General features: G+C 40.9%; 1 protein-coding gene across 1 annotated transcript; it reads right to left on the minus strand.

Annotated features, from left to right (window-relative positions):
* Positions 1–540: 540 nt before the first annotated feature.
* On the minus strand, positions 541–13,322 carry CNR1 (cannabinoid receptor 1). The gene is made up of 3 exons (XM_045008885.1): positions 13,190–13,322; positions 11,795–11,852; positions 541–5,909 (listed from the first exon to the last, which is right to left on the minus strand). Exon 3 carries the CDS (start codon positions 5,844–5,846, stop codon positions 4,425–4,427), a length of 1,422 nt encoding a protein of 473 aa, XP_044864820.1. The 5' UTR covers positions 5,847–5,909; positions 11,795–11,852; positions 13,190–13,322; the 3' UTR covers positions 541–4,424.
* Between the last annotated feature and the right edge of the window lie 58,767 nt (positions 13,323–72,089).

Consider the following 72,089-nt stretch of genomic DNA (forward strand, 5'->3'; position numbering starts at 1 on the left):
AATTTCAAAAGTTTTGTGTTGGTATCAAAGTTGATTTTCATCCTTAACCTCATCTTAACAAATTTTCTTGTCTAAGTGTTTCCTTAGATTTGAAATAACTCTTGGAAATGCTGTATCTGATTTCCCTCAAACTTTCCAGAAAAACTCCACTTTGAGAGAGCCTTCTGAATATTGGCATTCCAGGTTCCTTAGTTATGCATTTGCAGTTCGAGGAAGGGAAAAGTTTGGCTATATAATGACATAAGGGATTCAGTCTTATCCATGTCATCACACCTTTGTCTCCATAACAGTATGTATATCTACCCTCAAAGAAACGCAAATACAATGAAGACCCATGAAGCTTGATAACTGTTGTATATAAACCAGTTGTTTACACATTTGACAAGGGAAAAGACCCCTTATAAATAAAATCTACAGCCCCAGATTGTGGGATGAAGTGGCATCTTCTGGAATATACTCAGTAACTTTGACTTTTGGAAAACAAACATAATGGAATACTGTCTCTTTGAATAAATAACAGTTTAATTACATTATAGAAATAAAATATGGCATGGTAGTAATACATTGGAAATGTTACAGAAATACTATTCTGCTATAGGTAGTTAAATGGTCGAAGCTACTGTTAATGACAATCTTACCAGTACTTGTGTACAAAATATCATACAGGTTGCTAACAGAAAGATATTGCAGCAGTTGCAAGGATGTTACCAGCTCAAACAAACATCTAACAATACAATATTCTTCTAAGAGGAAGTAATAATGTTAGATTTACAGACAATAAAGAGTTATGTTCTCCACTTTGAAACATTGGAAATAAAAGCTCTGGTAATCCAATTTCTCTATGTCATATTGTCACAAAGAAAGACTTTCCTTTCTCTATGACATTGCATCCCAAGAGGCCCTGTAAACAGTTTATTCATAGGTAGCTTTTCAGATGTCACAGCAACTTCAATAATTGTCCTATCCTAAAATTACAGACTTTTTAGGCCACTGCTTGTACAGATGACTTTATTTACATACATTCAGCCCAATAACAGCAGGTAAAATGTTCTGCTTATCTTACAATAGGCATCTTAACATTTTCATCAGAAGGCCAGTGCAAAAAAATGTTGACAGTGATTGCACAGCATCGAGGAGATACAATATTATACAAATATACAATTAGATTGTTGAGAATCTAACTTTGCACATGATACATATGGTCTCTTTTATAGATATACAACACTTAAAGTTGATAAATACACTGAACTGTAACGACAGAGTTATTCATTTTATGAGAGTGGGGGTGGTTGTGGAATGCTATTTAGGTTAGTTGTGCCATCACCAAAGGAAGGTGGGCAATTGCAAAATAGGATTACCTCAACCAGAAGTTTAAGTACAGCTAATCTAGGAACAGGAACTGATTTTCTAATTAAATATAATTATTTACTTTACATTTTGTAGGGACTTTTTTGCCACCTCAGTTGAGAAATGATGTTAAGATGAAATATAATCCACAAACCTTTCAAAAAACTCATATGTAAATGAAGATCTTGATATATGAATATTTCACAGGATGCGATTTCTTATATCAATAAGCACCAAGTTTAGTGCCAAGACAGCCCCATTGTCCCATGATTTATCACATAAAATTTAGAACTTGAATCCACAACAACAAAAATCTATAAAATTTGCATTGAATTCACAAGAAAACAGTTTCAAAAAATGGCTCTTAAAATATCTTTTCATTTGACACTGTGTTCTTTCCTCCCAGACTGCTGCATGAAAAACAATGTATATTTGGAAAGGAAAGAAAGCTCTTTCATTGTTAGATTTCACCAGCAGTACAGCAATACTCTGAGAAACCTCATCCTTAACTCATCCCATGGGCCTACTCTTACAAGGTACAGTCTACCTCCTCGTAGGGTTCTAGGCACCCTGCCCTCCCACCCAGATAAGTATGAGTGGCAGGAACTCAGTATCTGTAAGGAATTACTCAGAACCTTGCAGGACTGGGCTCTTACAAAGCACCGTGCTATGACCAGTCTTTAGGCAATGGACCTGAATCTTCACTGCTTTGTATCTTGTGGAGTCATTTACACCAGTGCACAGTAGCAGTAAAATGCAACTGCTCTGATTTAGACTCAGATAGCACAGATGTAAATGACTAAACATGGAGCTAGATCCTCAGCTCCAGTCAAGTTCTGCTCAGCACAGTACCCTAGATAAGGTGGGGAGCAAAGATGACAATATGACACTCCTTTGCTTCCCTCACAATCCTGGGGCTGTCTGGTGTTTGGTGCTACTGGCTGCTCTGACTTGTGAGCAGCTACCACAGCGCCCAAGAGGTCATTCTAGCAGCCACGGATCATCAGTGATCCAGCCATGCTTCCTTTCCCTAAGCCACTCCCCATAAAGCATGAACAGATGGTGTAGAGTTGGCTACACAAGCCTTATGCCACTGAGGTATTCCCCTGTCTTGGGGGAATCCTTGGGTAGCTAGTTGGCTAGCTTGGCTTTGTAGCTGCTTTAGCATAAAGCAGCCAGAGCAGGGGACAGAATATAACCTAATGTACCAGGCAGTGGAGAATAAGGCTCAATGGCTCTTATTTAGAACGAGATTTAGAGAATATCCATGTCAGGAAGGTGATTTAATTACATTCTTTACTAACAAAATCCAAGGTTTAAAAAAATTCCATTATAAAATGGAATTGCACCTTTGGATCTAAAAACTCTTTTTGCCTTAATTATGATGGTTTCAGGTTTCTATTACCATTGATACCCTGTTTTTACAGTGAGACATCTGATTTCAAGCAAATAAATTTAATACTCAAGACTTTTTTTTCCTCAAAAAAGTCCTTATCGCCAACATTCTCAATTTTTTTTAACACTGTAAATACTGATTTTCTGTTGTCTATTTTTGTTCACGGCATATTTTGCCTCCTGAGCTTTCCTCCTGATTTAGTTTTACTTTAGAACAAGGCAAAAAACAAAGATTAGTTTCTCTAATACATGGATAAGTCTCTCAGTGTGGATCTACAAGTATGTTCTGAATCTTACAATTAGTATGTTCATCACGTCAGCTGGAAGAACTCAATTTTAGGAACAGAATTCATGTGCAAAGAGTGCAACAGGAAATAGTTTACATTTGGTCACAGTTTCCTAGCCTAGTAATACTACTGTGACCCATGTTTACTTAGTATACGTACACACACGCGAGAGCACAGACACACACACGCGCGAGAGCGCACACACACTTATTTATATACACGCTCAAACATAAAAAATGTCTAATTTCGACAATACTTGCTCCTTGTTTAGTGAAGACTGGAGTTTGGCATCTCAGGCTTTAAATCTGTTTAATCCTGGGATATAGAAATGCAGCACAGTTCAAGTAAATATCAACGCCACAGTGATAACGTTATACACTGAATCTGACACATGCTGTTTTCAGAAGTCCAGTGCTAGCAGTTGCCAATTAAAGAAGCCAGTATCCAGTACCTTTTCTCTTTACTGTTCATATTTACATAATGCCCACCAGAAAGGCATAGTCCGTAAGACAATAAATGTCCTTATGTATAAATGCAGTGGTATTTAAAAGTCTGAACCAGTGCATTCCTTTCTGTGCAGTGCTAGTCTATATTCCCTTGTTGCTGTTATTCTTGTACACAGATGAAAGTTAAAATTAATGGGGATTTCAAATGTCAAATAATTTTAGTTGAAGAAATACAATGCCTTTCCTCTAAATCCACAGAAGCCTACTAAACATGTAAAATTTCCAAAATAGCTCATAGGAGTTCTTCAAATACAGAAGGTATTTTCAATGGGGTTTACATAACACATATTTCACATTATTTCCACACAAGTTTACATTATCACTTGGTTTAGTTAGACAAATATCAGTAACAAGTAATAAAACAGTATACATTTCACAGGACACAACACATTTTACAGAACCTCTAAAACTCAGTACTGCCGCTTTTTGGAAAAAAATGAAAACTTCTATGACTTATAGACATTTAATACATTTCACAATGGAATGAACATTATGATTACAAGGCTTTCTTATTTGATGACATGGCTTTATGATGTTTTAGTTTTCAATTAGGTTTCACAAGTTTTCAGATTCCCCTCCACTCCATCCCCAGTAACTTCTGAAGGAATTGTTGCTAGTTTGACATTTTCTGTACGTTCTGCCAGAGTTTTATACTTTAATATTCAATGAACACTTTCTTTAATTGAAAACGTTTCTTTTTTAAAGCAGTTTGAATCCCTAATTGTTAAACTTGGAGGATTGGCTGATGGCAATGATTCTTAAAACAATCGTATAGCTTATTATTACAAACTTAAAAATGTTACAGGTGAGGGAACAAAAGCTTTAGGTCATGTATTTTTTGTTTGTTTTAAACTAACTTCTATTCTCACAATGTTGAGAGGGCTTTGATTTACAATGCCTCTGCAGTTGTGTCTGTGGAAACAGACATGGTCACTTTGGCGATCTTGACTGTGCTCTTAATACAGCTTTCAGCTGCCCTGTGAACATTACCTGCATTGTTAGCATGTTTGTGCTGGCAGTCAGACTCCATACTGTTATCAAGAGGCTGCGTAGTCCCTTCACAGGTTGGAAACATGCTCCGGAAAGCATGTCTCAAGTCCTTGCTTCTTAGAGCATAGATGATGGGATTCACTGTTGAATTCATCAAACAGAGCATGCTACAGAATGCAAAGACAGTCTTGATGAGCTTGTTCATTTTCCCAAAGACATCATACACCATAATTGCAAGTAGAGGGCCCCAGCATATGATTAAAACCACCAGAATAAGGACCAAGGTTTTGGCTAACCTGATGTCCATACGAGTTTGATCAGGTCTAGTAATATGTACTTTACCATCCTCTGTGGTATGAATTATTATGCTTTTTTGAGTGCCACGCTGAATCATTCTAACAGCATGACTATGAGCTTTCCACAATATGTACATATAGGCATACACAATAAACAGCAGGAGTACAGTGGTGACCCCAATCCAGAACATTAGATAGGTCTCATCAATGAGAGGGAAGATGTCTGAACAAACAGAATTGAGTTTTTTGCAGTTCCAGCCGAGCAGAGGAAGAACAGCTATTACGATAGCTATGGTCCACATCACACAGAATGCTACGACAGCCTTTGGTCTGGTAACAATTCTTTTGTAAGCTAGTGGCCTGTGTATAGATATGTACCTGTCTATTGCAGTAAGGAAAAGGCTGCCTACTGAGGCAGTGAATGAGGCTGTAACTCCACCCAACTTGAACAGAAACACATTAGGACTGTCTTTCCGATGGAAAACATGGAAATCAACAAAACTGTAGACGAAAATTACACTGCCCAGGAGGTCAGCCACTGCCAAGCTGCCAATGAAATGGTAGGAGGGCCTGCATCGGAGGCTTCGAGAGTGCAGGATAACACACAGCACTAGAAGGTTCTCTAGAACGGTGAAGGTGCCCAGGGTAAGGGACAGCACTGCAATGGCCAGCTGCTGGGTGGGGTTTAGAATCATAAAGCACTCCATATCCATGAAGTTCTCCCCACACTGTAGATTCTCCTCATTATCCTTGAAAGTGGATAGGGACTTGTTGTAAAAATCTGTAATATTGATCTGATCCGATGGAATGATACTTAATAGGGGATCATCTCCTGCAGTCATTTTTTCTTGGAATGGATCACCCCTGAAGGAAGATAATGGGAATTTCTGTGGATAGTATCCTAGTTTTGAGGCCATGTCACTTTTAATATCTTCGTACTGGATATCGTTGGAACCCATGTAAAGAAGATCTGTTGTAATTGTTCGGAAAGTTGTGTCTGCGAGGCCATCTAGGATTGACTTCATAACCCCAGTCTTGTATTATGTAGGATTCAAAGAGACTTGGGAAAAAATACATGTGAGGAAATCCTGGGAAGGGGGAAAAAGATCAAACAATGAAGATAAATGGGGAAATAAAGTTTACAAACAACTTAGCTCAGTCATGTCAAATAACATTTCATCTTTCCTTGTACTGAACTATAGGTCTAGACTTTGTCACCTGCTATAGTCAGAAGAGTTGATCAATTATTTAGAAGCAAAACATCTGAAATACATTAAATGGCTACCCACAAGAAAGAAGCTGGAAAATGGGGAAAGATATTGCATAGAAAATTGTTTTTATTTTTCATCAAAATTTTCTGAGCAGTTCCACCAGAAAGATATTACAATTACCCTAGAATTGAACTGACATGTCTGATTTCGAAGAACCTTGTGGAACAACATTTTCTGATTTTTTCCATTTAGAAACAATTGCCAGTGCAGAGATTACTTTAAATTGAACAATCATTGTTTGTATTTTGAAAGGTATTGAGGGTGTTGTAAATTTAACTGCAAGGAAAGAACAATGAAGGAGCCTATCAACAGAGATTGATATACAAACATAGGTTTCACTCTTCACCCTGTCCATATTACTGTATGTGTGTCAAGCTCTGTGTTGCAGTAATCTGAGCTACATATCAATGGCCTAGTACCAGGACACTGGATATATAATTATTGAAAATTAATTATTAAAAATTGTTTTATATGCATTTGGAGGATAATGAGCATCATTATTCTGTTAATTACTTCTGTTAAGTGCACCAAGGAAATTGGTATAGCAGAATGCAAAGGAAAAGTGGTGGTATTCTACTCAAGCTGTGCCCACAACCCCAGAATGTTTCTGATAAAATAAACAGTAGTGAAATAGTCAATATTGACATTTTAATTTGGATCAATAAAACTTCAGAGTTAACACCCCATAGAGATGAATAGGGGCAGTTCATTTTTGCCCTAAACCTACCAGGCCTGATTCTCACTTGCACTAAGGCCTCTTTACACTACTCTGATAGTATAAAAGGACCTTAAACATATACCTTAAAGCCACTTCATATTGCCAGAAAGGTGTAAAAGGGTCACAGTGCAAGTGAGAAGGAGACCCATTGTTTCTGTTTATATTAAGCCTTAATCAGACATTCAGAAGGTTATATCAGCAACTATAAGTGCTAGAAAATTATTTTGTTTTGTTTTGTGTGTGTTAAAATGGAAGCTTAAACTCTGGAGAAACTGATGGGGTCACCAGCAAAATTACTGTATATACTTGTTCATAAGCCAAAATTTTTTAGTAAAAAAAGGAAGCACCAGAGAAGGGCATCGGCTTATGAACAGGCATAGTGAGGGAGAGGTGGGACACAACCCCTTCCCCCAACAGAGGGAGCAAGGAGAGGCAGCACAGCCAGAAGGGAAGAGGTTGGGCCAGAGTCTCTCCGCGTCTGGCCACATGGCTCTCCCCCCAGCCTATGAAGCAGCTGCAGCTCCGGGGCTGGCACGCTGCAGCCGTGCCGCTTGGCCTCGCCCCCCAGAGTAGGCTGTGGCTGTGCCGCCCGGACGCTGGAGCACACGGTCCAGCCTGCTGGAACATGCTGTAGCTGCACCACCCAGTCTGGCCTGCCGGAGCAGGTTGCGGCAGTGCTGCCCAGCCTGCCGGAGCAACTCCAGCCAGGCCAGAGACATCCACCCCAGATAAGGTGGGAAGGGATGGGATGGGGAGAGTGTGGAGGTTCCGGGCTAGGGGTGAGGTCATGTGGGGGCTGTTCACAGGGGTTACTCCCTGACCCCCAGCTACTCCCCCGCCAAAATTTCCCCACCAGTTTTTGTCCCAGCCCGTCAGGGTAAGCAGCTGGCACGCCAGGACACTTTGTTTACTTAGGTTTACCTCCGTGCCTGGGGACGCTTGAGGTAAACAAACCATCTCCGCCCACCAGCGGCTTATCCTGATGGCCCGGGAGCCAAAGTTTGCTGACCCCTGAATTATAGGGTCAGTTTATGAACAGGTCACAAAGTTTTTCCATTTTTACTTATCCATCTTGGGGGGCGGTCGGCTTATAAACGAACCGGCTTATGAGCGAATATATACAGTACTAGTATTGCATACAACCACATACTGACTTCACCTGATCAGTTGGTATAGCTGGCTATAAATGTTAGAGAGCACACAAAGGGACTGGCTGGCAAAATCCAGAGAACCTGACTGCCTCAATCCTTGGAGTAAAGAGGGGAGTTCCACATTTATAAGAAAATATATCTGCTCAGTATTACTGAATATAAAAAATATATAGTAAAAAATATTAGTTTCTTATCTTATGACAACAGAAACATTTCAAAATGGAGGTTACCATTGGTATTTCCAGAAAGAAGCAGAGATCATCTAGCTAGATACTGATACTGCACTTATGCTTTGGTATCTGAGCACCTAAGCTCTTGACCAAAATCCACTGATGTCCATCAGAGGCTTTCCCACTGACTTCAATGCATTTTGGATAAAGCCCCTAAACAGCTAGCGTTAAAGGTAGGATATAAAGCTATACCTCAAGAGGACACTGCAACATCAATGTTGTAAAAATGGTGAAAAAGTATATGTAATAACCGGAGAGTCTAATATGTAACAGAATGGCTGTGTGAGTTTTGTCATTGTGTATAGGGTTCATAACTGGGCAAAGCAACAAAATCTTCATTATAAAACAGACAGGCAGTCTTAAAATGGATTAGGTAATTTAATTCTTACTGTCTGAATAGTGATGAAAGACAACTTTCCTGAAGAACATATTGAAAATGAATTATAAAAAAAAAATCTTACATTTAATGCACCTTTCATCCAGAAGGTACTTTAGAAATGTTTATAGTGGATTTTATAGAGTGTATATATTATAACAATGATTTTTCTGTCAACTGACTTGTAACCAACTCTAAAGTGAATTGGGCAACTTTCTAACAGAACATAGCTTATAACAGTATGTGAAAAACACTTCATTAATTTCAAACTACAAAAAAAAATCAATTAACTCTATACACATATAAAGATGATGGTAGTATTTAAATATTCAATTGTCTTAGAATTTACTTCTGCCATAGGAAAGACAGCTGTTTTAATCATTAAAGCTATAACTCAATGTCAAGAAGATTGTATTTGAGTCAAGACTGCAAATTGTTATGCAACTGAGTACATCTACTAGAAAGACAAATTATTGGGAAGGAGATACTTATTGTGCCTCTAGCAGAAACTATGTATTTTCTCAGAATGAAGTACATGCCCTGGTTCAAATCCAACCTTTGTTTAAAATACAAATGAAACACATGAATTTGTGTGTGCGCATTTAAGGTTTTAGAAGGCGTATGTTACAATACCACTATGTATGCAGACACTAAGCTAACAAGATGGTTAATGGAAGCATGAGAGGCAAATCCTACTCTGCATTTCGATGATGTTTTTCTGTATTTCTACATTTAGATTATTATAGTGATTTGCACCTTATTGTCTTTGCATAGGAGTTTTCTTTGAAAGTTCATTAGTAATATAGTTTAGGCTTTTGGGGATACAGCTGACATTAAATTTTGTTTTTGTTTGCTGCTGGGAATATCATAATTGGAAATCTCTGGCAGTATGTGTGGATGCACCTATTAAAGTAGCAGTTGATTTTTATTAAAGTTGCAGTAAAACAGCCATTCAAGTGACACTGAACTGTATTTTACTGGGGTTTAGCTTGTTTTAATATAGGTAATATGTTGTCTCTGTATAAACTATAGCATGGATATATATTTAACCAATTAGCAAACTTCCTCACTTCCAGCTAGTGAAAACAGAAGTCAGAGTTTATGGCTGCAGAGTTAGCAGACGACTGTGGGCCAGATCCTCAGCTGGTATAAACCAGCATAGCTCCTCTAAAGTCAAAGGAGCTACATTGATTTATATCAGCTGAGAATCTGGGCCTATATTTCACAAAGGCAGGCCTTCATTCATGGACTCACTTGCTCGGTAAGATGTGTATGTCGGTATTGTGAGATTTCAGCTCTCAAATGTTCCATCTAGAAACAGTTTAGCACTATTATTGTACAAATGGAGAGATTGGTGACGTGTGAAAGTGCCAATGGCAGCTGGATATCTTAGGGGACTGGAAATGAACTATTTAGCTATCCTCTTCTAAGCAATTGGTTTAAATCCAGCCCAGATCAATAGTGATCATCTGATAACAGAAATAAATGGGTGGGCTCCACTGCCATTTCCTAGTGGACAAGAGTCCACATCATGAAAATCACCAACACACTTCTCCCCTTGTTGGCAATAGTGTCCAAAATCTTTCATCCCAGAAGTGGTCCCTCCAGTACAGTGTGGAGACATATTAATGCAGCCGTTAGGACCTTGCATTGCTACTGCCTGTGCTGTCTGTACATGTTCTGAAGCTAGAGGACTTTAGTCTCCAAAGCTCTTAGTCTGGCACCTGAAATGAGCTCTGTAGGCTGGCTTTTAAAAATGGCTTAAAAAGAATGAAAAAATTGATTAAAGGTGAATTAGAGGCACTGCTGGTGCCAACCCTCAAAGTTTTAGTGCAATTACATAACTACATGAATTAGTTCACAGTAAATAGTGAATTCTAACTACAGACAAAAGTTAATAGATTAAAATCTCCAGCTAAAGAACAAGGTCAATACTCTTCCCTTTTACCTTAACCTCCTCGCCACCAAAAAACAAACAAACAAAACAAATGCACACTACTTTAGGCCATATCACTTCTTCCACATAAGAAGTTTTCCACAAGCCTGTGGCTTTTTGATTCCCACTACCACAGAAAATGTACAAAGCATCATCCATAAGCTAGGAGTAGTCTTTAAAGACATGTTGGCCAGCTTGTCTGTCAATGACATTACTTGGTTTGACTTTGGTTTATCAATTATCCTTCCAGTTTGCATTATTAGGGCCCTGCAAGGTACTGACCACCCACACCTTCCACTGAGAGTTGTGGGCACTTGGCACTTTGTAGGAGTGAACCTTAAAAAGCTGAATTAATTAAAGCCAACAGGGCAAATTCTGCCTCTGATCCCCATTGCATAGTTATGTAAAGCCTCTTCAGCGTTACATAGATGTTACTAGAATCCAGAAGCTGTACACAGTAGTGATCATGGAAAGGCTGTTTAAATTCATGTTTGGATTACAGGAGGATCAACTCTCTCCTAAATCTTGTGTAGGTCCCCCATGCAAAGCTCATTTACTCAGGGCACAAGAATACTACAATAATATGAATAACAATTCTCTATTTTTTTTTTGCAGTAGGCAGGTTATTACAAGTATTGCCATTATCTACAAAAGCTGAATTTTTCTTCAAGGCAAAATGATTGACAGAGCAATTTTAATAACCTAATAAAAATAAATAGTAAAATTCTTCCTAAAAAAAGTAATATGACAGTGCTGCTAAAAACTGCAGATATGCTGAGAACAAGAAGTCAAAACAAACAATACTAAAATAATACAATGATAATAATCATGATTCACTAATTTCCATTTTGTAAAATATTTGGATTTCCATTTTACACAGTTCTTCCATGAGATTTACAGATAAATAAGAACTGGTCAAAGGGCAGCTTGTATAGTTGAAATATATTTTTTTAAATGCACTGAAATATGTACCATATATAAAATCATATATTTGGATCGTAATCCTCTCCCCGAGTCTTCAGATGTTGCTCACCATCTTAGGTTGTAAACTCTTTGGGTTAGGAATTGTATCCTATGTTTTTGTACAATGCCAAGCAGAACGGGATTACAACCTGGACTGGTCCCATGGATCCTACCCCAGTAGAAATAATAATAATAACAACAATAATAATAATAGACCATCATGAATAAGTAATCAAAAAATGTTAGATAAATAAGCTCTACTATAGTAAATGATAGCCTAAATGAATTAGAACAGGCTTATACAATTAACATTTAGTTTAATAATTACCTTATTATAAATGGTGGTGAACAGTACAGCTGCCTAGACCAGAACTAGGTTTCCAAGCCTTAAAAAAGCAAACACAGAACACAAGAAGTGAGACTGAGTCTCACTGAAGTGATGCAAAAAGCTTGTTGCAAAAGAATGTGAAAATGTTTTTTACATCTTGAATACTGTTTATTTAACTTTTTTGGATTTAAATAACATTTTAAGTGTAAAGACACGAGCTACTCAGGAAAACTCCCATTGAATTCAGTGGAAATTTTGCCTGTGTGAGGACTTCAGAGGGAAGATCATTAAAGATAATAGTAAGTGCTTTCAACAAATAAGATAGTTTCTAGATATGGTGAGTCAAAAATCAAGTCTGACATAAGCAAGTGTGATGTTTATGGAAGTCACCGGACTAAATTCAGATTTGATATAATTTAGGGATGCAGGTTTTATATTATCAGAGGGGTAGCCGTGTTAGTCTGGATCTGTAAAAGCAGCAAAGAATCCTGTGGCACCCTATAGACTAACAAGCGTTTTAGAGCATGAGCTTTCATGGGTGAATACCCACTTTGTCGGATGCAAGTATTCACCCCCGAAAGCTCATGCTCTAAAACGTCTGTTAGTCTATAAGGTGCCACAGGATTTTTTGCAAGTTTTATATTGGGTGTAAACTGGTCAGAAACCAGTGGTAAGTGATTATTATTTGTTTGTTTTATTATTGTAGTGCTCAGAGGCCCCATCAGGATTAGGGTCTTATTGTTCTGGGTGCTGTACCCTGGCCCAAAGAGTTTACAATCTAAATTAAGAGAAGATACAACACGTTGGCATCACAAACAAGCAGAGAGAGTGGGTGAGGGAGGATGAGGGTAACAGCGATGGGAAGGTATGGTTACAGTGACTGGTTATGAAAAAAACAACAAAACACCTATCAGGCCTCCTTTATCTATATAATAAGATTCTAGGAATGTCACTCTGAAGCCTAGAATGTGCATAGAGTGTGAAGCAATGGAAACAACTCCAACCATGGTTGAGACATTTTTGTTCAGAATATCACTAGGTTCAACCATCACAGGGATTCATGGTCTGCTACCATCCACTTTTTAAGTTCTCAGCCATTTTGACTATATGAATTACACCCAGGCGACAGCAAGGCAGGTATCTATGCCACACCAAGAAACCTAGACCATTGTGATATCAGAGGTAAGTCAACCCATCACTACCCTTACTCTACTGCCAATTTGCATGCAACACTTTCATTGGTTGTATGAGGCAGATGGTGGATTACTTGGCCCAACAATCACAGTTCTTCAAATCACCCACACAACACCACAAATAGCACACACACCCCCCCCACAGGCACACATAGCCCCTCATTTGCAACCTGCACAAATCAACACATATTCCAGAACTGACACCAGACTGTGTCACTCTGAAGTCTAGAATGTCTGTTGCGTCAGTGTCAGACGATGGAAACAGGTGGCTAAGAGCTCTTTTTGTTTAGAAATATCACCAGGTTCAGTCATCACTGGTCCTGTGAGAACCAGACGGAATGTTGGAGTCCAAAGGTTCTGTGGCGGTTGGAATGTGACAGTTGATCAGAGAAGGTGGGAATAAGGGCTACCTGAGGTAACAAAGAGGTGGTCATGCCTCCAGCACAACTCTGTGCACAAACAGCAACATGGTTCACTACAACACAGTGCATGCAAACAAGAACCCCCAGTTTTGGCTCTTTTACTCATGGCTTTATGAATTATACTCATGTGACAGGATAGACCTTCAGCTGCTAGAATATATATTTAAAAAAAGGCACAAGCTCAACATTTTAAAATTTTTCACGTGTCATTGTTAAGCAGTTTTTTACAAAAAACAAAAAACTGTTTTGGGAGACAATAAAGCAACTGGCAGGACAGGGGAACGTTCAGATTAAGAGCAGCAGTTGGAGAAGATTGATCTGGATTCAGGATAAATTCGGTTAAGGTGATACCAACTCAGAATAGATTTGGAAAAGAATAACATAAGAAAACTGGTTTGATATAGTTTTTCATAATTAAATTCTGCAAACTAATTTCAACTAATGTGCACTTAATGATAGTAGCTGTGCCCATTCTGAGCCCAACTGAAGTCAACAGGGTGAATACATAGATACAAAGATCCACCTACACAGAGCCCATTGCAGGATCTGAGACTAAATATGCACCAACAAACATAACGAAACATCTATTGCCCAGGCTCACAGCAAAATTTTCAAATGCTCATAACTTTTAAAAATCAACCTCCAGGGATTTTTTCCAACCCAGGAAAAGCCTCCATGCCTATGCCAGCTTCCAAACTTCAGCCATTTTAGCTTTAGCCCTGGATAAAAAAATAGTGTGGTTAGATTTTAACTGGTAGCATATTCCTTTTCCACTCTCACTAAACTCCAGAACAACTGAAGGGAGATTGAGTTACTACAGAGAATTCTTTCCTGGGTGCTAGCTGGTGAGTCTTGCCCACATGTTCAGGGTTTAACTGATCGCCATATTTGAGGTCAGGAAGGAATTTTCCTCCAGGGCAGATTGGCAGAGGCCCTGGAGGTTCTTTGCTTTCCTCTGCAGCGTGGGGCACGGGTCACTTGCTGGAGGATTCTCTGCACCTTGAAGTCTTTAAACCACGATTTGAGGACTTTAATAACTCAGACATAGGTTAGGGGTTTGTTACAGGAGTGGGTGGGTGAGATTCTCTGGCCTGCATTGTGCAGGAGGTCAGACTAGATGATCATAATGGTTCCTTCTGACCTTAAATATGAGTCTATGAGTCTAAATATTCTAGGGAGAAAAAAACCTTGTTTGGACAGTGATTAAAAATTGACATTTTCAGCCAAAAAGGTGGATATTTTGGAAGGGTTATGACCAAGCGAATACATGAGTTTATACTGGAAACTGTTCTGCAATCAGTGTAAGGGGTATGTGCTCTAATCTCACTGTTTTGGATACTCTCTTTCGTGCAGACTCAAGTGCAAAAAGCTTTGCAGAGTTAGTACATTGGTCAAGCAGGAATAAAAAGTGAAACCAAAGGAAGAGGGAAATAGCAGGGAAGAAAAACATAGGTTCTCTTCTGAGATTTGAAAATTGGTGGATGGTTGATGGGGGGCAGAGGGCGGCGCGGATGGGAAGTTTTGGTGGGGGCAGAGTTATCGGATGGCTCTACCTAACAACAGGAGCTGCCCAGGAAAAGGCTGACATACCAATAGCTTTAAGATTCATACAGTCATAGATATGTAGGGCTGGAAGGGACCTTGAGCAGTCATCTAGTTCAGCCCCTGTGCTCTGAGGCAGGACCAAGTATACCTAGACCATCCCTAACCTACTCTTAAAACCTGCAAACCAGAGATTCCAAAAGCTCCCTTGGAAGCCTATTCCAGAACTTAACTATCATTATAGTTAGAAAGTTTTTTCTAATATCTAACCCAGGGGTCAGCAACCTTTCAGAAGTGATGTGCTGAGTCTTCATTTATTCACTCTAATTTAAGGTTTCGTGCGCCAGTAATACATTTTAACGTTTTTAGAAGGTCTCTTTCTATAACTAAATTATTGTTGTCTGTAAAGTAAATAAGGTTAAGATGTTTAAGAAGCTTCACTTAAAATTAAATTAAAATGCAGAGCCCCCCAGACTGGTGGCCAGGACCTGGGCAGTGTGAGTGCTGCTGAAAATCAGCTCGTGTGCCGCCTTTGGCACGCATGCCATAGGTTGCCTACACCTGATCTAACCTAAATCTTCCTTGCTGCAAATTAAGTCAATTACTTCTTGTACTACCTTCAGTGGACAGGGAGAACAATTGATCATGGTCCTCTTTATAACAGCCCTTAACCTATTTGAAGACTTGTTATCAGGTCTCCTCTCAGCCATCTTTTCTCAAGACTAAACATGCTTAGTTTTTTTTAAACCATTCTCACAGGTCAGGTTTTCTAAGCCTTTTATCATTTTCATTGCTCCCCTTTAGATTCTCCCCAGTTTGTCCACATCTTTTGTAAAGTGTAGTGCTCAGAACTGGACATGGTACTACAGTTGAAACTTCACCAATGTCGAGCAGACCAGGACAATTACCTCCCGTGTCTTACATACGATACTCCTATTAACATGATATTAGTCTTTCACAACTACATCACATATTCAAATTTGTGATCCACTATAACCTCCAGATCCTTTTTATCAGTTATTTTTCATTTTGTATTTGATTTTTCATTCCTAAGTGTAGTACTTTTCACTTGTCTTTATTGACTGTCATCTTGTTAATTTCAGAAAAGTTCTCATTTATATTAAAGTCATTTTGAATTTGAATCCTGTCCTCCAAAGTGCTTGCAACCCCTCCCAGCTTGGTGTTATCCATAAATTTTAATAAGTACACCATCCACTCCATTATCCAAGTCATTAAATGAAACTATAGAATGGTACCAGACTCAGGACAGACCCCTGCGGCACTTCAATAGATACATCATCACAGTTTGACACTGAACCATTGATAACTACTCTTTGAATTCAGTCTTTCAACCAGTTATGCACCTACCTTAAAGTAATTTAATATAGACCACATTTCCCTAGTTTGCTTATAAGAATGCAATTTGGGACTGTGTCAAAAGCCATATTAACTTTTTTAGAGAAGACTGACCTCAGCATTCTTGATGTCATCCATTATTAGTTCTCTTTTCCTACTAAGTAATCCTGTGTCTATCTCTGGCTCTTCTATAGAACCTCTTCTTATTGCCTTCTGTATCCTGCTAGCTGTAATTTGTTTTGTGCCTTAGCCTTTCTGATTTTGTTCCTACATGCTTGAGCTATTCTTTTTTACTCATCCTTAGCCATTTGTCCATGTTTCCACTTCCTGTAGGATTCCCTTCTGATTTTCAGGTCTGTAAAATGCTTCTGATGGAGCCATAGTGATCTCTTACTATTTTTCCTATCTCTCTTTTGCATCAGGATAGTTGTGCCTTTAATACTGTCTTTCTGAGAAACAGACAGCTCTCCTGAACTTTTTGCTCTTAGATTTTTCTTCTCATGGGATCTTACCTGCCAGTTCTCTGAGTTTGTTAAAGTCTGCTCTTTTGAAGTACACTATCCTTAATCTGCTGCTTTCACTTCTTCATTTCTGTAGAATCATGAAATCTATCATTTCATGATCACTTACATTCAAATGACCTTTTACCTTCACATTTACAACCAATTCCACCCTGTTAGTCAGAATCAAGTCTAAAATGGTTGTCCCCCTTCCTCTGCTTTCTAAAACAAGAAGCTGTCCCCAATATATTCCAAGAATTGAATGGACATTTTGTGTTTTGCTGTATTACTTCTGATGTCTGGGTAGTTAATGCCCCCATTACTACCAGGTCTTGTATTTTGGATATTTCTGGTATTTGTTCCAGAAATGCCTCATTCATCTCCTCCTCCTGATTTGGTGGTCTATAGTAGACTTCTACCATGGTGTTGCCCTTGTTTTTTCTCCTTTTATCTTTTCCCAGAGGCTTTCAACAGGTCTGAAAGACCTCTTCCCTTTTTTCCCTGCCTGTCTTTTCGGAACAAGCTATACACTTCCATACCAATATTCCAGTCATGAGATTTATTGCACAAGTCTTATTTAGCTTATGTACTAATACTTCTGGTTTTTCCTATTTATTCCCCATACTCCTTGCATTGTAGATTGTGTGAAGGGTGAGAAGAAGCTACTGCTAGGTGAAAAGAGGGGCAGAGAGATCTTTTCTCTTCCTGTTTCCTATGAGTTCGTTTGAAGCAAGTCCAAGGAGGGTTTTAAAGGCAAGGCGGGGGGGTTTTGACCTATATCCTAACAATTAATATAAAGCCATCTGAGCTGTTCCAGGATAGCCTGATGTGATGAAGCTTCTTTGTGCATGTGAGAAATTGGGCAGCAGCATTCTGTATATATGCCAGAGTCCAGAGAGCTAGTACTTGGGGAAGCCATCAAGAACAACATTTCAGTTAAAGGTGAATATTACTATGTTCTAATTGTATGGTGCCAACAGTGTGCTAGACATTTTGATTAAGGATTTAGCAGAGGTGGAGTTGAGACAGTAGCATGCATAGGAAATATTGCTGAGGCGGTGATAAGCAGATTTACAGACACAGGAGCTGTGGGCGGAGAAGGAGAGTTCAGAAACAAGAATGATGCCAAGGTTGTGGACAGTGGAGGCAAGTGGGAGATCTGGGTCAATAGGGAAGATATAACTCTATTTAGAGATGTTTCCCCTTTGCCAAAAGAAGCACTTCTGTCTTTGAGACATTTAGCTGAAGAAAGCTGAGAAGTCGGAAACTCCCTTTGTCTACTGAAGGCAGAGAAAGTCGAAAGAAAACTCATTGAAGGTGTTGAAGAATGCTGGTCATCATTTTTTGAATTTTTGATGTTTCGACAAAAATTTTCTCAGAAGATTTTTGCTGTTTTTTGACGAACTTGGCTGGTCAAAAAAATTCAGAAATTCAAAATTTCAGCAACCAAAAAATGATGAAAAAGTATTTTTTTCTTGCATTTTTCAACCAGCTATAATCCTGAAAGATGCAGCTGCTTTGCACTGTTGAGTGTCACTCGATGTAAAAGCTACAAGTTGGGACAAGATGACCACGAGGGAGAAAGTAGACAGAAAAGAGCTGAGGCAGAGCACGGAATTATGTGGGACAGCACAGAGAATGGCTTGGCACAGAAAGGGATGATCACCAAGTACAGAGAGAAAGAGCAGGTTGATTTGAAGATGCAGAATCATGAAGAGGGAACCAGAGACTACTGGATAACATTGGAGGTGATCTATGAAAGGATGGAACGGTCCACAGTGTGAAGTTAAGGGAAACAATCAGGAAGGAAAAACCTTAATTAACAGAAAGGAAGAAATAATTAACTACTCAGAGGAGGGCTGTTTCCATGTCATAGCAAAATTCAAAATAAAAAAGGTCATGGATATTGCGGTGGTAGACAGGATTGAAGGGAGGGAGGAAAATTACTGTACTTTGCTGAGAAAGGTTAGAAACAGAATGGTAGGAAAAAGTCAAGCTCTAAGGAGATTTTAAGAAACTGGAGCTGGGCCCATGACTCTTTCCCCCCCCATCTGAAAACAACAATACACAATTAAATAATACGGAAGTGGACAGCAGCAGATTTTAAGTAAAGTGCCAGATGCAAAGTAAATATTGACAGTGGTGGTTATGTAGGAACAACTATAGGAGAAGGACGTGTGTGATTGGGGAATGGTGGGAAGCAAAAGAACAGGTGGTTTCTTAACAGATTATTGCTAACTGGGAAGGAACAGAAAAGTGTTTGAGAAAATGGAAGCACTGAGGCTGAGAAGAAAGAGAAGCGTCTCAAATGTAACTACAGAATGATCAATGCAGGGGATATAATAAACAGAATGTGGAAAGGAAAGGGGTATACTGGTGATAACAAAAGGTCAGTGCAAAGAGGGTCAAAGGGGGAACCAATCATGCAATATTCATCTACTTTAGTTCTCAGGAGTCCACTTCTCTTGGAAATTATTGTTAGACCATCATATAGTGGAATGCTCAGAATTTACGATAGCAAGGTTTTTAGTTAATTTGATGTCTCACTCCAGAACTCTTTGTAAGATGTACTCCAGTTAAAAAATGGAAAACATTCTTTGGATTTTAGACCTCTATCGAGTTTTATAAAATTGAAATAAGATCAGATAACTCTTCATATTTGCATTCAGATTATAATATTCTGATATACTGCCCTTATATACACAAGAAACTTGTGAAATTATTTGCCAGAATATTAAACCACTACACCAGATTGCTTGGCAATGGTGCATGTCTTTGAAATATGCAGATGCTTTTCTTAACAGAGATAAGAATTATAGTAGATTCTGATATCCGTTATATCAGAACAAAAAGCAGAAATACATCCAACCAGTATAATATTTCATTTGCAGAAATAATTTTTTAAAAAGACAAAATTCATTTCTCAGTTTGAAAGTTTAAAATATAGTATTAAATCTCCTTGGAGAAATGCAAAGTCTTAAAAGTGTTGCAATGGTGTTTAGCATCAATGAATCCAAATTCCTGATGCTAAACCTTAGCAGACAAATTAAAGAATAATAAGTATATGTCTAATACATGGCAGAGCTACTATATGTGAAATATCTGTTGGACATTGTTTTAATATATCCCTTACACAGCCTTTGTGAGGGGAAAAGCAAAAATCTAAAGTCAGTCTATCCACTGAGATCCTGTCAATGTATTTATTTTAAAACTCCAAACCCATTTTACATAATTTTCCAAGCACAGATGCAGTCTGCACTGTTAGAGAGACAGAGGTGGCTAAAAATAAAGATTCCTGATTATAGCAAGCACATTCAGATATTCACAAAGAGAAAGAAAAAACAAAAACAAACAAACAAAAATGTTGAAAGGGTTTCCTAAAATGCAGGTGTGAAAATTACACCAGCTGGATCTGAAATAGATTTTATAGTATTCCCTAATCAACTGCTTCTGTTCATCACTTTTTAGTGGGTAAACATGATTTTCTCAGAAAGAATAAATACATGATTGCCAGAGATAAGGGTTATACTGGATCAGGCAAAATCTAATAAAATTTAGCCCTGATCTGTACAATTAGGACAAAGCCTTAAATCTGTATGTCTAGTTATGCTAACAGAGCAACATAAACCTAAATAAACTATATTGTATTAAATAGTATAGTTGAGGGTAAATAGGGGTAAATTGAATAGTAATTCAATAGTGAATTAGTTATTTTATCTGCAATATGAATCTGGCTAATTTGATCAGAAAAGCCTACAATGGGAGAAGGATTGGGCCCAAGGGTTGGATAGTCATAAAGTCCTTGCATAATACACAAACATGACCAAATGTTGTCCAACCTCATGTTGCTAATTGAACTATTTTTATGTGCATCAAAGGCAACTTCAGAAGTTCTCTCAACAAGAAACTGTTTTATAAGTAATTCTAACCATTCCATAGACAGCTCCAACCTGGCTTCTGTGATCAGTTACAAACACACATTTCCAGTAAGATAGAATTACTATTGTTGAGATATGGACTTCCACCCAGAACCTATCTGCACCTTTTACATCAGTACAGTGCCAGTCTATGAATAGAACAGAAGTAGCGAACAATATTAACAAGATAGAGGGTTCGACCCTACTAAATCCTAACATGTTTTAACTTTATATTAATAACATAATGCTATTGCTGCCTGTCCTTGCACATTTGCATGATTGCTTTTGAGTACAAGGGCCTGGCATGCATTTCTACTATCAATAGGAAAACAAGAGCAGCCTTGTTATGATTAAAAGGGTCTATTTCCCTCAGCTTTCTGTCTTCTGTGTCCATCTGCACAGCTGCTTTGAACTTGGCCAAATACCAGGTTTAGGGTCACTTGCAAGTACACATTTTAAATTAGCAGCAAACTGTACAAATTCTCTGGCATAGAAAAGAAAATATCCAAGTTTTCACGTAGATGATTGATAAATAATTTTGTATGACATTCATCATTTCAGATAGTCTGAACTATTTGGGAAGCTGCAGCAAAACATCTTTATAGACATGTATTGCTTCATGAGGAGAATCAGATAAAGCCAATATAATCATGCACAAAGAAATGAAAAGAAATCACTGAGGACAAAAATGAATTCTGCAGATACATAGAAACCTCTGACTGAATTGCCAGAGAAAGGTCACAAAGTTTGTATTTAAAAAATACATTAATCTCTTTCTAAATATACAAAACTAAACCTAACTTTTTCTATAAGAAATTTGTGAAATGAGTGGCAGCGAGTGGATGAAAAAGACCTGTAGAGTCAGGAATGAAGAGAAATTTGTAAAATTCTCAGGTGGTAGTCAGAGAATATAAAGATTGGTCTGGTTTTCCACCTGCTTTTGAATATTATCACACAGCTCTATTCAATAAGAGGAGAAAGCAACCAAGTACTCAGTCTCTAGAATATAAACCTTTCAGCACTGAAATTTTCAGTTCTATTATAGTTTACAAGCATTTTTCATCAAGTCTAACTTATAGTCAAAAGGATAAAAGAAGGAAATAATTAAAAAAACCAAAACTATTTCATTCTTAAAATTTCAATAGCCAAATTAGAAAATTGTGAACACTGAAACAGAAAGAGAGACTTACATTGGTTGAGACATGCCATCCTTTTAGTAAGGCATGAAAGCTCTTAATGGTGTCCTTTATGCAATTGAGCCAACATAATTAACTAAAGAACAACGGCTAAGATCAAAGGCTTCAACCAGCTTACTCTCTTACTAATAAAATCCTGATTCCATAGCATAATGTAAAGTATTTTTAATTTCATGTTTTTGAGATGTTACTGGTTAGTTGATGAGATAAATGCATAGGAAATAATCTCTCTTTACCTAGCCAACTTCCCTTCCCCCCCTCACCCTCCTCAGCAAGTAATCCCTGCTACAATCCCCAGTAATATGTTTGTTTTTGTCAATTCCATTTTAAAATGTTTTTATTCAAATTGTTCTGCCTTTTATTCCAAAGAATAATATATAATAAAGCAATGAGGTACCTGTATTTGGTGGTGGCTACAAAATTAATTTCAGCCTGAAGCAAATAACAAATTAAACAGTCATCTTTTTAAGCTATTTAAAGGTGTTTCATGCATTTCTTTTACAGTTAATTTAATAAACTCTTTCTGCTTAATAAATACCTCCAACACAATCAATGAGCCTTTTTCTTTCTTGAGAAGAAATGGGAAAACCTATGGCAAGCAGTTATTAAGTGTAATCTGCAAAGAATAATTAACTGCTCTCAACTAATTGTTATCGTTTTAACAGTTTGAGTACTCTAACATTATTAAATTCCAAAAACACCACTCTGGTCCTGCACCTAAGTTTGCTAGATGGGAATATTAGTATCACCACTATACAGAGAACAACATGTTCCTTTAGGAAATGGTGAACAATAAAACTGAAAATAAGGGATACAAATAAAAAGGATAAAAATCCAACACCCTACAGATAAGACTTAAAAAAAAAACCCTCTAAACAAATAATTATATCTTAAAGCATAGAAATACCTAAAAAGAAGAATTTTTCAGCTCTAGTTCACTGTCATACATTTCCCTAACTCTTCTGAGATATACTACCTATCATCAAAGCTGTGTAACATGTTCATGTAATCTCCTTTCATACAGGAAGTAACACTCATCGTAATTTTAGGAAAATGGGAAAAGCTATAGATTTCGTCTTCTAACACCATTTTACTAATCTTAAACCAAAGTATCACAGTGAAACCTTTTCTCCTATCAAAGACTTAATACATACCTCATCCAGGGGTCTCCCCAATGTAGATTAGCTGATATCTTTGAAACAAAATAATGTTTACAACAAACCCAGTTGGCTACTTGTAATTGTAAATCTGAAGGTTTATTATGATACACGCAAGAAGTTTAAAAACACCTGACTGGGTTTTTTTTCTTTTTTTCCCAGTTCTTAGGTTTAAAAAACCCCAACAATACTGAATATTCAAATGATATTCAATGCTCAAGGTTTAGTGACATCCTCGCTGAACATCTTTGCATACCCAATTACAAGTTGACTTTTATTTCAGTTAAAATCTCAATAGCAGAGGGTTATCTTTTTTGGGGGGCGGGGGAAGAGGTGGAGGGAGAAGTATAGAAAAAAATCAATAAGAATGTTATCCACTTTAAATTATCAGTGAGTTAGGATTAGAGAAGAAATCCTCAATGTCAGATAAAGTCCTGTGGGAACCTAAGAGGTTGATTTCTCTGCGAGCTTCAGAATTACAGAAGAATAGAGCTATATTAACCATAAGACCACAAGTCCTTAGCACCTACAGGGCTCCTTCTTGTCAGGAATTGGATTTGTCCTTTTTATTCAATACACATCTATTAAGGGAAGTAATGAAACTGAGACAAAATTTTCCATCCAGTAAATGTTGTTCTATAACAAACTGTCCTTACCAATCTTAGGTTAGACTGCTGAGATAGTGTGAAAAACAGAAAAATAAGACAGACAGCCATGAGGAAATTACTGAGCATCATTCAAAACAGACAAAAGACCATAATTAATATACATGTGTAAAGAAAATAAACTACAATACTCAAAAGACTTTTGGTAGCCTTTTAACAAGAATGTAGCTTTCAGTAACATACTCATTTTACCGACATGCTATTCATGTATGTACACACAGTAAAACAACCATTACATACATACAGAACACACAGATTCACAGTGTTACCATTTAAACCTCAAATTCATGAAAATACACTAAAAATAAGTAAAGGTCATTGTTTTGGTGTGCAGGGAGGACTGTCTCTAATAATTATTTAATTAAATGGCAATTTATTGGGACAGTCTCCTGCATTTTATTATTCCTGTTTTGTTCAAGGCACATAATTTGTTCTGCTAATAAGGGGCATTACTACTGTAATTTACAAGCTACTGCAAAGAAAGTTTATTGGTTTAACAGGTATTGTTTGAAGAGGGTTCTAATGCATTCCTCTACATTTGATGAGGAGAAATTTTTTTCAACAGGATGCGTGTGTTCCTTTGTAATATGATTGTAAACTCCTTGGGACACGGACTGCATCTTCCCCTGTATTCTGTACAGCACCAAGAATGTGCTTAACAAATAATCCATAGTATATTAGTACACAGATGATTACATGTATTACTTAAGTGTGTTAGTAGGGGGTACACAGAGATAGAAAGAGAGAGAGGGGTCAGTAAGCTATTTGTGATAGATACACACCTATACAGAGGGGTTTGTAATACAGGGACAGAGAGGGTCAGTAAGCTATTTGTGATAGACGCACACACAGAAAGGGTCAGTAAGCTATTTGTGATAGACACACACACAGGCAGCCACACACAGAGGGTCAGCAAGCTATTTTGATACACACACACACACACACACACACACACATACACACGGTCAGAAAGCTATTCGTAATAGTCAGACAGATACCTGAGCCCTAAAATACTAGAGGAACTGACCAGCGACACTGGGAGGAACACAGCCTCTTGACCAGCACCGCAAAGAAGTTGATCTGGCATTGACCCTAGGGTAGTAGCCGGGATCTCTCCCCCACCCCACACTGAGATGCGCTTCCAGGGCTGCCCTCCCAGACACACACTCGGGAGGGGACAGCTAGGTCCGTGCTGAGCGCCCCTTCCGCTCTTCCTTACCCTTCACATCGGCCCGGCTCGGCTCCTGCTCCGGGGCGCTGCTCCTTCTCGCCTGCCTCGTGCTCTTGCCAAGTGGCGCGGCGGCTCCTCCGCGGGACTGAGCCGCGCTCCCACGCTTACTACAGCCACCCGCCCACCCCCCAGCGGGGAGCACGCGGGCCGCCCCGCCCCGCTCCGGCCGGGCCGGGCCAGGGGCGCCGGGGAGAGGGGGGAGGCGGCGCTGGGAGCTGGGGAAGGACGGCAGGCAGGCTCAGGCGGCGCGCCGGGCGCTGCTCTCCATGTGCTGCTCCTGCCCCTGGCTGGGAGGAAGCCGCCCCCAGTCCTCCTCCGCCGCCGCTGCTCCTGCAGCTGCTGCGCGCCCGGCCCCGGCTGAGTGTATGTGTCCGCGCCTCTCCTCCCAGCCTGGCTCCTCGCGCCCCCCTCTTTCTCTCGGGTCCCATTTATGAAGCTCCGTCCCCATCACGTGCTAATGTGCCTTTGTCCTGGCCCTGGCAGCGGCAGAGACACGGCAACAGTAACTAGCGGGGAAGGGGGCAAAGCACAGCAGCAAACTTCATTCCCACGCCTGGGGAGGGAAGGATGGTCGCCGCCCTGGGGAAGCGGGGCTGGAGGGGGGCGGCTGCTCCGGGCATTGGGGTGCTGGAAGGAAGAGGGTGACCGGGGAGTGCTCTGTGCAGGGGGGTGCCGGAGGAAAGATGAGGCTGTTCTGTGCATGAGGGTGCAGGGGGAGGAGGGGGAACGGGGGCTGCTCTGTGCATTGAGGTGCTGGGGAAGGGGGGACTGTTCTGTGCATGGGACAGGAGGGGGAACGGGGACTGTTATGTGCATCGGGGTGTTGGAGGAGAAGGTGGAAGGTGAGGCTGTTCTGTGCATTGGGGTGCTGGGGGAGGGGAGGGAGGGGGTTCTGTTCTGTGCATTGGGATGCTGGGGGAGGAGAAGGAGGGGGGTCTGTTCTGTGCATTGGGGTGCTGGGGGAGGAGAGGGAAGGGGGTCTGTTCTGTGCATTGGGGTGCTGGGTTCTGTGTATTGGGGTGCTGGGTGGAGAGGAGCTGTTCTGTGCATTGGGGTGCTGGGGAGGCGGGGCTGCTCTGTGCGCTGAGATGCTGGGAGGGCAAGGGGGAAGTTGCGCTGCTCTGGGTACGAAAGCGTTAGATGGGGGAGATGATTAAGATCTCCGTTTCCAAGGACAACCTTGTCCCCACTTCCCTTCTCCTGAAGGGACCGTGTCCTGGACAAGACTCCCTCCCTGCCCCGCTGCCTTCTGCTCCTTTCCAGCAACCTAGCAACGTCTCCCCTGCCTTTGCACACAGCCTTCCCCATTCATCCCGTTATGGGCTTTAAATTATTAATGATTATTATCATCATCGTCTTGCTGTTGTCTTTTGCGGAGTGACAGCAGCTGGGGAGGGACAGAAGGGCATGGTCTGGACCCACTGCCAGCCGGGGGTGGGGGTGGGAATAACGCCTTTCCCAACCCCCAGGGGGCAGCAGATCTCTCCTTCCCCATAGAGGAAGGGGAGAAGTGTTGCCCTGCAATGTTGCTGCTGCCCTTTCTGCCCCCGATCAGGCGGGGCACTGCCCGGCACCCAGTGTAATTCACACACGCACAAGCTCACCGGCGGGCCACGTCTCCGCAAGCTGTTCTCGCTTGGTCCGAACCGGGACGGCATCCGCCAAAGCCAGGTCACCCAGCCCTCCTCCGCCTTCTGTTATGTGATTGCAAAACCCACCGAGGAAGCATCCTGCCGGGCGCAGGCTGCTGTACCAGCGGGGGGAATTTAGGGGACATGCTAATTAGCTGGTTACAATAACAGCAGCCCTCTGCTTGCTTCCCATATGCACAGATCAAACCCTGATTGGGCTTTACATTTATCATGGTTATGGCTTAAAACGCATTCACACACGAGGCTGATGAGCAAGAGCTGAATGGTTTTTTTTAACTTTGTCTCTTGGGCTGCACTTGTTCAACAACCATGGCCACAAACCTATCTGCAAATCAAGTCTGCAACCTCTCCCTGTCCATTGGGAAGGCACTTGTCACTGTAGTTATCGTTTATTTTAAATATTCTCTAATAAAATTTAAATCTAGGCTCCCAAACTCTGGCCTAATACATGTGACTCCCCTCCCATCCCAATCATTTCTGTAGGTCAGGGATTGCACCTTCTACCTTTGCACAGAAACCAGCCCAATAAATAATAAATTACAGTAATCAAATAATAATGTCAGCTACAATTAAGGGAATCCCTGATCTCTGAGCACTAAAATGTCAGCCAGGACTCAAAGACAGGAGACAAGCCTGAAAAGTTGGAATTTATTTTAAATACAATTAACTGAAAAACAAATCTATATCCCACCCCAGTACCTATCTCTATAGTAGTAGAAAGATGTGATTGTTCCCACATGTATGAATAAAAATAATATAATTTACGTAGTATCTTAAAATATCAACCGGTCAATCCAAAGAACACACCCCTGAAGAAGGTATTATTCTCCTCATTTTTCAGAAAGAGAAACCGAGGCAGAGAGGATAACACATGAATCTTCAAAAGTGACTAGAGATTTGCAGGAATCTAAGTTTTTGGCTGCTAAACTTGAGACACTTCAAAGTGGCCTGATTTTCAGAAAGTGCTGAGTACCTGCCTTCCGAAAACCAGCCCTCTTTAATGTGCCTCAAGTTGGGCACTCTGAGGTTCTCCAAATCACTAGTCACTTTTGAAAATGTGTGTCTGTCCAAGACCACAGAGCAAGTCAGTATCAGAATCAGAACCAGGATTAGCATTTAAGACCTTCTGGCTCCCAGTCCCATGCAAAGCCTGCTAAACCATGACTTACTGCGTCTATTTCTTGTCCATGGGGCTATTTCTGATTATAACTAATAATTAAATTCACAAGAAAGAGGCATAGTATTTTAAAAGTAGCATCGTTACTCTAAAGGAAAAAAGAGGAGGGAGGGCTAACTCATTTGTGCCCAACAAGGGTTTCTGAGGAAAGACAGTCTATTTGCTTATTCTGAAATGCTGGTGTGTGGAAAGGAATCTTGTTTAACACCCCAGTAAATCAGAGCAGGTTCCTCTGTGGCTTTACATTTCAGAAATTACTAACTTGTCTTTCTACGGGAATTTAACATTTTTATTTGATTCCTTTTCTAAGAGATATTTGTGGTTTAGGGTTTTAATTTAAACTGGTTGGGTTATACTGACCTTCCAAAAGCATTGCATTGAGGGCCATATCTCATCTCCTAAGGTAAATCACATTCAGTGGATGTTAATAGACAAGAACCAGCCCACAGAGAGAGTATAAGGGCATATGTTATGTTAACTGCTTATTCCGCCTTCATGTTCACAGCATGTTAAAGACCCCCAACCTGAACTGGGACTTACTCCAACTGCAGGGTAATTCTTCTTTCTGTCATTTCTAAACTCTACTAACAAGAGGGGATGTTTCAGTTTAGAAATATGCTCTCATTGGCCATGTCTACACTAGGAATTTTTTTCTTAAAATCTCTCAATGTGGCTACCACCAGCTTAGTTCATTAGTGGTACCAATGGCAACAACCATATAGTAGAACAGACATTGGTAGCCAATGTTAAGCACCATGCTGCATAAACCAGTGGTTCTCAACCTTTTCCATACTGAGACCTCCCATCATCCTTTCCCAGGACTCCCTTCTCATTAGTAACATGGTGAAAGCTGGGTGGTTACGACCCCATGACACCTGCTCCCAGTAGAACACTTCTTGGTCCCAATTAGAGAACCCATGGTGTAGACCTTCTCTGAGTAAGGTTAGATGACAAAGTGCTTAAAATGGTGGATACCTAGAGCCTTGTCTTAGCTAGCACTTTCCTCATTGCCATCATTGGTGTTAAAACCAATAGTATCAATGGTGGGACATTTTAGAGAAAAAAACCTAGTGTAGACACAGACATGGAAGGGAGTGGCAGTTACTTTGTCCCTCCAGATGTTTACGATGCATTCTTGGGGATAGTATCTCTCTCACACACTTGTTCCTAATCCTAACACTGGGTCTCCAACTGGAATTATACATTTCTTCATGAATCATGCCAATCTGCCCCCCGCACAGCACTTCTTACCTCTGGTGAGAACAAGCGAGCTGAGACTAAATTCTTTCTACATCACAAAACTCCACCAATAGTTTCTCTCACAGTCATCATTTTTTCACTGAAATTTGGTATCTCTGGCTCCAGTTGAAAACTAGATTCCGCCCATTTCTTTATTAATTTTGCTATCCCAAAAGTCAAGTGTTTATCTATTTAGATTGATTAGATGCATCTACCTAGTACTCTAGATGCCGTATTTAATAAAAACATATACAAGAATTAGGTTAGGTAAATCAGTAGTCACAAAGGGAATATCCATCATAAATAAAATTCTGTCCCTGCATACTCTGAAGGTCAGCAGATATGAGATCCATAAGACTAAGAGGAGGAAGGAGTTCCAAAAATTAGACCCCCTACTCTCAAAATTCCTTGGGCTATCCCTCGCCTCCTAAACCAGACAGCTGTTAGCGTGAGCACCTTGGCCATAGCAAAACACAGGAAGAGAGGCACTTTTAAGGTAACTAGAATCTTTGGATAGTCTATATTTTCTCAGCAATTGATCAAACAGACAAGGATGGTCTTGTGGTCTAGACACAAGACTGGGACTGACGCTATCTGAATTTGGTTCTGGGATTTGCCCCAGACTTTGTGTCTGACCTTGGGGAAGAAGTTATAGACTTATTTTCAGAGGTGTTGAGAACCCAGAATTCTCGCTGACTTCAAAGGGAGCTCCACATACTCAGCATCGCTGACAATCAGGCCATTAACCAATCTGTGCCTCAGTTCCCCATCTGTAAAATGAGGATAATAATGCTTCCTTTCTGACATCCTTTGTTTGTGTTGTCTACTTAAACTGTAAGCTCCTCAGCAATGGAACTGTCTCTTACTAATAGTTTGCATAGCATATAGCACAATGGGACAATCTTGCATAGGGCCTCAAGGCACTAAAACATAATAACAATAAAAACTCAATCAGAACTGTTATTGTCCAGAAGTAGCTTTACTGCTATCAAGTGAATAACACCTCCCCCCTCGAAAGGACAGAATACCTGCATGTGGATTGGTTATCCAGAAACTCCCCTGATTATCTATCTGCACAATTTATCCAAATGTTTTTGAAATATTTATGGTAAAATTTTGTAGTGGCCACAAAAAACTGGAAAATAAAGGATCGTTAAATTGTACACGTAATGTTATTTTCCCCTTTCCTTTAACTGCTACATTAATTTAATCCCTGCGAATGATGCTGCATTGACAGCTCTGACAACTGATAGTTACTAGCCACCTAATTGGTTTAGGCACTGAAAGTTCCCCCACATCACCCCAACCCATCAATATGCCTCAGTCCTGATCTGTGGGTGAGATAGCAGTTTAGTCTGCATATCTAGTCCATTCTTGGCCTCTCAACTCAGATGGCCAATAAGGATGTTAATTATGCTGGTGATTTTTATAATGTGAATATATGTCTACTAGGGCAAGACTGAGACCGCCAACTCATTTCACATAGGAGAACAAACAGCTCTCGTATGTTAATGACTTTCTGTAACTACTGACCTGAACCAAATTAAAACCAGTGATGCCAGCATTAAAGCCTCTATCCCATCATTAACTAACCCCTGAAGCTATCCAGTCTCCCCAAATGTCATTCTCTCCAGTTTCTTCCTGCTTTGTCCTTTTAGATTGGAGTTGAGTGATGATGAAACAATTTAGCCACTGTTCTATGCAATTTAGCTTATGCACTCTGTGAAAATAAGAAGATGAGAGAGCCATGGAGCACAGTTACCACAGAATATTTTAAGAAAAATCTTAATATATTCCTGACAGGAGTGTTAATAACCATACTGGATGGAATGTATTTGAGATTAATCTTCTGCTTTATTGATGTTTTGACTGTTCTGCTGTGGGTGGTACTTCAGGGTGCTAACAAGGTTCGTCTTTGGCTCTGAGGGAGGTGATATTGTGCTTTGTCACCTTCCTTTCCCCCATCTCCCACCAAAGGCTGCAGAAAAGAGAAAAGCTGGCAGAGTGGTGAGAGGTTGGGATGGAGGAACCCCCACTTTTAAATTCAAAAGTTTGCCAAGGTTTTGGGACTAGGAATAGCTTAATTGAAGTCTTTCTTTGTCACAGGCTTGCTGATGCTTAGGGAAGACCTCTTAGACATGTTCTTGTGGGGCTCAGTCCACACTCCCCTCCCTCTTCCTTTCTGATTCTCTCTCTGATGCTCAAGTCTCAGCTCAAACACACTGGAAAAAAAATACTGTGTTCAGTATGAAATGGTGACACAGTGATCCCATTCTGAGCATTACCTTCTGGTTTCAGCAGCTCTAATTGGCTCTGGGCTTTGAACCGTTTTGCATTGTCTGCTTGCTGAATGTGCCTTGATATAGACTCATCACAAGTCTAAGGCCAGTAGTCTCATGAGCTAAAGCTCACCATTTTGGAGTAGCTTGTTCTCCAAGGTTTGAATCTTTGAGCAGACTACTTCAGTTCTAGCTATGAGTTCATGAGCTGCTCCATTAATGATGCATGCAGCTTAGAGCACTTCATGCAGCATTTTTGTATGTTCCTCGGGAGCTAAAGGTTGGTTAAGACAAACAAGGTTTCTTTTCACTCAACCATCAGAAAATTAAAGCCCCTGAAAAGCTGCTCCAGGTGGAAAATGCTGGTTACCATAGAGGGGAGTGAGTGTGCTTTGTTATAGAGGAGGGGCCTCTTTGACCTTGGGGATGCTGCTTTTGAACCTTATTTTTACATTTTTCTAACACAAAGGAAATCACTGCCGCTCCTAAGTGATCTTTCAATACAGAGGAACACCCTCATTAGTTTTTTTCACCTTCTCACCTTCTCTCATTAAACCATACTCTTTACAGTCCTAGCTGAGCAGCAGGGAACATTATGAGCTGACTGAAAAGCATCTTCCTTTGTTAACATATTTTTTCATCATTGAGCACCAGAACAGTAATGAGGCTGTAGATCATCTTTTCATCATAAATATGCACAGCAAAGTATAAAAAAAAGGAGCTTCCAAAAATAAATAAACAAAAACAACTGTGTAGTGAAGGGAAGGGGTGGAAAAACAGGATGACAAAGCTTTTTCCTGATTCTATAAACCATGCATAGTGTACAGAAGCATCAAAGTCAGGAATGTCTCCAAATGACTGTGGGTGCTGTGAATGTTTCATTTGCCAGAAATAGGCACACGATCGTATCTCAAACTTCAGCACAACATACATAGAGATCAATCGTCAGTATGGGGGAAAAGGGCTAACACTGCTAAGGCAGCCCTAAAGTAGATTGGTTCTGTTACAGAAATATACAGATTTGTTTTCTCTCTTGATTTTTGTTCACGTGTTCTTTGTTCCTATTATACACAAAACCAACCCTCCGTGTCAATTTTTTAACAGGAACAATATACATCTGTCTTTGCCGCGTACATATGCAGTGCCAACCAAGGTTATGGTTTTGAAAGAGAATGACATATTCTCAGCTCAAACCACCTAATATAGCCGTTTAGAGAAGGGACCTTCTCTTCAGATGGGTCTGTACAGCACCTGGCACAATAAGCCCTTAGCTGTGATCCTGACCTCTGAGGGCTACTGTAATATCAATAGTAAACAAGAACAATAATTATTATAAAATAAAAAACATATTACTTAAGTGCTAAGCCAGTTTGCCCAGAGTAAGGAACAGTGCTTTGTTGTGCTGCCCTGGGAGCAGCGTGTGAGGGAGACTGTGACTCCTCAAGTGGAAATCTGCCTCCCAGTCTCCCTGCTGCTCTGGGGAGGAAGTAAACTGTGACAGGTCTATTCCCACTGCAACATGCCCTTCTTGGTGCACTGGCATAGCTATGCTGCTCTGTGTATTGGGTGGGTGGCATCAAGGCTCTGCCGAGTTCCCACCTCCATCCATCCCTTCCCACCAGAGGGGCAGTGAGGGTGGGGGCATAGTGGCTTTGCAGAAACTGCTTCCTCCTGCGTGCAATAGGTGGTGCTGTGCACTGGCAAAAAGGAGTAAGGAGCACCTGCTGCCCGCTCCCACCCATTGCCTTGTACCAGCGCACAGACTGGACCACAATCTGGCCCTAAAGCTTCACAGTTGGGGTATTTCTCTTACGTCAGCTAATGCTTCTCTGCCATAGCTGCTTTTATTACAATTACAAGAGTTTACTTCACAGGTATGGTCAAAGCAGGCTAATGATTCCAGACATACATAACCTTTTCTCTCTTACCACATCCTCTGAACCCCGCACAATTATTTAGTTAATTACAGTTCCACTAGCTTCTACATGAAGGGCAGCTCCCTTTAACATTGTGTATAAGTTTTCATTTAATAAAATGCTTTGGTTATGAAGTCACTTTCTTTGCTTGGGTATTTATTATTGCACCTGCTTTGAAATGGAAATTGAATTGCACCTGCAGGCTTGAAAATTCATCTAGCTTTATAGCAGCTGAAAGCATAGTAGGTGCTTTGCAAAAGTACGTTAAAAAATCTGGGTCCCTGTCACAAAGAGCTTACAGTTTAAGGTTCCATTCCGAAATGAGATCCATGGGGACAGACCCATCTACCTTTGCAGAGCTCCATTAATTTCAGTGGGGTTCTGCACAGGCACTGGAATCTGCCCAAACAGGCCAGATGACAGGATTGGGACCTAACATCAGAATTACTGTGACGAGAGAATGACAGACAATAAATGGGGAAGGAGTTAGGATAATAAGATCACACAGTGACTGTTTTGGCTTGTGATCTTGAGATCGTGTATTTAGATGCCATTGTAAAATATTAAGTTTTGCTAAGTTGCTTTGTTTGTTTGACAAATTCACTTCATTTAGGGGACACTGCAAAATATGTATTTGAAAATGGATGTTATTTTACATTAAGAAAAAACAACAAGAAACAACAAGATTAAAGTCTCCATGGGAGAGCACAGTGCTCTCAAGGCTCCTCTATAAGAGGCTAAAAACAACTCTGAGAAGAAAATGTCAGATAAACTGCACCTGCATGCAGGGAGAGTTCTTAGAAATCAAAGGCACAGTACACAGGAAAACAAACAAACATCATCATCTCATGTTGCCTGTACCACAATATTTAGATTTAGCAGTTATATTATATTAAAAGTCAATTGAGTTACACCATGGATGAAGATGGGCCAAAATGTTTTAGTAAACACTTTAAAATGTCTTTCCCCCCTAAATCTGCTGCACCTTAAGGTACTTTCTACTCCTACCTCCTGGCTCTAGTTCACAGGGTTACGTAACCTTCTCACTCAATAGCAGTTTCAGCAGTGACAGCAGAAGCCATCTTGGATACATGGAATGTTGGTTTAAATTTGCCTCAGTTTTTACTCTCTTTCCTCCCCACAGTCACTTTTAAAAGCCATTTTTGCCAAATCTCTTGCTGCAGCTGGAATCTGTGAAATGAGCATGTTCTATTGAACAATAAAATAAGGAAGCAGAAGGTTTTTATTTACTTCAGTTTTTGCTTTAATTTCCTTCCACAATTCTTGTTTCTACAGTATAGCTGAGAAACCTAAGAAGCTGCAGAAAAGCCCCTAAATGTTCTGCAGCATCAGAATTACTCTGTATTAGACGTCTCTGTTTTGTAAGACCCTGTCTGAGGAAGTTGCTAGTTGGTTAATCCTTGTTAGGACTCAAAAGGATTGACCATTAGGGTATTTCATAGTATTAAGGTATTTCATGACCCAGTCTCAGCTAATTTGACCATATATGGCAACAGATGGGTAAAATAAAAGACTATAGGAGGAGATGTGGTGGAACCAAACTTCTATTGCCACAAATTTGGGGTGACTTCTCCAGTTACAAGTGGTGGAGACATGCATGAATGAGACAGGTCCTCCTGAACAAGTGATGAAATAAACACTTGCTAGAACTCCCACACTATTATAATTTCTGTATACACTTTAGAGGCCTAGCCTGCTTTCCAGGATCAGGTGAGTCTTCCACTGAACTCAACAAAGGGGCAATGAGCTTAACAGGAGTATTGCTCTAGTAATGAGTGCAGAACAGACCCTCTCAGATTTGAGTTTTGTCCTTTGTGAACCTCTGCATTACCACCCTCTTTTAAAATATTTATTACTGTGGAAACAATTATGACATTGGTATGGGCAAACTGAGTAACATCCACAAGTTCCATATAAAGGTAGAAAATTGCAACAGTAAAGAGTCTGACTATCCATTCTCAGGCTCTCTCTCTCTCATGTAAGATCAGGTCCTTTCTGTAAAGGGTGATATATGACAGAGCTGAGTCCTGGTAGAAATTTATGGCCATGCAGCTAAAGCATAGAACTAGGGTTAAAAATATAGAGTCAATCCTTATCTCTTGTATAAGCTCTGTGTATCTTAGTTTCCTCATCTGTAAAATATGGATAATCCTTCTCTCCTTCACCGAGGTGCTGCAAAGATAAATGAATTTATGTTTATAAAGTACTTTGAGGTCCGTGGGTGGAAACTGCCACAGAAGCACAAGGTATTGTTATTTATCGTTATTGTGGTTTCCTTTCTGTAAGCCTCTTTTGCACTGTGAGGAATCCTAGTCAAGGCCAAATTCATTAAGAGCATGTTCTTTTAATACACACTTTTTGTAAGTAAAAGTAACTGGAAAACAAAGGCTTTAATTTAAAATTTTCTACATTCATTATACTAGAATAAAGACCTTCTATATTCATCTTCAATATTTGTCTACAATATTCACTACCTGCTCTGTTCATTTTAGCTGCAATGGAGAGACAGTATGAGGTTTAGGATTAAATAGGAAACTCTACCTGTAGTGGCTGTGGCAAAATCAACTGCAGTAATCTGAGTTGTGCCATACAGATAGGTATATCATTTGGAGTCAGTGCCTTATGCAGAGATATTTTCAGAAAAACACTACTCTCCTGTATTATTGTGGGTTGTAAACTCTGGAAAACCTGGCTCAGGCTGGAGGCAAGGAGGCATTATTTTTCTGTAATGTGACATTTTAAAATAAGATTCCTCTCCCTAACAGCTCCAACTTCAAACAATCTGCCCATTGAGTTGGCACAGTATAGGCTGAAGCAGATGAAAGTCTCTACCAATTTGAGGGTTGTAAATTATCCAAAGCCCTATTCTGAATATATGGGCACTTAACATAAAAAAATACATGCAAAAATATCATAAAGATTTTTTGACTACAACATTTTTCCCTTTCATGTGCATATTTCAATGGGAGGTGGTGAAATGGTACATTAGTACCAGCTCATGGGGTCATGATAGGATATGTCCACCAATGGCATTAGCCTTGATTCCTCTTCCTTCTCTTATTCCCCTAAATCTCTCTGATGCCCAGTATGCTTCAAATGATCTTGCAAAAGCTATCCATCATGTGTCCACCCTTGCTTCATTCAAAAAAATCCCCCAAGCTCTTGCAGAATGGCTTACAGAAATATTAGTTTGATTATTACATATTACTTGTATTGCACCTGACAGGCCCAGCCCTATTGCGCTAGGCACTGAATACATTTCTCACAAAAGACAGGCCCCAGGCTGAAGAGTTTATAGTGTAAAATGAGAGGCAACAAGTGGATTAAATAGATGGGGGGGGAGGGGAGCACAAAGTAACAATGAGATGATTATTGCAAGCATGATAAGCAGCTGTCACAGCACAGCAGCTGCCTAACGTTTAGTTTTACACTTAGAAAGAAAAGTTGAGCCACATAGACAAGCGTATGTCTGACTGGAGTAACTGCGTCATATTTCTGTAACTTGTGTCCTTCTTCCTCCCTTCTCACTTCCTGGCGGACGTCATGCCCTCAGGACTGTCTGTCATCTCCATCATTTATGGCTAGATCATGCCTTTAAGGGACTGGTCTGTGCAGGGCATATTGCAAAGCTGCATTGACATGAGGAGAGGAATCAAGCTCTGGGACACAAGCTCTTCCCAGGTTCCATGGTACACATCAGGAGGTTGCACTATTTTGGGGGATGATGCAGCCTGCTTCCCTCATGACAGCGGGCCAGCTCCCTGGGCCAATGTCAAGCTGGGACAGGGCCACAGTCCTGTTGCCTTAGAGTGCTGTATGCCCTATGCACTCCCCAAACTGCAATTGTGGCTGTGCTTTACAGGGGCTGCACTGCATAAAGATGGAGAGGAAGAGTCATTGCTACCTTCCTCCCCACTTACCCAAAGGCCTGTCACAATCTGCCCCTTAGACTGTAATCTCCCCAAGGCAAGTACTTTCCTCTATGGGTATGTCTACACAGCAAAGAAAAGTCCCCAGCTGGCCCGTGCTAGCTTCACTGGGCTCGTGGGCTCAGGCTTCAGGGCTGTTTCATTGTTATGTAGACTTCCGGGCTTGGGCTGGAGCCCAAACTCTGGGACTCTCCAACCTCACAGGATTCTAGAGCCAGGGCTCCAGCCTGAGTCTATAAGTTTACACAGCAATGAAACAGTCCTGTGGCCTGAGCCCCACCAGCCTAAATTGGCTGGCACAGGCCAGCTGCAGGTTTTTATTTGCTGTGTAGAAGTGTTTTCTGTGAAGTGCTTAGTACTCTTGGTTGGGGGTGAGACTGTAAAGTCCTTTGGGACTTGCTGAGAGGACAGAAACTAATTAAAAACAATTAACAAAATCATACAAAGCACTGGATTTGGTGCTATGGGGGGAATTCAACTACTCAGACTTTTGTAGGGACAATAATACAGCAGGGCACAAATTATCCAAAGAGTTCTTGGAATGCATTGGGGACAACTTTTTATTACATAAGGTAGAGAAAGCAGCTGGCGGGGCGGCTGATCTAGATTTGATTCTGACAAACAGGGAGGAGTTGGTTGAGAATTGGAAGCTGGAAGCAGCTTTCATGAAAGTGATTATTAAATGGTAGAGTTCATGATTCTAAGGAATGGTAGGAGGGATAATAGCAAAATAAAGACAACAGACTTCAAGAAGGCAGACTTTAGCAAACTCAGAGAACTGGCAGGTGAGATCCCATAGAAAGCAAGTTAAGTTAAAAGAGTTCAGGAGAGTGGGCAGTTTTTAAAGAAAGATTATTAAGGGCACAAAAGCAAACTATCACAATGCATAAGAAAGATAGGTAGTATGATAAGAGAGCACACTGGCTTTACTAGGAGATTTTAAATTACCAGAAACTCAAAAAAAAAAAAGTGTCATACAAAAAGCAGAAACTAGGTCAAATGACTAAGGCTAAATATACATATATAAAAAAATAACACACGCATGTAGGAACAAAATTAGAAAGGCCCTGGCAAAAAATGAGATTAAACTAGCTAGGGGCATAAAAGGTAACAAGAAAACAGTTTACAAATGCATTAGAAGCAAGAAGAGGACCAAGGACAGGGTATGCCCATTACTGAATGAGGAAGAAAAGACAATAACAATAACAGAAAACACAGTAGTGGACAAAGTGTTGAATGCCTTTTTTGTTTCAGTTTTCACCAAAAAGGTTAGCAGTAATTGGACAACTAACATAGTGAACATCAGTGTAAATGCAGTAGGAGCTGAAATAGGAAAAAACAAGTTAAGAATTACTTAGACAAGTGAGGTGTCTTCAAATTGACAGGGCCTGATGAAATACATTCTGGAATACTTAAGGAAGTGGCTGAAAAGATCTCGGAGCCATTAGTAGTCTTTGAGAACTTGTAGAGGATGGGAGAAATTCCAGAGAACTGGTAAAGGGCAAATACAGTGCCTATCTATAAAATGGGGAATAAGGACAACCCAGGAAATTATAAACCAGTCAGCATAACTTCAGTACCCAGAAAGATAATGGAGCAAATAATCAAACAATCAATTTGTAAGCACCTAGAAGATAATAATGTTATAATAACAGTCAAAATAGAGTTGTCAAGAACAAATCATGTCAAACCAATCTAATATCCTTCTTTGACAGAGTAACAACCCTTGTGGATTGGGGGAAGCAGTAGATGTGATATATCTCAACTTTAGTAAGGCTTTTAATACTGTGTCACATCTTCTTAGCATATGCACAATGTGCCTTATGTGGCACATGACCAGGATTCATCACTGAATTTGGTCTGCTGGTTGACATTAGCTTCCCCAGCTTGGGCCAGGTACTGATGAGGAGTGTGACATGAATGCTAATCAGTACCCCCCCTCCCGATGAATCACATGGCCTTCTCATAAGCAAACTAGGGAAATACAGCCTAGACAAAATAACTATGAAGCGGGTGCACAACAGGTTGGAAAACTTGTGTGCAGAGAGTTTTCAATTGTTCACAGTCAAGTTGGAAGGGCATATCAAATGGGGTCCCACAGGAATCTGTCATGGGTCTGTTCTATTGGATATATTCATAAATGGCTTAGATTAGGGCTGTCGATTAATCACAGTTAAGTCACGTGATTAACTAAAAAATTAATTGCAATTACAAAAATTAATTGCGATTAATCACAGGTTTAATCGCACTGTTAAACAATAGAATACCAGCTGAATGTATTAAATATTTCGGATGTTTATCTACATTTTCATATATATTGTAGTCTGTGTTGTAATTGAAATCAAAGTGTGTATTATTTTAGATTACAAATATTTGCAGTGTAAAAATGATAAAAGAAATAGTATTTTTCAATTCACCTCATATAAGTACCGTAGTGCAATCTCATTGTTGTGAAAGTGCAACTTAAAAATGTAGATTTTTTTTGTTGCATAACTGCACTGAAACACAAAACAATGTAAAACTTCAGAGCCTACAAGTCCACTCAGTCCTACTTCTTGTTCAGCCAATCACTAAGACAAACAAGTTTGTTTACATTTACAGGAGATAATGCTGTCCTCTTCTTATTTACAAAGTCACCAGAAAGTGAGAACCGGCATTTGCATGGCACTTTTGTAGCCGGCATTGCAATGTATTTATGTGCCAGATATGCTAAACATTCGTATGCCCCTTCATGCTTTGGCCACCATTCCAGAGGACATGCTTCCATGCTGATGATGCTCATTAAAAAGGAAAAGTGTTAATTAAATTTGTAACTGAACTCCTTGGGGGAGAATTGTATGTCCCCTGCTCTGTTTTACCCTCATTCTACCACACAATTGATGTTATAGCAGTCTCAGATGATAACCCAGCACATGTTGTTCATTTTAAGAACACTTTCACTGCAGACTTGACAAAACACAAAGAAGGCCCCAATGTGAGATTTCTAAAGATAGCTACAGCACTCCACCCAAGGTTTAAGAATCTGAAGTGCCTTCCAAAATCTGAGAAGGACGAGTTATGGAGCATGCTTTCAGAAGTCTTAAAAGAGCAACACTCCGATGCAGAAATTACAGAACCCAAACCACCAAAAAAGAAAATCAACCTTCTGCTGGTGGCATCTGACTCAGATAATGAAAATGAACATGCGTTGGCCCGCATTGCTTTGGATTGTTATGGAGCAGAACCCATCATCAACATGGGCACATGTCCCCTGGAATGGTGGTTGAAGCATGAAGGGACATATTAATCTCTAGCACATCTGGCACGTAAATATCTTGTGACGCCGGCTACAACAGTGCCATGAGAACTCCTGTTCTCACTTTCAGGTGACACTGTAAACAAGAAGCGGGCAGCATTATTTCTTGCAAATGCAAACAAGTTTGTTTACCTAAGCGATTGGCTGAACGAGAAGTAGGACTGAGTGGACTTGCAGGCTCTAAAATTTTACATTGCTTTATTTTTTAATGCAGTTTTTTGTACATAATTCCACATCTGTGAGTTCAACTTTCATGATAAAGAAACTGCACTACAGTACTTATATTAGGTGAATTGAGAAACACTATTTCTTTTGATTTTTTACAGAGCAAATACTTGCAATAAAAATAAACTGAGCATTGTACGCTTTGTATTCTGTGTTGTAATCAAAATCAATATATTTGAAAACGTAGAAAACATCAAAAATATTTAAATAAATGGTATTCTATTATTGTTTAACAGTGAGATTAATCAAAATTAATTTTTTTAAGTGCTTGACAGCCCTAGTTTAGATAATGGCATAGAGAGTACACATATAAAGTTTGTGGATGATACCAAGCCTGGAGGGGTTGCAAGTGCTTCAGAGGACAGAATTAGAATTCAAAATGGTCTTGATAAACTGGATAAATGGTCCAAAATAAATGGAATGAAATTAAATAAAATGTTAGGTGCTATACTTAGGAAGAAATAATTAATTGCACAAATACAAAATGGGAAATGAGTGCCTAGGGAGCAGGACAGCAGAAAAGGATCTGGGGGTTATAGCTGATGACAAACTAAATATGAGTCAACAATATAATATTGTTGCAAAAAGAGCAAACACCATTCTGGAATGTATTAGCAGAAGTGTTGTAAGGAAGACATGAGAAGTAATTCTGCCACTCTACTCCGTGCTGATTAGGCCTCAACTGAAGTATTGTGTCCAGTGCTGGGCACCACACTTTTGGAAAGATCTGGACAATTTGGAGAAAGTCCAGAGGAGAGCAATAAAAATGATTAAAGGTCTAGAAAACATGACCTATTAGGAAAGATTTAAAAAAATAGTTTTGTTTAGTCTGAAGAAAAGAAGACTGAGGGGAAACATGGTGCGAGTTTTCAAGTCCATAAAAGTTTGTTATAAAGAGAGTGGTGATAAATTGTTTTCCTTATACACTGAGGATAGGACAAGAAGCAATGGGCTCAAATTGCAGGAAAAGAGTTTTAGGCTGGACTTTAGGAAAACCTTCCTAACTCTCAGGGTGGTTAAGCACTGGTACAAATTATCTAGGGAGGTTGTAGAATCTCCATCACTGAAGATTTTTAAGAACAGGTTAGCCAAACCCCTGTCAAGGATGGTCTAGATAATACTTGGTCCTGCCTCAGTGCAGGGGACTGGACTAGATGACCTATGAAGGTCCCTTCCTGTCCTACATTTCTATGATTCTATGATACTTTGGGGAGCAACAAGGAGAGCTGTGTGCATTAAGATGGAAAATTCGGGTGCATTAAACCCTTGAAACAATATACGATCCCACAGGATCGTCACACACAGTGACTGGAATACCTTACTCTTAACAATATATATTGGGTGGACAGACTCCAGCCTTCTTTATAGTCATATGTAGTGCATAAAAAAATATGGCACTGTATAATTCCTGTTTGAAGAAACAGCATACTGATAGCAATCTTTTGACAGAGATTCCATGCGCTGCCAGCTATGTAACTAAAATTAGACACGGTGCAGTCAAAACCTCCTGGGCCATGATCAGGAAGTTATTGCACTCTGTGGAAAGTGCAAAGGTTACTGTTATGCTAAACATCATACTTACTATTGGAAATGTGCACGTATGAAATCACTTCTAAAACAGAAAATGCTCTGTGGTTTCCATACAGTGCCTTCTCCAAATATGAGACTTGTAGCATACAAGTGGATTTCTGAAAAAAGAAGAGAAATAGAAAATGAGAAGTTAGTAATGGTAGCATCACTCTATCAATACTATTAGTGGTCAGCCACGGGGTGATGCCTTCTTAAGGCTGTTAGAGAAAACTCTTGCTCCAAATATAACCCAACTTCAAAAATTTGTACCAAAGGAACACAGCAGGAAAGACGAGAGATTGATGGTGCTCCAGGACAGAGTTTAGATTATTTAGGTGAATTCAACTGTGCAGTTGTGTGGGTTTTTTTGGAAAGTGGCAATTTAACATTGATTTTCCAGTCTCCTGAATGTTTATGGGTTTTGATGAGACTACAGTGTTCTCTTTTTCTTTTGGTACAAAGTGACTGATGGATTTCTTCAATGCTGATTACAGGTTAATAAGGTTTTTGCCTGGGAATAATATATGTACAGCACATTCCATATTGAACAACAGCAATACATTATGTTCATTTGATGTATCACAAAGTGTGCACATAACACATGATCAATCACACAGGGACATGGGTAAATATGGTTTCTCAGTACCCATCACAACAGGAAATAATGAAGATTCCAGACTGCAAGAACATTAATGATTAGCAAATGTCAGCCACAATTTATTTGTATTAACTACTTTCAAATCAGAAATAAATGGATTTTTGATTTGCTAAATGAAACAAGACATGTAAAAGGAATAAAAGGAGAGGGAAGGATTTGAAAATTTGAATTGCATATTACAAAATCCAGGTACTTTACATAAGGGTTTACAACTTATCTTGAACTTTCTGGCAAGGGGAGACAAAAGGTCTTGAATTGGTTTTGAAGCATTTCTAGAGTTTGAAAATAATTTAAGAGGGATAAAGTTTCTCTCAAAAATTGTGTTATAAATGCACCCTCATATTTCAATATCAGAGGAGCCTTTAAAATTACTTTCCCAAACCACCTTCATCATTATTATTATTTGGAGGTTAGGAGACAAAACAAAAAGCCACCCAGACTTCAAGCCTGACTTCAGCCAAGGGAAATAGAAGCCGACCTTTTCCGTTTGAAGACCAAGCACTCAAAGCTTCCATGTTTTAGTAACTGGGCATTTGTTGAGGATGTTTGCTATCAAATGAAAGCAATTTATCTAACAAAGCATAGGGACTTTTTATTTTGCCCTCTGGTTATCTGGAATGGATGCATTCGTGAACACTATATTCTTTTATAGAGTGTAGGCCTTTTACTCTGAAGCACAGTCTCTTTGTATTCAGTTCAACGGCTTTTCCTTGGCTACTCTTTTCCATTCCTTTTGTGCATATTTAAAATCTTCCTTCCCATGGCTGGAGAAGATCCCAACACTGGTTTGTACTCACAGTGATCACTAATGGTGAGTACTCTTCCTGGACAAGACCCATCATTTGAGGCATTTATAACAAGGCTGGACAGAGCACTAGAGAATGTTCTGTAGGGAACAATTCTGTACCAGCAGAGGGATGAACTGGATGATCTAACAAATCTTTTCTATCTTTCTATGTTTATCATAGAATAATGCAAAAATAATGAATCAGATATCCAAAAACTTGCCAGCAAATCATTTTGGCCAGCTAGAATGTGTACTGATGTTGCAACTTTGTGCATCTGAAAAAAATAAAAAGACAGTATTTTTTTCCAAAGGATATAACAAGCGTGAAATGGTGTTTGACAATCTGTGTATCCATCCATGAAAATTTGTGCTATCAGTTATGCAAGTTCTGCATTGCTAGTTTTCCAGGATATCATCAAAGACTGTGAAGTGAACAATTTTAGTCACACATCCCTTCAGATCTTCATTTCATTCTCTTTATATAGAAGTTATTAGCATATCTCTAAACTCCTATTCTTTTTTCTTTTCACTCGCCTCTCCCCAAATTGTATTAAAGTGAGTGTTCAGTGTATTGCAGTATTCAAGCTTAATACTCCCCCAAACAGAAAAACAATCAACATGTATATATAGTATTTAGGAAATACCTGTTTGGCAGGCTTAAATAGCCTTTTTTAGCTTGACTGTCTTCAAACAGCATTTAAATTACAAATAATAAAAATACTGCCCATTCTGGTGGGAGCTATGCAGGGACAGTTAATGATGCTGTCTGTGCATACATGATCTAGACAGATACTTAGACCTACTGTACGGGCACAGTAGAAGGGTGACAGAAAGGCTCTGTCCAGAGCACAGTTTGGATCCTGATTCAGCAAAGCGCTTAAGTAGAGCAGACCTCAAATTCCATGAGGAAAAGTCTTTCCTTTGGAAAATGCTAGTTCATCAGTTTTGAAATGTCCTGTGTCAACAGTTGATTTCAATGAAATTTTGTTTAAAACAACAACGAAATCGAAACAAGGCATTTCAGTAAGGTTTTTATAGGAACAGAGAGTTTTGATTTTTTGTTTCAAAATGAGTTTTTATTTCAAAAGATATTTTATATTAATATTTTATGCCAATTAGAATACCAATTATTAAACCAATTACAAAAAAACCCCAGCTAGAATACCAATTACCAATGAAAAAAACAAGTACCAATTAGCATACCAATTTAAATAGTAATTACCAACTACCATTTAGAATCACCCCAATGACCATTTACAATACCAATTACCAATTACAATACCAATGACCCAAGTAATTACGAGTTATGTTACCAATCAACAATTATTTTATATTATAATTTAAAAATCATTATTAAACCCTAATTTTAAACTTTAAAATAAAATAAAATTTAAAAAACAGAACATTTAACAGTATATAAGAAAGCCAAAATAGAAGTGAAACATTTCAATTGACACAAAACTTTCCTTCCCTAACCCTCATAAATTTAATTTCTTGGCATTTTGAAATTTCCCATCCCTTTGTTCCATTTCAGAATGAAAAAAGAAATCACTATTTGGCCAGCTCTACACATAAGTAGTAAGGCCCAGATACACAAAGGCATTTAGGCTCCCAGCATCCACTGATTTCTATCTGGGCCTAAGTGATGAGTAGGGCTGGGTTTAAGCTCATGTTTTGTGCTTGGTTAATTGGGGCCTTCAGACTCCAAAATGAAATTTTTCATTCAGATTTAAGGTCAGAATCCGGCACATTTACAATTAAGTAGTGTCTTACTGTATGAGGCATCATTGTCATGAGATTGAGCTAGTTGCCATATTTATATGGGCACACTCTAGAGCTTCTTAAATTGATAGATTATCATGTCACACAAAACTCATGCATAACTTACTCCCATAGTTATATTATACCATTAGGAAAGCAATTATGGAAAATATTTCTCATTATATATAATCTATGAGTTGTTATAGTCAAACCATTAAGCATAATACATTATTTATCATTACAGCTACATTAGAATTACATGTGTTGGACTTATCAAATCATATTAGATGCTATTAGTTTGTGTGTCATATACTTATTTCAGAGGTCCAAAGTGTTACAACTAATGTTTTCTTATATGTCCGACTGTTCCCTTAGGATATTCAGGACAGCACCTGAGCTTTGTAAGGAACCTACTCTTAATTCAAATCCCAAGAGGTCCCTTAGCAGATGTTACTATGAATGATTAGAGATATGCATGGCATAATTTATGAAATTACAGAAAATCTGGCTTTTCAGAGTCCTGGATTTTAGTTTTCTAAACGTGCCTCTAAGGAATATAACTCGCTAAGAGGCTCAGCACAGAACTCACAAGCCAGCCAGAGTTGGGGTGAAAGTGGCTTTAAACTACAGTGATACTTTCCTGATTCTGGACTGTTTGAGAGGCTGGAGAGGCCTCCAGTTATTCAGATATGCTTGGTGGGGAGAGGGGTTGGCGAAGTTATAGCTGCCTCTCCAGGCTGTCCTATTGACCATAGCACTGCCCAGAACCCCACAGCCTTGCATGCTGCAGCCCCTCTGTGACACACTGCTCCTGTCCCCAGCCTCACCCTCTATGTCAGGACTTGTAATGGGGTCCTCAGGAGGCATATGAGATTTTTAGGATCCCTTTGTGCTACCTGGTAAAAAGAGTCTGGAGCAAAACGAGGATCTCACCTTAAGTGTCTCAGCATTCAACAGCCTATCAGAGACATGTATTTGACAGGAGAAATATTTACTTGCAATAGCAATCAATGTGTGACACAATGAAAAGAACAATCACTATTCTGCGGCAGCTCCGGATTCCCAACAACTAACCCTAACATTTCCCAGACAGGATTTAAATGATCTTTGCCTGATTCCAGAAACTTGTATTCTTTTCTGTAATTTTTCCTCCAAATCATGTGGTTTAGTTCTAACTCTTGGGTTTGCTGAAGTGAAGCAGAACATTGATGATTCTGATGCTAGTGACATGCATAGTCAAGAAGAAAGGAAGCAATATTGCAGCTAAACAACTGACTAGTAATATGAACACCACTTGTCACAGACATTCTTTAATGCCAATCTGCTTACAGGTTTTTGATGGACAGGTCTGGGTTCTTCTGGATCCCGCCACCCACTCAGCACGGTGTATCTTCTTTATTTTTCCCTAGGAATTTATTTGGCGGTGCCTCCACCCACCTCGCTCCTTCCTGGCAGGGTCACCAGGGCAACTTGGGAGGAAAATTCTAACCACAGGGTAACCCCCACTTACTTGCCAGATAGTTGGAGACTCCCAAGAAATAACACAAATACATACAATATATTCAACACTATAATTATATTAAACAGGAGACAAATATAACATAACAGGGTAAAACACTATTCTTAGGGTCACCAGTGCCCACACTGATAATACCCGTGACTTTCCCCAGTCACGTGACCTGATGTAGCAAATGTAGATCAGTGTCCCATTGGTAAACGTACTTTGTTGGGGCCGTTGATGATCTATGACCACGAGATCTTCTCTGCAGTGGTTTAGCAGTGGGGCTGACTGGGTTCAGTACAGCCCAAAGGACTCACAAGTGGGAGAAAGTGGTAAGTCCCTCCACCGGTTTAATATGCAGGAGGTTAAATCCCCAAACCCTGACTCCCTGGCTTGAGGACACAGTTCAGTGAGTAGGGGGGTCCCCAAAACAATTTCTCTGACTAGCTAAAAGATGGTGCACTCACAAACTCCATGAATGATTCTCAGGTTCAGAGATGGCTCTGGACTCCTCCATCACTGCAGAGGGGCTGATCTCTGCTGGCAGTGATCCTTTTCAGGCAGGACTCAGGCTGCTTCTGGTCCCAGGATTTCCCCTCATCACAGAGGGGTGCAGGGCTCAAGGTGCAGATTACACAACTGTACTAAAATCCAAACGGTCATCTCCTAGCCCAGCATCCAGACACATTCACAGCAGGCAGCAGCCCTGGACTAGCGGCCAGAGCAGAGCTGACCATGTGGTGACTGGTCTCACCTAGGGAGCTGGAGGGCTAACTCAACCTGGCTAGGGAAGTTTCCCAGCAAAACTCTACAGACTGGGAGTCATCAGTGCAGAAGGAAAAGCCCAGCTAAGAGATCTTGCTTTCAGGTTCCTAGGGACCAGTTCTCAGGGGGAACCCTGCATGCAGGCCTGGGACTCACCAGCTCCCAACACAGCCAGTCCTGCCTGGCTCCAGACTATCTCAAAAAATAATGGCTTCTCCCCTTTCCTGAGCTCCCTGGGAAGAGCATCTCACTCCCTATTGGTTGCCAGGCAGACTCTGGGTCTTCCTTGGCTTCCCCTCTCTACCAGGGGCAGTGTGCCTCTCCCTGAGCTACCAGCAGAGCCCCAGGAATCTAGGTAATCTCCTTTGGGGTTACACACCTTTTAAGACTCTCAAACCACTTCACAAACATTAATAAATTTAGCCTCATAACGCCACCCTGAAGCAGATGTAACCCCGACTTGAAGTTTGCCCAGCTGCTGGAACTCTGGACTGAGTCTCTGGGGGGTCTTACCCTATGGATTATAACAAGGACTACCAGAACCTTCTGACACCATTTCCCAGCATGCTTGGAGTCAAGTGTGGGGACAGAATGGACTAGAAACTCCTGCAGATGCCAATGGGGAGGCTTCTGCACTGGGTGATCTGGACAAGCAGTTTGCTCAGGCCCTCAATGGAAAGGGACAGCAGAGACAGGGATTAGTTTTAGTTTCAGTTTTGAGCTTTGAGTTTAGAGGATTTGAAAAAGAGAGAAGCAGACCAGCTCAGGGATTCTCTGATTAACTCCACTTCCCTCCCTACTAAGGGAGCCTTTGAACAGCTGTGGAATTTAGTACATGGGCCAGGCAGCTCCAGCCTTGCAGAGGCCAGTTTCCAGAATGGCAGAACTCCAAATTGACACAGATTACTGAGAGCCAGAGGGGCTCTGGACCACGGAGCCAGGAGAGGATCCCACAACACCCAGGGGTGAAGACACTAAGAGGATCCTTTTGTTTGCTTGTGTAAACTGGCTAATGTTCATAATGCTGCAGCACTTGTCTCCAGACTCATCCTCAGTGTAGCATCCAACCGGGAAGGTGTCAAGGTTTTATAGTCCTGCCAGCAATGGTAGCATTATTCATTTTCCCAAGGGACAGCACCTTTTGTGTCTCAGACACAGTGAGGAGTCAAGCTGGGTGGGGGCACCAGGCATCTACAAAAACAAACAGTACCCAACCCATTCAAGGAGAGGGGAGAAACCACTCCAGTAGCAAGCCACAGGGAGGAAGTTTGAGCCATGCTTCAGGGAAGGGGGCTATGTAGGCATTTTTCTTTTACAGAAAAGGAAACAACAGAACAAAGAAATGTCTTGACCAGTGTCGCACAACAAGTCTGTGGCAGACTCAGGAATAGAACTTAAGCCTTCCTGAGCCCCGTTCTCTTACCTAAAAAGGCATCTTTCTTCTCCTGAAGGAAGAATCCTACTCAGAGTCTGATTGTGCTTTCCTTGAAGGTACTGGGGGTGTTGGGAATGCAAGGAAAGTAGGTAAGTCTGTCTGCATTTGATATTCAGAAAAAATGCAGATCATGGGAATGAAAAATCATGAGCCAAAAGCCTTATCAAAGCAAAAGTGTGGGTGAAAACATGACCATATTTGCTATGACTAGCAAAATGCATGGAGAGAAAAAGTCCACCCACCCTCTGATTCCTCACTGTGGAGTATTGTTCAAAAAGTAATGATTAGAACTGGTATTTTTGGTTAAAACCCAAGCTGAAATGGCTTTTGTTTTCAAAATTCACTTTTTTTGTGTGTTTTTGATTTTTAAAAAAAACCCTCACTTTTTCTTGGAGAAATACCATTTTCCAAACAGCTCTTGTACAATAGATTGGGCCAAAATTTTTGCTGTGTCAAGTATACTTTCAGCACAGATATAGTTGAAGCAGAAACAAAATCAGTTGCAGCTTCCTTTCTCTCTGGTTGATTCTGTGCTGACCCTGATATTGATCAGAGTAATTTCAGTGCTGCTGTAATCTAAGACTGCTATCTGTGGCCCCAAAGGGGCAGTTCACGTGGGCATAGCCAGACTGCAGTGTTCTCTGGCATTATGCTCGCCTCACCCATCAAAGTTCCCCTACTGAGGACTACATGGATAGTGATGTAGGAGCAGGCTATGGCTCTAGCTGAGCTGGGGATTCTCCCACATCTGGAGAAATGAGGGAGATCCTGTAGCTTTCCAGTTCCTTTAGCACTGGGACTAGCTTGAAGAGGTGGCACAAGAAAAAGAATCTGGCCCACTGTGTAAAATAAGTTATGGTGTCTGCCAAATCAGTGAAAAATTGCCCTCTTAAATGAGAAGATCATCAGGAGGACAGATTTGGTGCCTAAGAACAGTACTATTTATCCATTCTTCATAGAAACACAAGTCTCCCGCCTTATTTTTAAACATCAAGTGTCAAATTAATCCATAGTGCAACATCTCTGACGTCAGTGGAGTTACAGTAGGGATGGACTTGGCCCTGACTCTTTACATTGCAAAGCAGATTGTTATATTGTACAATGTTTGGAATTAACAGGGCAGTTTTCTCCAGCTGTTGGAGCTGGTCCTGATGCTTTATTCGCTAATGCCTCTATCTTATGACAGGTTAGTAACTGCAGAGCAGAGTGAGCTAGCTCTAGAAAGCATGATTCTGCAGAGAGTTTTTGGCCTTCCATTTGTTTGGTTCCACCATCAACTCTTCTAGATATATTGAGGGAATTATGGACTCTGTTATTATCGTCAGACTCTTAATTGTTGGATCCATTCTGGTCTGTTTTCTTATTACCTCATCTATGCAAGACTGAAGTTCTGTTTAAGCTCCTTCTGAGCTCCACGCCCAAGAGTCTTTCCTTGTGCCTGTGCTTAATGTTCAGTTGTGTTAATTGATTCCAGAGCAACACACATTGTTGGAGAACAACAGAGTCAAGTTTCTTCATTCTCAGAAAGAGCTGTGGGGTTGTTTTTTTTTATGGCCACACAGCATCTTTCTCTATATCTCTATACTGACAATAAATTCCCCGATTGGTTATCTGATTTGTAAACTCTTTAAACAAGTGAATGTGTTCCTGTTTGTAGAGGTCATACAGTGTAGGAAGTGTGTGACCTAAGTGTGGTTTACTAATGTCAACATTCATGATATCATCTCGGTAGCTTTGGAGATGTGTTATTTAATTCAATAACTTGACTAGAACGAATGAAACTAATGCTAGAACCCTATTAACCTACTGTAATTGAGCCATTTCCCTACTCCATCCCCAATAGAGCACACAGCCCCTAAGTTAGTGGTCAGACTCATCCCAGTCCTGGAGTTTGGCTAACTAAAAAAACCCCACCCCAAAACAAAAAAACACCACAACATCCAGCCAACCGTAAACTCCTCCCTGAGCATGGCTGTCCTTCAAGTTTCCCTCCAGGTACCCCTAGTCCTACCTCCTCTCTAATAGCCCGCTCCACTGCACTTACTTTCAGGCAGGATTTAATGAGCTGAACTCCCAATAGCTTTATGAAGGGTTCTAACCTGTGCTAAGAAGATGCATTGTCAGAAAAGCCTTGCCACCCTATTACACAGACTTTATTTCATTTTTTCCCCACAATGCATTAGGTAAAAAAAGAAGATGCAAGAAGCCTGCAAGGCAAGAGCATTAGCAATCTGTACTCCATATGGAATAAATAACCAGTCAGAGTTTACATGTGACTCAAAGGCAATGTTTTAGATGGGGAGAACACATAGGGCCTAATCATGTGAAGTGCTGAGCCCTCCCTGGAAAATGGGGAGAGCTCTCAACTCACCTCCCAGGAAGCGCTCAGCAACTCACAGGATCAGGTGCAGGGTGCCTGGTGGGGAGTGGTGAAATAAGGGGATTGGCATCTGAATCCAGTTCATGACACTTTACAGCTCCTCTACTTCAGCTGCCATCAGTGGGTGTTGACGGCACTCAGCACCTCACTCAAGGCACTTAGGATTTCACATTAGCATGCTGCTTCTCTCCTACATTTTGGCTTCGCCTTCCTGGCTGAAGGCCTTTTAGAACAACAAATGTCATTAATTGTACTAATTTCTTACAGGGACTGTGCCAAGGTCAACAGGCCGAAAGATTTCACACGTGTCCTACCCTGAAAAATATAAATTTGTGCTGGATCTGTTTTCAAATGTCCCTAATACAAAGGGGAAAAAAATACCACTTCCAAACTGAGGGCCGCAGTAGTCTTAAAATCCCAGCTGGGTGACCTGCTCACAACCAATTTTGCAGATGCGGGCATGCTGATGACAGAGTTTTGCATACCAGCTGTGCCCTCTCTTGCCTCTTTGTGTCCGCTCTGTTACTGCGAGTTGGCAGAGGATATAAACTGGGAAGAATTCTTCACTAGCACATTTCAGAGTGCAAGATACTCATCTCTTTCAAACCTCTGCTGGCTCACAAGAATGGAACCATTCAAGGAAAGAAGGGGGACAGTGCAGCATACAAGGCCTTCACATGTGTGGTCTCGTCATGTGCCTACACATGATACCAACAAACTCAATAGTCCACAGTTGTTATTTTTCACCAAACCCATGAGTTGGGTTTTTAAGACCATTGCTTCCCTCAGTCTGGAAGTGGATAGTTTTTCTTTTATTTCTCAAGAACATATTAAAAAAATATTTCTTAAGGAGCATAAAATTTTGATCCTGTCAGCCTTGAAAGTGTTCCTTTAACATATTTCCACCTACACCTGCTGTCTACACATACAAATAAGTAAATATAGTAGTACACACATACACACAGTCACACAAACACCACGCTTTGCCTCGTAAGCAAAACACTGAACTATAAAGGATCAGAAGAAGGATGTATAATCTCCTGAAGTCCTTATAATCAAGGCAGGAGATATCAACCTTCTTTTCTTTATCTTAATCCAAAAAATCTTGTCAGAGACTGTGCCCCTGTATTCACTCCTTTTCCCAAAAAACTGGATGGTTACATGGAAGAATGGACACATAACAAACGACTAGCTGTAAAGTGAAGAGAAATAAAACATTGCCTCGGGGAAAAATTGTTCCTGAAATTGTCATAGATTGCCTGAAGGAAAAGATTGAGGACAAAATATACAATCAGAAGGAACTATTTTTATCCAAAGGCAATTTCATTTCCTGCTGTTGCCTACAAAGACAATCAAGGTTTGTTTTATTCTGTGTCATGGTAGTGCTCAAAGGGCCCAGTCAGACTGGGGGATGCATCGTGCCAGTACAAAATGTGCTAATTCTGTTGATTTTCTTTTTACATATACTATCTACTAGAACAGTCTTGAGAGATGAGGGCAAGTCCTGAGGTGCTATCGTTTGACAGGGATAGCCTTCAAGGAGGGAAAGAAGAGCTGCATGCATCCAACTCTATTCTCTCACTGCTCCCTCACTTTCATAAAGAATCTTTGAGGCTGCAAATTCTTCTTAGGAAGGGCATGGAGATTGGCCATCCATTCTAGCTGAAAAATATAGTGGACTCAGAATGGATAGCTCCGCTATTCCTGCTGCCTCTGCTCTGTGGCCACATCTGGAGAACATGAGGGGAGCTGGAAACAACAAGAAAAGTTTTCTTAGCCAGTCATACTAGCTCTTTCTGTTGCCAGTTCTGGTCTTCTCACAAAGCTGTACTTTGGAGACCCTGAGAGCTGGTATTTCTTAGCAGCAGCTTCTTGCTCCTGGCACCTGCATTTTAGATACTGAGTCAAACATTCACATTATATTGGCATGTTCAGTATCACTCTAAGGCTAATAAAAATTGTTTGCACATGTTTGTTTGTAAATGGACTGAGTTCCCATCTCTCCTCAACAACGCACACATTTTGAGTTAGTGTCCAAACCCCAAACTTTCTGTGGTTTGGCTTTATTGGTAACTCACACATAATAACATCCTCCATAAACTTGGCATCCCTAGAATTTTCCTTCATAATCTCATCTAACCTAGCGCCCTAGTTCCTCTTCCCTGGAGTGCCACACCTACCCTTATATTCCAAATAGAGTTAACAAGCCATACTTGTAAAAAAGAGTCAGTAGAACTTCAGCAGCTGAAGGCAAGGTTCTAACACATGATGTCTATGTTTATCTTTAATGTGAGTGATTACAAGTCAATTGTAACAACTTATTTTCTCCTTTTTTTCCTAACCAGAGGGAAATAGACCATGCACAACATAGGCAGAATGTCCTTCCACCATATAGACACATACCCACACACCAGATGTTACAATACTAAATAGTGACTTAGTCTATGATGTAGACTGGTGTTATTAGGTAATAGAAAAATAATATTATAGTACAGACTTAGGGCTCATCTATACTTACAGCTAAATTGGCACTGCTGTGATGGATGGCAGAGCATTCTCCCATCAACGTCTGTACTCCACGTCCCCAAGAGGCGGAAGGTAAGTCGAAGGGAGAGCATTTCCCGTCAACACAGCATGGTGTAGACACCACTGTAAGTCAGCCTAAGGTATGTTGACTTCAGTTATGTAACTTACATAACTGAAGTAGCGTAACTTAGGTTGACTTACTGCTTTACTGTAGACCAGCCCTTAGGGACTGCAAAACATAGTGCTGAGTTGTTAGCAGACATCTGCAATTGGTCTCAGATACCACTGTGGTGAGCTTGGTATAAATACCTAGATTTGGGGCTAGTCTACACTACAGGGGGAGGAGGGGAAATCAAGATAAGTTACGCAACTTCAGCTATGGGAATAACATAGCTGAAGTCAATGTATTTAGATCTACTTATCATGGTGTCTTCACTGTGGTGTGATTCCCCTTGCGCTTCTTGTTGAGGTGGAGTACCGGAGTCGACGCTAGAGCGATCGGTGGTTGATTTTTTTGCATCTATACTAGACACGATAAATCAACTCCTGCTGGATCGATGGCTGCCCGTTGATCCGGCCAGTAGTGTAGACAAGCCCAGAGATACAGACATCATTAAATCAAACACGGAATTATTAGTATGTGCATGCGCACACATTAACTGGATTATTTGATATATGAGAGTACTCTTGTGAAATTTAATTTCTATTATGTTCTTGTTACTTGTCCATCTTAGCTCATGGAATAAGTACTTAGTGCAATCTGTGGTGTGTCAATCAATACCTGAATGTTGCACTTTAACATTTTTTAACCATCTCTTTTTTTAAAGGATCACTGCTGTTTTTGGTTGTAACTGAACCCAATATTTTGAAATCTTATTTATTGCTTTTATCCATTTGTATTGCAGAGGTGCCCAGAGGCCCCAGTCAGGATCAGAGCTCCATTGTGCATGGTTTTATGCAAACGGAATATAAATTAACATAAGAACATAAGAATGGCCATACTGGGTCAGACCAAAGGTCCATCCAGCCCAGTATCCTGTCTACCCACAGTGGCCAATGCCAGGTGCCCCAGGGGGAGTGAACCTAACAGGTAATGATCAAGTGATCTCTCTCCTGCCATCCATCTCCACCTTCTGACAAACAGAGGCTAGGGACACCATTCCTTACCCATCCTTCCTAATAGCCATTAATGGACTTAACCTCCATGAATGTATCTAATTCTCTTTTAAACTCTGTTATAGTCCTAGCCTTCACAACCGCCTCAGGCAAGGAGTTCCACAGGTTGACTGTGCACTGTGTGAAGAACTTTCTTTTATTTGTTTTAAACCTGCTGCCCATTAATTTAATTTGGTGGTCCCTAGTTCTTATATTATGGAAACAAGTAAATTACTTTTCCTTATTCACTTTCTCCACGCCACTCATGATTTTATATACCTCTATCATATCTCCCCTTAGTCTCCTCTTTTCCAAGCTGAAAAGTCCTAACCTTTTTAATCTCTCCTCATATGGGACCCGTTCCAAACCCCTAATCATTTTAGTTGCCCTTCTCTGAACCTTTTCTAATGCCAGTATATCTTTTTTTGAGATAGGAGACCACATCTGTACGCAGTATTCAAGATGTGGGTGTACCATTGATTTATATAACGGCAATAAAATATTCTCCGTCTTATTCTCTATCCCTTTTTGAATGATTCCTAACATCCTGTTTGCTTTTCTGACTGCCACTGCACACTGCGTGGACGTCTTCAAAGACCTCTTTATGATGACTCCAAAAATCTCTTTCCTGATTTGTTGTAGCTAAATTAGCCCCCATCATATTGCATGTATAGTTAGGGTTATTTTTTCCAATGTGCATTACTTTACATTTATCTACATTCAATTTCATTTGCCATTTTGTTGCCCAATCACTTAGTTTTGTGAGATCTTTTTGAAGTTCTTCAGTCTGCTTTGGTCTTAACTATCTTGAGCAGTTTAGTATCATCTGCAAACATTGCCACCTCACTGTTTACCCCTTTCTCCAGATCATTTATGAATAAGTTGAATAGGATTTGTCCTAGAACTGACCCTTGGGGAACACCACTAGTTACCCCTCTCCATTCTGAAAATTTACCATTTATTCCTACCCTTTGTTCCCTGTCTTTTAACCAGTTCTCAGTCCATGAAAGGATCTTCCCTCTTATCCCATGACAACTTAATTTACATAAGAGCCTTTGGTGAGGGACCATGTCAAAGACTTTCTGGAAAGCTAAGTACACTATGTCCACTGGATCCCCCTTTTCCACATGTTTGTTGACCCCTTCAAAGAATTCTAATAGATTAGTAAGACATGATTTCCCTTTAAAGAAACCATGTTGACTTTTGCCCAACAATTTATGTTCTTCTATGTTTTTGACAATGTTATTCTTTACTATTGTTTCAACTAATTTGCCTGGTACTGATGTTAGACTTACTGGTCTGTAATTGCCGGGCTCATCTCTAGAGCCCTTTTTAAATATTGGCGTTACATTAGCTAACTTCCAGTCATTGGGTACAGAAGCTGATTTAAAGGACAGGTTACTAGTCCCAGTGACTTGTCATTGTTAAGTTTATCAATTAATTCCAAAACCTCCTCTAGTGACACTTCAATCTGTGACAATTCCTCAGATTTGTCATCTACAAAGGATGGCTCAGCTTTGGGAATCTCCTTAACATCCTCAGCCGTGAAGACTGAAGCAAAGATTTCATTTAGTTTCTCCGCAATGACTTTATCGTCTTTAAGTGCTCTTTTTGCATCTCGATCGTCCAGGGGCCCCACTGGTTGTTTAACAGGCTTCCTGCTTCTGATGTACTTAAAAACATTTTGTTATTACCTTTTGAGTTTTTGGTTAGCTGTTCTTCAAACTTCTTTTTGGCTTTTCTTATTATATTTTTACACTTAATATGGCAGTGTTTATTCTCCTTTCTATTTACCTCACTAGGATTTGACTTCCACTTTATAAAAGATGCCTTTTTTATCTCTCACTGCTTCTTGTACATGGTTGTTAAGCCATGGTGGCTCCTTTTTAGTTCTTTTACTGTGTTTTTTAATTTGGGGTATACCTTTAAGTTGGGCCTCTATGATGGTATCTTTGAAAAGTGTCCATGCAGCTTGCAGGGATTTCACTCTAGTCACTGTACCTTTTAATTTCTGTTTAACTAACCTCCTCATTTTTGCATAGTTCCCCTTTCTGAAATGAAATGACATAGTGTTGGGCTGTTGAGGTGTTCTTCCCCCCACAGGAATGTTAAATGTTATTATATTATGGTCACTATTTCCAAGTGGTCCTGTTATAGTTACCTCTTGGACCAGATCCTGCGCTCCACTCAGGACTAAATTGAGAATTGCCTCTCCCCTTGTGGGTTCCTGTACCTGCTGCTCCAAGAAGCAGTCATTTAAAGTATCGAGAAATTTTCTCTCTGCATTTCGTCCTGAGGTGACATATACCCAGTCAATATGAGGATAATTGAAATCCTCCACTATTATTGAGTTTTTAATTTTGATAGCCTCTCTAATTTCCCTTAGCATTTTATCGTCACTATCACTGTCCTGGTCAGGTGATCGATAATAGATCCCTACTGTTATATTCTTATTAGAGCATGGAATTACTATCCATAGAGATTCTATGGAACATGTGGATTCATTTAAGATTTGTATTTCATTTGATTCTACATTTTCTTTCATATATAGTGCCACTCCCCTCCCACCCCCAAGACCTGTTCTGTCCTTCCGATATATTTTGTACCCTGGAATGACTGTGTCCCATTGATTGTCCTCACTCCACCAGGTTTCTGTGATGCCTATTATATCAATATCCTCCTTTAACACGAGGCACTCTAGTTCACACATCTTATTATTTAGACTTCTAGCATTTGTGTACAAGCACTTTAAAAATGTCACTGTTTATTTGTCTGCCCTTTTCTGGTGTCAGATTCTTTTTTATGTGAATGTTTCTCATCCGATCTGGCCCATACTTTATCCTCTTCCATCCTCTCCTCTAAATTCTAAAAATCATCCCATTTACATGTGCAGAGGCATTCTAATAAATGTTTGGATAAAAAATACAATTGTATGAAATAGCCAGAAATAAACAGGTACTATGCATGCACAGAACTTAGGATTCCTAAGAAATCTGAAAATGCATATTAATTTCATAGTACAAGAGGTAGCTTATACAGAGAAGTACTTTTTAAAATAGAAAAACACTTCATCAGATAAAGGGACCACAATAGTTTGCTATCTCACTGTTTTGAAAGAATAATGTCGAAGGTCTGATTTAAACCCACAAAAGCAGGGAAATTCAAAGTTAAGACTTCCACTCTCTGAATGTGTGCAATACATCACATACTGATCTGTAAACTGCCACAATACCCAGACACAACTGGGTGAGTTAAAGTCAATGTGGAAGATTTAATTCTTTTTTTTTTCTGCCCTGTGTTTATGTCAGAATCTTAGGTCCAAATTTTCAAAAGCAGAATCAGCAGTTGCTGTTACAGAAACATGGGCAACAACCAAACCTATTTTCCATTCAGAAATCAGGTATTTACCTATACAAATAGATAGTTAGGCATGCAATAGCTTTATTTGTACCTCATGGTTAGTTTGGACCAGCACAATAGGTAAATGTGCACTTTGTGTATGTACTATTTGTACATGCATTTGAAATTTTTCCCTTTAATGTTCCTTAATTTTTGAATGCTTTTGGTCCCCTTGCTCCTCCATTCTAACCACTTTGCCTATTTTATGAAATGTGTTCACTAAGGATGTGACTGTATAGCAGAAAAAACTACAGCTCACTTTTCTTCATATTATTGCTCGTGTTCAATATTCCAGTATGATAGTGTTACATTTCAAAGTTTGATTTAATTTCAGATTAGTTAAAAAAAAACATGCGAGTAAAGGCTTGATTCTACTCTTGTTTAAGTCCATTGCAATAATCCTAATGAAGCAGGATTGATCATAAATCTTGAAATTAGATGATTTAATATTTGTTAATCATTTTACTTCTGGAACAGATCCAGTAGTTAATGATTCTGAACTTTGCATTAAAATATTAGCTGATTTAACAAGAATAAAATTAGAGCCATATACTTAGAATTTGGTAAGTTGGCCACTTCACAAACATTAAAAGAAAACTGTGTGTAAGTGACTGTCTAAATAGTACTACATTGACAATTCTCATGATTATAGCTGAGAAAAATTCAGAATTTCCATTCCACTGAATATTCCAATATTTTGACATTTGTTTTCACCCTGAAATGGAACAAAAGTTACAAAAACTATATCTTGGAAGTGTTGAAAACATTTTGTTTCAGCATTCCTAAGTCAAAGTGTTTCATTATGGTGTGCTGAACCATAGAGAAACATTTTGTTTTGAGTCATTAAACAACATCTCCCTTAGGCCTGGTCTACACTAGGATCTTAAATCGAATTTAGCAGCGTTAATTCGAACTAATCGCTCAACCGTCCACACCAGGAAGCCATTTAATTCGAACTAGGGGGCTCCTTAGTTCGAATTTGGTACTCCACCCCGACAGGTGGAGTAACGCTAAATTCGCACTTGCTAGCTCGAATTAGGCTAGGTGTGGATGCAAATTGAACTTAGTAGCTCCGGGAGCTATCCCACAGTGCACCACTCTGTTGACGCTCTGGACAGCAGTCCGAGCTTGGATGTTCTGAGCAGCCACACAGGAAATGACCCGGGAAAATTTGAAATCCTTTTCCTGTCTGGACAGTTAGAATCTCATTTCTTGCTTTGACATCGGGGCGAGCTCCGCAGCACCTGCAACGATGCAGAGCTCTCCAGCAGAGGAGTCAGCCCAATGCAAGAATAGAAAGAGATCCCCAGCATGGACAGACCGGGAAGTCCAGGATCTGATCGCTGTGTGGGGCGAGGAGTCTGTGCTGTCGGAGCTGCGCTCCAACAAGCGTAATGCAAAGAACTTCGAGAAGGTCTCCCAAGCCATGACACAGAAAGGATACAGCCGGGATGTGATGCAGTGCCGCGTGAAAGTCAAGGACCTGAGGCAAGGCTATCAAAAAGTCAGAGCGGCAAACGGACGCTCCGGAGCACAGCCCCAGACATGCCGCTTCTACGAGGCACTGCATGCCATTCTCGGTGGGTCTGCCACCACTGTCCCACCAGTGACCGTGGACTCAGTGGATGGCATAGTGAGCCAGGACAGTTCCTACTCGATGTTCGCCAATGGGCAAGACGACGAAGGGTCCGTGGAGGAAGGCGCAGGCGACAGCGAACACAATGCCGCTTTCCCTGACAGCCAGGATCTGTTCCTCACCCTCACAGAGATCCCCTACCAACCCTCACCGGCCGTGAACCCGGACTCAGAGTCAGGGGAAGGATCAGGCGGTAAGTCGTATAAACAAGAAAATATTTATTTGCTCGAAAACATGTATACCAAAAATATAAATTCTATCTATAAATACTATATCTAAAAGTTTTTAAAGGGAAACTAAATGAACAGTAGGTCTACACAGATTGGGATGGAACAATAGTCCTCCATGGACAATTCCACAAATGCTTCAAACAGTTCCTCAAATACCCTCCGCAGGAGGTTTCGAGGAAGAGGTGCCTTATTTGGTCCTCCGGTGAAGCTCACTCTTCCACGCCACGACATCCTCAGATACAGGGGAACCATCGCCTCTACCGGCATGGCCGCGTAGGGTCCCAGTCGGTGAAGTGCTTCCCTTAACATCCTTTCTTTCTGCACTCGAGAGACACGCCTCAGGGTAATCTCGTTACTGAAGTGCTGCATCTAATTAGGGCAATTAGCGAATAGTTACTGTTCTTAATGGTTTACTTATACTTTGCATAACAAAGCCCCGCGCTTAGCAGCCACGTGCTGTAGGCCACACAGGAAAAGCATACATTGATCTTTCCCCTGCAGTGTCGGGAGTGGCTGCAAAAGGGTCATAGTATCTGATTTCCAGATTGCCTTTAGCACGACGGCACAGCTATCCGTTAACTGATAAGCATAATGTACTGTAAGGCTTACCAGGACTCTCTGCTAGAGGGATTCTGCTATCTCTCCCGACTTCTCCGCTCTCCTGTGCAATGGCGCAGCCAATCAGAGCGTAGGCCAAAATGTTGTGCTTCTCTGGAGACCACGTGACACTTGTTGTCCGGTACGGTCTTCTTCATAGAAATTGACTAGACGGTGTTCACTGTTCGCCAAAATGTATCTGTACAAGGAAATCACTAACTTTCCCCATCACACAGCTTCGGCTCCTTCCCGGACTGCCCCGGCATCCCCCTCGCAGAGACTGGCAATGATTAGACGGCGAAAGAAGAAGACTAGGGACGACATGTTCGCTGAACTGATGGCCTGCTCCCGAGCAGAGGCTGCAGAGCAGAAACACTGGAGGGAGACCCTATGTGAGCAGCATCGCACACTCATGGAACGTGAGGATAGGTGGCGGCAGGAAGACCAGCAGACCACCCAAACGCTGCTTGGTCTCATGAAGGAACAAACGGACACGCTTCGTCGCCTTGTTGATGTCCTGCAGGACCGCAGGCTGGAGGACAGGGCCCCCCTGCAGTGTCTCTGCAATCGCCCTCCCCAGCCAAGAAGTCCTGGCCCCCCCTCACCCAAAAGTACAAGACGGAGGGGTGGTAGAGGCCGTGAGAACTGTCACTGAACCAGAGCAGAGCGGCCGTGTACCCCGCACTTCTCACGTTAGAAATTTGTAGAAGTGCTTCCCTTATAGGCTCAGCCAGTCCCAAATCCAAGGTCCATCCCCCCACTGTTTATTAGATTAATAAAAGATGTTTGCTGTTAATCACTGTTTCCGTCATGTCTTTCCTGTGAGAGGATTTTTCAGTGTATGGGGTGGACAGGGGTTTCATACTTGCACGGTATAGCCTACAGTACCAGGGTACAGACTTGGGGAAAGGATCAACTGCGGGGCACACACACACTGCAGTCAGTAGGCACCAGGGTCATTCTGTGTTGTGTATGCTGCCCCTGATCATTTCGTAATGTGTATGCTTGTCCAGGGTCCTAGCGCCTGCCACGCCATTACTGTGAAGGCAGGCTGCCCTTACGATGCACTTGCAACGGATCCACGAGCCTATCCGCTGCCCTGAGCCCCAACAAGAGCCCTCATCCACGGACAGATAGTCACCCTTCTCCCACACCCATCACCCCTTCCCACGCAGAAACCCGCAGCCCACTGCCGTCATCCAAACCCCTATGCAAAGAAGGCACCACTCGCCCCTTCCTGCAAACCCTCCCCTTCATGCAGAACCACTGTCATCCGTCCCCCACCCCAGAGACCTATGTAGGAGCAGGAGGATGTCAGTCCTCTATGGAGGAAGCGGTCTGTACGTCAGTGCACACCGTGCCCAGCACAGTATGCGTCCATGTCTCAACACCAGAACAGAAATGCAAAGTAAAAGAAAGATTTATTAATAATGAGTGTAACAATTAATTTGCTTAAAAACGTGCTTTGGAAGTGGGGGAAACTTGGAGAACGCGGCATGTAGCCGCAGATCCAAATCGACACAAACTGACACAGGCCCAGGGTCAGTTTCTCTTGAAAGCAAGTGGAGAGTCATAGGTTACCCTGATCTCCGAGGAAACTTGCTTTCAAAGCCTCCCGGATACAGAGCGCTTCCCGCTGGGATATTCTCTCGGCACGGGTGTCTGGCTGAGCGTAAACTGCAGCCAGGCGATTTGCCTCAACCTCCCATCCGGACAAAAAGGCCTCGCCCTTGCTCTCACACAGATTGTGCAGCACACAGCATGCAGCAATAACTACGGGGATATTCTTTTCGCTGATGTCCGAGCGAGTGAGTAAGCTCCGCCATCTCCCCTTGAGACGTCCGAAAGCACACTCCACCACCATTCTGCACTTGCTCAGCCGGTAGTTGAAGAGTTCCTTCTCTCTGTCCAGGGCGCCTGTATAGGGCTTCATGAGCCAGGGCATTAGCGGGTAGGCTGGGTCCCCGAGGATCACTGTAGGCATCTGCACATCCCCAACCGTTATTTTGTGGTCCAGGAAGAAAGTACCTGCCTGGAGGAGTCTAAAGAGACCAGAGCTCCTGAACACACGCGCGTCATGAACCTTGCCCGCCCACCCGACGTTGATGTTGGTAAAACGTCCCCTATGGTCCACCAGTCCTTGCAGCACCATGGAAAAGTAGCCCTTTCGGTTAATGTAATCGCTGGCCTGGTGGGCCGGTGCCAGGATAGGGATGTGAGTCCCATCTATAGCCCCACCGCAGTTTGGGAATCCCATCGCGGCGAAGCCGTCTATGACAACCTGGACGTTTCCCAGGGTCACCACCTTTGAGAGCAGTTGCTCAACGATTGCATGGGCTACTTGCATCACAGCAACCCCGACGGTAGATTTGCCCACGCCAAAGTGGTTCGCTACTGACCGGTAGCTGTCTGGCGTGGCAAGTTTCCAGAGGGCTATGGCCACTCGCTTCTGCACAGTCAGGGCTGCTCGCATGCGTGTGTCCTGGCGCTTCAGGGCAGGGGACAGCAAGTCACACAGTTCAAGGAAAGTGCCCTTACGCATCCTGAAGTTTCGCAGCCACTCTGTGTCATCCCAGACCTGCAGCACTATGCTGTCCCACCAGTCCGTGCTTGTTTCCCGGGCCCAGAATCTCCGTTCCACAGCATGAACTTGACCCATTGCCACCATGATCTCCACTGCCCGGCGTACCCTGCTTTGTGAGAGGTCTGCGCCACTCTCCTCACCGCGCTGCCAGAGCCTCCTCGCCCGATTTCTCAGCAGCTGACTGTTGCAGAGGTGGACGATAAGGTGCGAGGAGTTGACAACGGCCATAAGTGCAGCGATGATCGCAGCGGGCTCCATGCTCGCAGTGCTGTGGCGTCCGCGCTGTAACCGACCAGAAAAGTGCGCGAACAGATTTCCCGCCGGCGCTTTCAGGGAGGGAGGGCATTTGTGAGTGACGGTTGAATGATGACAGTTACCCAAAACCACCCTCGACACATTTTTCCCCCAGCAGGCATTGAGAGCTCTACCCAGCATTCCAATGGGCAGCGGGGACTGCGGGAACTGTGGGATAGCTTCCCACAGTGCACCGCTTCCAAAGTCGACGCTGGCCCCGTGAATGTGGACTCAGAAATTCGAATTAGTGTATTTAGTATGGATACACAAATTCGACTTCATAAGGTCGAATCCACAAATTCGAACTAAGTTGATTCGAAATAGTCTTGTAGTGTAGACAAGGCCTTAGATGCCTGCAGTACCTCCCATGAAGAGTCACAGGGTTCAGACAGAGAGGAGATTGTGGTGCATCATTGGAGGTGTAGTCCATCCAAGGAGCTTGACACATAGGAAGGAATAGGGGCATAAAGCACCTGAACTACAACTCTCACCAGGCACTACAACACCTCAGGCAAACACAGTTTAATGGTGTACTGACACAAAACTAAATGTTCCAGTTCAGTTCAACAAACTGATGTTCAAACTGATGTCAAAGCAACCCCAAATTAAATATTTTGTTTCAATTTTCCCAATGCAATATCAAAAAGTGTCAGCAAAATAACAGTTTTCCTATGGAAAATTTCAATTTTGTGGAAACTGCATTTTTCATCGAAAGTCATTTCAACAGAAGATTCCTAACCAGCTCTATTCATGACATTATTGCAAGTCTTGTGATTTAAGGTAGGGTTTTAAAAACTCATTCTTGAGCTCTTGAAAAGGGATTTTCTCATGATTTTCGCACTAACTAAAAATGTCCACCCAATATTCTCCCATTGTTTCCAGTAAGATTGAAGCTAAGGATGGGAGTTGGATTGGAATGCAAAAGGTGAACAAAGATTAGAAAAAAACATACTGGAGACTGAACAGGTGCTACTCCCTTCCTCCTCCAAACGAAATCTCTGCATGCTATATAAGGTCAAATGTGACCCCACCCTTCCTAGGATTTGGCTTTTTCAGTAACTCAAGCTATATCAAAACACACACCTTAACCTCCTTCCCCCTCTCTCCCCTAAGACTGGCTATTCCTAGGATTTCCGGCAGGATCCTCATCAGTTAGACAATTGATTTTTCCTGTCCACATAGAAATATAGATTAAATAGTTACCTGGGTATAAGTATATACATGATAGATATATGGATGGATAGATAGAAGACATATACTCGTGCACGCGCACCCACACAGATGCATATGTATATAGGGTGACATCCTGACGTCACTGAAGTCTATGGCAAAACTCCTATTGACTTTAGTGGAGACAGGTTTTATGTCTTTTTATGCAAGTATAAGTGAAACCTTTGTTAACAGTAGAGCTGGTCAGAAAATTTCTAATGGAATGTTTTTCCATTGGAAAATGCAAATTTGTGAAAAGCAAAATATTCTGGAGAAATAGGTCAATTTCTATGAAAAAAATGAAAAAAAGCATTTTGATAAGGTCAAAACATTCCATTTTGACATTTTCAGAATGGAATTGTAACGGGGTCTAGACACACCACCGCTGGCGCCTCCTGCTGGTTGCTCCGGGAATTAGCTCTTGTCAGCTGTGGAGTGCCCTCTGCATGTAGTGTCTCGCCGGTTGTCTGCTCTGCTGATTTGGGAACTGCCTTGCTCCCCGCTTGGCGGTGTATGCTTCAGGACATTGCCCTCCAGCAGCACCCACTACTCCATTCTCACCCCCTTCTGGGGGGCTAAAGATCAGAACAAACACAATAATTTGATCAAAAAGAGTTGTTTCCATTGACTGAAACACAATTTTTTTCTGGAATTATGTTTTCTGGGAAATTTTTGTTGTTGTTCCATTTCAGAGTAGAAAAATGTCCAAAACTGCAGAATTTATTGCAAAATGGAAAATCTGGTTCCAGCAGAGTGTTAGTTAACAGCCACCCCAGGAGCAGCAAAAACAAGTTATCTAGGTGATGGAGATTGTCGAAGAAAAACTCAGTTCTCGCTTTTTGTTTGGGTGCAGCAAAATCAAAATACTTTATTAAATACTCTAGTGAACACAAGAGGGAGAGAGTGTCAGGAACTGGGTTGCCCCTTGTCCTGGACGGATCTCTCTCAATTAGTAAACAATCATAACAATTTTTATACCTTCTTAACAGACAGTGGCTAGCAAACCTGGAGACAGTAAAAGTAAACATTTGCATTTGTTTATACATAAGCCTATTCGTTATCTTATTTGTCTGCAATACTAGAACAGAAAACAAGACTGCAATTCACAAGGTCGTAACGACTCTTCACACAATTCACTCTGCACCAGATACAGGGTCACATCTTAACTTCTGCTAATTAGCTAACATACATTAAGATCCCTTTAAACCTTTATTAATTAATTCTTGGCCTCCACACTCCCCCCTTTTGTACTTCTAGTACAACAAATACCTCAAATCTCAATTTGCATTAAACCATGGATTTCAGAGTCTACAGGAGACATGTCAACCTTAGGGGTTTTCATGGGATGTAATGACAACGCATGATTAGCATGAACATGAAAAGTAGTAGTACTATCATTACATCCTTTACAACAACAACAACAATAACATAATCCCACATCAACCAACAACACTACAAACAATAACATCCCCATAGGAATAAAATAATGGGGTTGTCGTACAGTTTTGGTAACAAAGCACAATACATCAAACTTAGTACATAAAGTAGACACTCTATAAGCTGTATGAAAGGCATTCTGTTCAGCATGATATATATTCTGAAGCATGTGAATTTGTCCTTGCAACTCAGAGATTCTGCGAACCTCTGGCAACAATGAAAGCAAATTCTGAAACCGATCAGGTACTATTCTAGTCCAATTAAAATATACCTGAAATCTAAGAGCTACATGTAACATTCTATCTGCAGGCCAGTAAATGATATGATTGCCTGCAGCAGTGGTAAGATTAATATGTATATCTCGTAATGTGGTGGTATTAACGTACACACAGCTATCATTAGCCTGAAAAAGTGGGTGTCCTGTAAGGGTAGTCCCTCGACCTTTACCCTCCCAGCAAATATTGTCATAAACAGTGACAACTTCCCCTGGCTTCAGTTTCCGTATACACTGAAGCTGTGGTGGTTCTAACGGCCAAAATGTCCATAAATTCCCTAATCCCATCCAAATATCAGCTGTAATCCCAGGAGCACTAACCAAAAATCGATTAGGAGAATCAGGTGGCCTGACTTCCCAGATATCTCGGTGAATCACCCAATCCCACATGCATCCTCCCCATGGACCCGGCAGGATTCGGTATGTGGGAGCCCACACCCCCGCAACCGGTCCATATGCTTGGAAGGAGCACTGTGAACGTCCACACTTCCATCCAGAAAGTCTCCAAGTATGTCTCCATGGCCACAGATCAGATGGTACTCCTGACGTGTCTGTAAGGGCAGTGGGCCAAGCTTGGTGCACTAGATCATTCCGAATGGCCATCAGCTGGTCATTCAGGAAATCCTGAATTTCCGAACATGCTAGATCCCACTGCAATGCCTTCCCAGCCTCAGTGATATTCAGTACCATCTCTCTCAATAAATTCTGGGTCAGAGAACTAAGGGCGGAAATGACATGTAACTCACCCACTCCGGTTCGCACTTGTGTCAGCTGTGCCCCAGAAATCAGGCCAGTGGCCTTCTCTAATTGGCCCAATTTCTCATCATGTTCCTGGGTCTTAAAAATATTCCAAACAGCAGCTGCAGAATTGGCCCCATCCCACAAGGATCCGGCTAGATCCCTCTTCTTTCTAGAGGAAATAACCCAGGCCCTCTGTTGTGCTAATCTAATGGCAGCCCCTTGTGAACAATTTGGATATGTAGAGGTGATCTGAAAACTAGATAAAGGCAATGTAAACTTCACAGTCCCTAGTGTAGCGTTAAGTACAGTCCACCGATATTCTGGCACATCTCCCCTCAGCGTAGGTCTATACCACATCTGTTGGTTGTAGACCTGCATATATTGCTGAGAGGCATTAATATCAATAGCATAAGAGGGAGTGTATTGCAATAAAGTACAAGTCACATTATCAGTCACTGGAACGGTCTCAATACAGGTAAAATTTCCAGTAGCAGAACAAACTCTTTGGGTAGTCGTTTGATTATTCACTAATTGGGTAACCAAATAACAATAAGGGCCTCTTTCAGGTAACATAGCACAAATTCCAGGAATAACCATCATATCTACTTCACTATGGAATCCATCAATTTCATATTTAAAGTCTAGGGGCTGATTTGCAGTAATAGTATGGATCTCTATTTCCACTGATCCATTTGTTTTCCACTCAATGATTCTCTCATATGAAGTCTGTTGAACTTTAAAAAATAGGCTTTCTGAGCAATATTCTAATAAATCACTAAGATGGGAAGGTCTGGGCCAACGAATCTCATTAGAATATACAATTTCGTTTACATCTGGATAAATTACAGAAGTGACGGCCAGGGTTGAGGGGCTAGTGGGGGTAACCTTTGTGGTAGCAAGGTGCTTTTGGTAGTCATCATCTGAAAGCCAATTAGGGAGGGCAGTACATCCCCAGGGTACTTGTCCATAAGCACAGAGCCCTGCCCCTGGAAGAAATCCAAGCCACCATTCAACCCCACATGCCCAAGCACGCTCCCCACAGTTCCCTCCTTGCCAATAAATGATGGTGTGTTTCTTCCACCAGGGCCAGTTCATAATGTCTCTTTTAGTCAGGAATCCCTGGACTCTGGAGGTGTTTGCAGAACGAATGTATCTCCTTTTCTCCCCCAAAAGCAATTGTGGTCTAGCACGATAAGGGGAAGAGGGTTGTAATGTTGGAATTCCGTTAGAAAAATCCAAAGGCACAGGAGATCTGTCAGAGGATAAGGGAGAGGTTTCTAGCACGTCACCTTGTCCTCTTCTTCCGCTGTCCAACAGGCACAGCAGGGCTAGAAGAAGGAGTACGTTGATCATCAGTAGGTGTGTCCTCCCGAGGTGGAGGGGTCTTTTTGCAGTGCGATGCATGGGTCCAGGCAGGCAGTCCTTGACACTTCACAGCAGTGTTGGTAGTCAACAGGACTTGGAAAGGGCCTTTCCAGCGTGGAGCCAGGGCAGTCTTTCGTTGATGGACCTTTATGTAGACCCAGTCTCCCGGTTCCAACGAGTGGCAAGGTTGCACAGGATCCTTCGGTAAGGCTTCCTTCACCTGTGTATAAAAAGACTTAACACATTTCATTAGTGCCTGACAATACTTAAGCATTATATCATCCATCAAATGAATGTCCATCTGAGCTAAGGTCAGTGGGGGTGCAGTTGGTAGTCGCATTGGGCGTCCTGTCAAAATCTCATGAGGGCTGAGTCCAGTCTTTCGATTGGGAATGGCTCTCATACTCATCAGTGCCAATGGAAGGGCATCTGGCCACTTTAAGTTTGTTTCAGCACAAATCTTGGCCAGTTTATTTTTTAAAATCCCGTTCTGGCGTTCCACTGTCCCAGCAGATTGTGGGTGATGAGGGCAGTGAAGGTTGTGTTGGATCTGCAAAGCTGCACATAACTCCTTTACAATCTGTCCAGTAAAGTGAGTTCCACGATCACTGTTGATACTCACAGGGATGCCAAAACGTGGTACAAAATCCTTAAGCAGAAGTTTCACAACAGTCCTGGCATCTGCCTTCCTGCAGGGAAAAGCTTCAACCCAATTGGTAAATACATCAACTAAAACTAATACATATTCATAACCACAACATTTAGACATTTGAATAAAATCAATCTGAATATTTACAAAAGGTCCCCAAGGAGGAGGGTGGGCTTGCAGGAAGTCTTAGGAACAGGCAGGATTGTAGATAGATGATGATGACTGACTTCAGTGGGACTACAGACGTAAGCATCTTCGGACTGGAACTGTGTTTCATCTGTGTCTTATAAAATATTGAACATAACAAATAGTAATACACAGATATACATATAAGAGAAAAATTACTTGAAATGCTTTTTTAAAATTGGAAAAATAAATCTCTGCGTTTCCTTTTTGATACACTAGCAAATGCGAGACTATCCAAAAAGTTTGCTGTATTTTAGAAAACTTTTGGATTTTTTTAAAAATGTCATTTACTGCTAAATGTACTGCATGACAGTTTGTAACAGGTTTGCATTTGTAGCTGACTGAAAGAACAGTATGCCGCGAACCCCTCATTTTCATTTTGATATCTACAATTTCCATTTAAAAGTATATGGAAGATATATAGTATTCATAACACAATGGTATTGTTTTATTTCATTTTCTAACATTTTCATGGTGAAAAAAAATCATTATTGTTAAGTCCTCGGTTTCCCATTTCAGACCAGACAATTTTATTGTCGAGCTGATAGTTATAGCATTATGTCTTTTGCAGAGATGTTGCAAAAATTGTCACATTGTAGATGAATTTCAGACTCACTAGCGCCAGCATTACAAGGCCGAGAATATACTGTAAGTGAGGCTATTATCTACCACAAAATCAATCCTTTTGTTGAGAAAGATTCAGATCTGAGACAACTAAAACCACGACTCATATGTGGAAATTAAATAGTCACTGAAGACTCCACAAAGAAGCAGCTCAAATTATACTCCCAATTCTCAGGTAGAAAATGGCAAATTATACTCCTGATTCACAAAGAGGAAAAAAATCAATCTGCAGGAAATGTGCAGATTTACATAGCAGAAATAGTGGAAATTCAGGGAGAACACTTTTCAACATAAAAAGGCAGGCAGAGGACAAGGATTTGCACCAGGCAGATAATGGAGGAAGGATTTTGCAGACTGAAAGCTGAGATAAAGGAAAATGGCATTTAGAAGGATGATGCAGGCCACCAGCACTTTGTCTACATGACAGGCTGAGAGCTATCTCTAAGAAAGCTGCAGTCAGAAGGGTGGTTTAAGAATTCTTTTATGTTTGATAATGGCATCCAAAGTGGACTGCCACCTTCAAAGCCACTTCTTTCTGTCCAGAATCATATTTGCCAGACGGCGTAAATGTTGGGCCATTTTCAGTTCTCATAGTAGTTAGTATGGGCAGATTCTGAAAGGTTCTCTTTATTAATATTAGTGCCTTTGAACTGTGATGTTCCGCTATAATATTTCAACCTGTTCATTCCATTTCTTTTCTGTTTACAGTGCCTAGGGAATAGATAAATGGACACGCAACTGAAACAAACACCACAAGCAGTCAGGCTGATACAGTCTCTTACTGTCCTTCACGTAGGCAATAAGTCTTAAATATCTCATGCTTGTTCTTCTACAAAAGATGCTAACATGATCCCAATCCTGCAGAGTGAGAAGTGCCTCTCACAAGATGCTGAGTGTCCTCATCTCTCACCAACCTCCCACCTACCTCATCTACATGGCCCAAAACAGGAGATCAGAACATTCAAGTAGGCATGTCATTGAAGCTGCAAAAATAATAAATGAAAAAATCGCCTAAACATTTTGGGCCTAATCCCACCACCCTTATACACAGTGGGCCTGATCCAAAGCTCACCACATTCAAAGAAAAACTCCCATTGGATTAGGTCCTTTGAGTATCACGGTAACGTAGACTCAATCCTGCAAGGGGGAGGGCACAGTGGCCTCATCCACAAAGCCCTTAGGCATGTGCTTAACTTTAAGCACATGCATAAGACTCACTGAAGACAATGGGAATAAACACATATTACATGCTTTGCTTAAGTGGGGCTAGGGGGATCAGCACCTCACAGAATTGGGCTTGACTGAGAAGTCCCATTGATTAGAATGGGACTACAATGTAATAAGTAGGACTGTTGATTAATTGCAGTTAATGCATGCGATTAACTAAAAAAAAGTAACTGCAATTAAAAAAAATAATCGTGATTAATGACACTGTTAAACAATAGAATACCAATTGAAATTTATTAAATATTTTTGGATGTTTTTCTACATTTTCAAATATATTGATTTCTATTACAACACAGAATACGAAGTGTACAGTGCTCACTTTACATTATTTTTCATTATAAATATTTGCACTGTAAAAATCATAAACAAAAGAAATAGTATTTTTCAATTCACC

This window comes from Mauremys mutica, chromosome 3 (genome assembly GCF_020497125.1).
Source record: "Mauremys mutica isolate MM-2020 ecotype Southern chromosome 3, ASM2049712v1, whole genome shotgun sequence".
NCBI classification, from domain to species: domain Eukaryota; kingdom Metazoa; phylum Chordata; order Testudines; family Geoemydidae; genus Mauremys; species Mauremys mutica.

Excerpts from the sequence above, each read along its gene's own strand:
- CNR1 (XM_045008885.1), bottom strand. The coding sequence starts at position 5,846 with ATGAAGTCAATCCTAGATGGCCTCGCAGACACAACTTTCCGAACAATT.